Raw genomic sequence first — 72,089 nt, forward strand, 5'->3', positions numbered from 1 at the left:
TAATGTTGCTTGACACATCCTGATCCTTGTGAACAATTTAAGTTTTGTTGATGGTTGGGCAAAATTAATTTATAAAGAATATGTTATTAGAGCACATGTCAAAGAAGATGTTCTTATGGGAGTTCAATTAATTCTTGATAATTCGGATATGGATGATCTCTCATGTTATAGTGACCCGAACTTTTCCATGTTTATATATATTAATTGAGATTGATATTTACATAATTAAATGTTTCCAACATGTTAAGCAATCAAACTTGTTAAGACTTGATTAATTGAAATATGTTTCATATAGACAATTGACCACCCAAGTTGACCGGCGATTCACGAACGTTAAAACTTGTAAAAACGACATGACGATATATATATGGATATACATATGGTTAACATGAGATTATGATAAGTAAGTATCTCCATAAGTATATTAACAATGAGTTATATACATATAAACAAGACTACTAACTTAAGGATTTCGAAACGAGACATATATGTAACGATTATCGTTGTAACGACATTTAAATGTATATATATCATATTAAGATATATTAATATATCATAACATCATGATAATATAATAATTTAACATCTCATTAGATATAATAAACAATGGGTTAACAACATTAATTGAGATCGTTAACTTAAAGGTTTCAAAACAACACTTACATGTAACGACTAACGATGACTTAACGACTCAGTTAAAATGTATATACATGTAGTGTATTTAGATGTATTAAAATACTTTTGGAGGACATCAAGACATATATCAAAACACTCATACTTAACGAAAATGGTTACAGTTACTTTCCCATTCTTTTCTTTCATCAAGAATTCTAGTCGTATTCTTACCCGTATTATACACAGCTTCAAAATGTACTTACTATGGGTATATACCAATAGGAACTAGCATGGGATTCCACTCTTGATTATGTCATGTATGAATAATCAATTTTAACTTCTACCATGAGCTAGTCAACTAACTAGAACTCCTTTTAACCTCACTCACCACTCACCAATTACCACTCATCATTCACTCCATTTCACTTCCAATTCTCTTTCTAATTCTCTCTCAACACACACACACACTATTATGAACGTATTTTTCTAGTAATTAATCATCATCTTCATCAAAAATCACTTCAAGAATCAAGCTATAATCATCATAAGAAGAACACTTCAAGAACACTTCAAAAATCCCTTCAAGTTTACTAATTTACTTCCAAGCTGTCTAATCCATTCCAAGTAATCATCTAAGATCAAGAAACCTTTGTTATATACAGTAGGTTATCTTTCTTATTCAAGGTAATATTCATATTCAAACTTTGGTTCAATTTCTATAACTATAAACTATCTTAATTCGAGTAAAAATCTTACTTGAACTTGTTTTTGTGTCATGATCCTACTTCAAGAACTTTCAGGCCATCCAAGTTCCTTTGAAGCTAGATCATTTCTTGTCACTTCCAGTAGGTTTACCTACTAAACTTGAGGTAGTAATGATGTTCATAACATCATTCGATTCATATATATAAAACTATCTTATTCGAAGGTTTAAACTCGTAATCACTAGAACATAGTTTAGTTAATTCTAAACTTGTTCGCAAACAAAAGTTAATCCTTCTAACTTGACTTTTAAAATTAACTAAACACATGTTCTATATCTATATGATATGCTAACTTAATGATTTAAAACCTGGAAATACGAAAAACACCGTAAAACCAGATTTACGCCGTCGTAGTAACACTGCGGGCTGTTTTGGGTTAGTTAATTAAAAACTATGATAAACTTTGATTTAAGAGTTGTTATTCTTAGAAAATGATTTTTATTATGAACATGAAACTATATCCAAAAATTATGGTTAAACTCAAAGTGGAAGTATGTTTTCTAAAATGGTCATCTAGACGTCGTTCTTTCGACTGAAATGACTACCTTTACAAAAATGACTTGTAAATTATTTTTCTGACTATAAACCTATACTTTTTCTGTTTAGATTCATAAAATAGAGTTCAATATGAAACCATAGCAATTTGATTCACTCAAAACGGATTTAAAATGAAGAAGTTATGGGTAAAAAAAGATTGGATAATTTTTCTCATTTTAGCTACGTGAAAATTGGTAACAAATCTATTCCAACCATAACTTAATCAACTTGTATTGTATATTATGTAATCTTGAGATACCATAGACACGTATACAATGTTTCGACCTATCATGTCGACACATCTATATATATTTCGGAACAACCATAGACACTCTATATGTGAATGTTGGAGTTAGCTATACAGGGTTGAGGTTGATTCCAAAATATATATAGTTTGAGTTGTGATCAATACTGAGATACGTATACACTGGGTCGTGGATTGATTCAAGATAATATTTATCGATTTATTTCTGTACATCTAACTGTGGACAACTAGTTGTAGGTTACTAACGAGGACAGCTGACTTAATAAACTTAAAACATCAAAATATATTAAAAGTGTTGTAAATATATTTTGAACATACTTTAATATATATGTATATATTGTTATAGGTTCGTGAATCAACAGTGGCCAAGTCTTACTTCTCGACGAAGTAAAAATCTGTGAAAGTGAGTTATAGTCCCACTTTTAAAATCTAATATTTTTGGGATGAGAATACATGCAGGTTTTATAAATAATTTACAAAATAGACACAAGTACGTGAAACTACATTCTATGGTTGAATTATCGAAATCGAATATGCCCCTTTTTATTAAGTCTGGTAATCTAAGAATTAGGGAACAGACACCCTAATTGACGCGAATCCTAAAGATAGATCTATTGGGCCTAACAAACCCCATCCAAAGTACCAGATGCTTTAGTACTTCAAAATTTATATCATATCCGAAGGGTGTCCCGGAATGATGGGGATATTCTTATATATGCATCTTGTTAATGTCGGTTACCAGGTGTTCACCATATGAATGATTTTTATCTCTATGTATGGGATGTATATTGAAATATGAAATCTTGTGGTCTATTGTTACAATTTGATATATATAGGTTAAACCTATAACTCACCAACATTTTGTTGACGTTTAAAGCATGTTTATTCTCAGGTGAATATTAAGAGCTTCCGCTGTTGCATACTAAAATAAGGACAAGATTTGGAGTCCATGTTTGTATGATATTGTGTAAAAACTACATTCAAGAAACTGATTTCGATGTAACATATTTGTATTGTAAACCATTATGTAATGGTCGTGTGTAAACAGGATATTTTAGATTATCATTATTTGATAATCTACGTAAAGCCTTTTAAACCTTTATTTATGAAATAAAGGTTATGGTTTGTTTTAAAAATGAATGCAGTCTTTGAAAAACGTCTCATATAGAGGTCAAAACCTCGCAACGAAATCAATTAATATGGAACGTTTTTAATCAATAAGAACGGGACATTTCAGTTGGTATCAGAGCGTTGGTCTTAGAGAACCAGAATTTTGCATTAGTGTGTCTTATCGAGTTTTTTAGGATGCATTAGTGAGTCTGGACTTCGACCGTGTTTACTTGAAAAATGATTGCTTAACAAATTTTGTTGGAAACTATATATTTTTAACATGTGAATATTATGTGATATATTAATCTCTTTACGCGTTTGATATTATGTGATAGATGTCTACCTCTAGAACAAGTCCCATTGACTCACCTAATAATAATGAAGAGTCAAATGTAAATTGGAATGATTCATGGACTGATTCACAAGTTCCCGAAGAGGAACCGGAAGAAGAGTCGGAACCAGAAGAAGAATCGGAACCGGAAGAAGAATCAGAACCGGATGAAGAAATAGAACCGGTGGGGAAAATAATAAAATGGTTAAGTAAAAGAAAATCCTCAACCAACCGACCAAGGTTAATTATGGTCAATGGTGTTTCCGCTAAGGAAGCAAAATATTGGGAGGATTACCAATTCTCTGATGAATCGGATTCTGACAAGAATTCCGATGATGTTATAGAAATTACCCCAACTGAATTTAAAAAGGCAAAAGAAAATAATAAGGGAAAGGGCATAAAAATAGAAAAATCTAATTCCAACCCCGATGAACTTTATATGTATCGTCAACCCCCGAAGTCCTTAAGTTGTAACAATGACCCGAGAACCTCTAAACCACCAGGTTTTTCTAAACCAATGTGGAAAACGACGGCTCGTATTAGGGGAACATCATATATCCCTAGAAACTTGGCAAAACGAACCAAAACCGAAGAAGAAGAAACAAGCGAGTCGGAATAAGATAGTTGTATTCGTGTGGTGTAATATATGTAATATAGTGTGCTTATGCTTTATGATATATGTAAAAATTGCTTGTATTAATAAGTATTTTTTTTTATGAATCTAACTCTTGTCTATTTTACAGTATAAAAACACAAAATGGATAGACAACCCAATATTTTAAGAGACCTACCCGGAGACATGATTGATGAAATCTTGTCTAGAGTCGGTCAGAATTCTTCGGCACAACTATTTAAGGCGAGATCAGTTTGTAAGACATTCGAAGAACGTTCAAAGAATGCCTTGGTTTATAAAAGGCTTTCGTTCGAAAGATGGGGGATATCACATTGGGAAATCCACAAGTTACGATGTGTTTACTTTGACGCATATATTGCGGGGAACCCAAATGCTATTTTACGCAATGGGTTAAGAAATTATTTTGACTCAATATATCTGAATATTGGACTTCGTGATTTAGAAAAAGCGGCTAACATGCAACATAAAGAAGCATGTTATGCTTACGGATTAGTAATGTTCGCTTCTCACCAAAGTGAGAACAAGAACATCGGCCTACAACTATTAAACAAAACGTTCCCACAAGTGACGGAGTCGGTAATTGGGGTAAGAAATGAGGTTTTTAGATTGTTACGGGACTGTTGGACATTACGTAACCCTCGTCCCTTTGACGACGTTACAACACGCTGTCTTATCAACGGCCATAACGGTTATGTTCCACAAGACCAAGGATGGGAAGTAGTCCTAGTAAAACCAGAATGCATGACTTGTTTCTGGACGTATGAATTACGTGTCTTTATTGCCTTTGCTGAACGACTTGTGTACTAGCTAGAATTATCTTCACAACTATCGTGTATCAAAGTTATTGTGTGCTATATTTCATGCTTTATGTAAAATAAGCGGTATTGTAAGTTTGTAAAATATTGTATAAAAGTTTGAACGCGAAATATTATTATAATCAGTTTTTCATATAGAATTGTAGTAGTTGAATTGTATATTAGCTACTAAGTATGAACTTAACAGGTAGGTACTACCCGAATTTAAACTTATAAAACGCTAATATGAAGAAAAAGCTTTTATAAATGAGTTCATATTATGCTACGAAATACTATTAACTACTCTTAATATTCTGTATGATTAACTTGTTCCATTTGGCTATTTTGAAGGAAATGGCACCGACTACTCGACACACCGTGAATATGAATGAAGAGGAATTCCGTACCTTTCTAGCTTCAAACATAGCCGCAGTACAGGCAGCGCTACATACCAACAATAACCTTGGATCTAGCAGTACGGGAAATCGTGTAGGATGCACCTACAAAGAATTCACTGCCTGCAAACCTTTGGAATTTGATGGAACCGAAGGACCGATCGGACTGAAACGGTGGACCGAGAAGGTCGAATCGGTGTTTGCCATAAGTAAGTGTACTGAAGAGGACAAAGTAAAGTACGCTACGCATACCTTCACAGGTTCTGCGTTAACATGGTGGAATACCTATCTTGAGCAAGTGGGACAAGACGATGCGTACGCACTACCGTGGTCAGCATTTAAGCACTTGATGAACGAGAAGTACCGTCCCAGAACCGAGGTCAATAAGCTCAAGACAGAACTTAGAGGGTTACGAACCCAAGGATTTGATATTACCACGTACGAAAGACGATTCACAGAATTGTGCCTATTGTGTCCGGGAGCATTCGAAGATGAGGAAGAGAAGATCGACGCGTTTGTGAAAGGATTACCGGAAAGAATCCAAGAAGATATAAGTTCACACGAGCCCGCCTCCATACAACAGGCATGTAGAATGGCTCACAAACTAGTGAACCAGATTGAAGAAAGAATTAAAGAACAGACTGCTGAAGAGGCCAATGTGAAGCAAGTCAAAAGAAAGTGGGAGGAAAACGGTGATAAGAATCACCAATACAACAACAACAGCAATTACAACAATAATCGCAACAATTATCCCAACAATCGCAACATCAATCGCAACTACAACAAACGGCCCAACAACAACAACAACAACAACAACAACAACAACAACAACAACAACAACAACAACAACAACAACAACAACAACAACAACAACAACAATAACAGCAACTACAACAATCATCCCAACAACAATAATAACCGCAACAACAACAACAATCAGAAGCAGCTATGCCAAAGGTGTGAAAAGTATCACTCGGGGTTCTGCACCAAATTTTGCAACAAGTGTAAAAGAAATGGTCATAGCGTGGCGAAGTGTGAGGTCTACGGACCAGGGGTTAATAGAACGAAAGGAACAAATGGTGTCGGAACGAGTAATGGCGGAGCAAGTAGTGTCGGAGCAAGTTATGCCAATGTAGTTTGTTATAAATGTGGAAAACCGGGCCACATTATTAGAAATTGCCCGAACCAGGAGAACACGAATGGACAAGGCCGCGGAAGAGTTTTCAATATTAATGCGGCAGAGGCACAGGAAGACCCGGAGCTTGTTACGGGTAGGTTTATTATTGACAATAAATCTGCTTACGTTTTATTTGATTCGGGTGCGGATAGAAGCTATATGAGTAGAGATTTTTGTGCTAAATTAAGTTGTCCATTGACGCCTTTGGATAGTAAATTTTTACTCGAATTAGCAAATGGTAAATTAATTTCAGCAGATAATATATGTCAGAATCGAGAAATTAAACTGGTTAGCGAAACATTTAAGATTGACTTGATACCAGTAGAGTTAGGGAGTTTTGATGTGATAATCGGTATGGACTGGTTGAAAGAAGTGAAAGCAGAGATCGTTTGTTACAAAAATGCAATTCGCATTATACGAGAAAAAGGAAAACCCTTAATGGTGTACGGAGAAAAGGGCAACACGAAGCTACATCTTATTAGTAATTTGAAGGCACAAAAACTAATAAGAAAAGGTTGCTATGCTGTTCTAGCACACGTCGAGAAAGTACAAACTGAAGAAAAGAGCATCAATGATGTTCCCGTCGTAAAAGAATTTCCCAATGTATTTCCGAAAGAATTACCGGGATTACCCCCACATCGATCCGTTGAATTTCAAATAGATCTTGTACCAGGAGCTGCACCAATAGCTCGTGCTCCTTACAGACTCGCACCCAGCAAGATGAAAGAACTGCAAAGCCAATTACAAGAACTTTTAGAGCATGGTTTCATTCGACCAAGTACATCACCGTGGGGAGCTCCTGTTTTGTTTGTCAAGAAGAAAGATGGTACATTCAGGTTGTGTATCGACTACCGAGAGTTGAACAAACTTACCATCAAGAACCGCTACCCACTACCGAGAATCGACGACTTATTTGATCAACTACAAGGCTCATCTGTTTATTCAAAGATTGACTTACGTTCCGGGTATCATCAAATGCGGGTGAAAGAAGATGATATTCCAAAGACTGCTTTCAGAACACGTTACGGTCATTACGAGTTTATGGTCATGCCATTTGGTTTAACTAATGCACCAGCTGTGTTCATGGACCTTATGAACCGAGTGTGTGGACCATACCTTGACAAGTTTGTCATTGTTTTCATTGATGACATACTTATTTACTCAAAGAATGACCAAGAACACGGTGAACATTTGAGAAAGGTGTTAGAAGTATTGAGGAAGGAAGAATTGTACGCTAAATTTTCAAAGTGTGCATTTTGGTTGGAAGAAGTTCAATTCCTCGGTCACATAGTGAACAAAAAAGGTATTAAGGTGGATCCGGCAAAGATAGAAACTGTTGAAAAGTGGGAAACCCCGAAAACTCCGAAACACATACGCCAGTTTTTAGGACTAGCTGGTTACTACAGAAGGTTCATCCAAGACTTTTCCAGAATAGCAAAACCCTTGACTGCATTAACGCATAAAGGGAAGAAATTTGAATGGAAGGATGAACAAGAGAAAGCGTTTCAGTTATTGAAGAAAAAGCTAACTACGGCACCTATATTGTCATTGCCTGAAGGGAATGATGATTTTGTGATTTATTGTGACGCATCAAAGCAAGGTCTCGGTTGTGTATTAATGCAACGAACGAAGGTGATTGCTTATGCGTCTAGACAATTGAAGATTCACGAGCAAAATCATACGACGCATGATTTGGAATTAGGCGCGGTTGTTTTTGCATTAAAGACTTGGAGGCACTACTTATATGGGGTCAAAAGTTTTATATATACCGACCACAAAAGTCTTCAACACATATTTAATCAGAAACAACTGAATATGAGGCAGCGTAGGTGGATTGAATTGTTGAATGATTACGACTTTGAGATTCGTTACCACCCGGGGAAGGAAAATGTGGTAGCCGATGCCTTGAGCAGGAAGGACAGAGAACCCATTCGAGTAAAATCTATGAATATAATGATTCAAAATAACCTTACTACTCAAATAAAGGAGGCGCAACAAGGAGTTTTAAAAGAAGAAAATTTAAAGGATGAAATACCCAAAGGATCGGAGCAGCATCTTAATATTCGGGAAGACGGAACCCGGTATAGGGCTGAAAGGATTTGGGTACCAAAATTTGGAGATATGAGAGAAATGGTACTTAGAGAAGCTCATAAAACCAGATACTCAATACATCCTGGAATGGGGAAAATGTACAAGGATCTCAAGAAACATTTTTGGTGGCCGGGTTTGAAAGCCGATGTTGCTAAATACGTAGGAGAATGTTTGACGTGTTCTAAGGTCAAAGCTGAGCATCAGAAACCATCAGGTCTACTTCAACAACCCGAAATCCCAGAATGGAAATGGGAAAACATTACCATGGATTTCATCACTAAATTGCTAAGGACTGCAAGTGGTTTTGATACTATTTGGGTAATAGTTGATCGTCTCACCAAATCAGCACACTTCCTGCCAATAAGAGAAGATGACAAGATGGAGAAGTTAGCATGACTGTATTTGAAGGAAGTCGTCTCCAGACATGGAATACCAATCTATATTATCTCTGATAGGGATGGCAGATTTATTTCAAGATTCTGGCAGACATTACAGCAAGCATTAGGAACTCGTCTAGACATGAGTACTGCCTATCATCCACAAACTGATGGGCAGAGCGAAAGGACGATACAAACGCTTGAAGACATGCTACGAGCATGTGTTATTGATTTCGGAAACAGTTGGGATCGACATCTACCGTTAGCAGAATTTTTCTACAACAACAGCTACCATTCAAGCATTGAGATGGCGCCGTTTGAAGCACTTTATGGTAGAAAGTGCAGGTCTCCGATTTGTTGGAGTGAAGTGGGGGATAGACAGATTACGGGTCCGGAGATTATACAAGAAACTACCGAGAAGATCATCCAAATTCAACAACGGTTGAAAACCGCCCAAAGTCGACAAAAGAGCTACGCTGACATTAAAAGAAAAGATATAGAATTTGAAATTGGAGAGATGGTCATGCTTAAAGTTGCACCTTGGAAAGGCGTTGTTCGATTTGGTAAACGAGGGAAATTAAATCCAATGTATATTGGACCATTCAAGATTATTGATCGTGTCGGACCAGTAGCTTACCGACTTGAGTTACCTCAACAACTCGCGGCTGTACATAACACTTTCCACGTCTCGAATTTGAAGAAATGTTTTGCTAAAGAAGATCTCACTATTCCGTTAGATGAAATCCAAATCAACGAAAAACTCCAATTCATCGAAGAACCCGTCGAAATAATGGATCGTGAGGTTAAAAGACTTAAGCAAAACAAGATACCAATTGTTAAGGTTCGATGGAATGCTCGTAGAGGACCCGAGTTCACCTGGGAGCATGAAGATCAGATGAAGAAGAAATACCCACATCTATTTCCAGAAGATTCGTCAACACCTTCAACAGCTTAAAATTTCGGGACGAAATTTATTTAACGGTTAGGTACTGTAGTGACCCGAACTTTTCCATGTTTATATATATTAATTGAGATTGATATTTACATGATTAAATGTTTCCAACATGTTAAGCAATCAAACTTGTTAAGACTTGATTAATTGAAATATGTTTCATATAGACAATTGACCACCCAAGTTGACCGGCGATTCACGAACGTTAAAACTTGTAAAAACGACATGACGATATATATATGGATATACATATGGTTAACATGATATTATGATAAGTAAGTATCTCCATAAGTATATTAACAATGAGTTATATACATATAAACAAGACTACTAACTTAAGGATTTCGAAACGAGACATATATGTAACGATTATCGTTGTAACGACATTTAAATGTATATATATCATATTAAGATATATTAATATATCATAACATCATGATAATATAATAATTTAACATCTCATTAGATATAATAAACAATGGGTTAACAACATTAATTGAGATCGTTAACTTAAAGGTTTCAAAACAACACTTACATGTAACGACTAACGATGACTTAACGACTCAGTTAAAATGTATATACACGTAGTGTATTTAGATGTATTAAAATACTTTTGGAGGACATCAAGACATATATCAAAACACTCATACTTAACGAAAATGGTTACAGTTACTTTCCCATTCTTTTCTTTCATCAAGAATTCTAGTCGTATTATTACCCGTATTATACACAGCTTCAAAACGTACTTACTATGGGTATATACCAATAGGAACTAGCATGGGATTCCACTCTTGATTATGTCATGTATGACTAATCAAATTTAACTTCTACCATGAGCTAGTCAACTAACTAGAACTCCTTTTAACCCCACTCACCACTCAACAATTACCACTCATCATTCACTCCATTTCACTTCCAATTCTCTTTCTAATTCTCTCTCAACACACACACACACACACTATTATGAACGTATTTTTCTAGTAATTAATCATCATCTTCATCAAAAATCACTTCAAGAATCAAGCTATAATCATCATAAGAAGAACACTTCAAGAACACTTCAAAAATCCCTTCAAGTTTACTAATTTACTTCCAAGCTTTCTAATCCATTCCAAGTAATCATCTAAGATCAAGAAACCTTTGTTATATACAGTAGGTTATCTTTCTTATTCAAGGTAATATTCATATTCAAACTTTGGTTCAATTTCTATAACTATAAACTATCTTAATTCGAGTAAAAATCTTACTTGAACTTGTTTTTGTGTCATGATTCTACTTCAAGAACTTTCAAGCCATCCAAGATCCTTTGAAGCTAGATCATTTCTTGTCACTTCCAGTAGGTTTACCTACTAAACTTGAGGTAGTAATGATGTTCATAACATCATTCGATTCATATATATAAAACTATCTTATTCGAAGGTTTAAACTCGTAATCACTAGAACATAGTTTAGTTAATTCTAAACTTGTTCGCAAACAAAAGTTAATCCTTCTAACTTGACTTTTAAAATTAACTAAACACATGTTCTATATCTATATGATATGCTAACTTAATGATTTAAAACCTGGAAACACGAAAAACACCGTAAAACCGGATTTACGCCGTCGTAGTAACACCGCGGGCTGTTTTGGGTTAGTTGATTAAAAACTATGATAAACTTTAATTTAAAAGTTGTTATTCTGAGAAAATTATTTTTATTATGAACATGAAACTATATCCAAAAATTATGGTTAAACTCAAAGTGGAAGTATGTTTTCTAAAATGGTCATCTAGACGTCGTTCTTTCGACTGAAATGACTACCTTTACAAAAACGACTTGTAACTTATTTTTCCGACTATAAACCTATACTTTTTCTGTTTAGATTCATAAAATAGAGTTCAATATGAAACCATAGCAATTTGATTCACTCAAAACGGATTTAAAATGAAGAAGTTATGGGTAAAACAAGATTGGATAATTTTTCTCATTTTAGCTACGTGAAAATTGGTAACAAATCTATTCCAACCATAACTTAATCAACTTGTATTGTATATTATGTAATCTTGAGATACCATAGACACGTATACAATGTTTCGACCTATCATGTCGACACATCTATATATATTTCGGAACAACCATAGACACTCTATATGTGAATGTTGGAGTTAGCTATACAGGGTTGAGGTTGATTCCAAAATATATATAGTTTGAGTTGTGATCAATACTGAGATATGTATACACTGGGTCGTGGATTGATTCAAGATAATATTTATCGATTTATTTCTGTACATCTAACTGTGGACAACTAGTTGTAGGTTACTAACGAGGACAGCTGACTTAATAAACTTAAAACATCAAAATATATTAAAAGTGTTGTAAATATATTTTGAACATACTTTAATATATATGTATATATTGTTATAGGTTCGTGAATCAACAGTGGCCAAATCTTACTTCTCGACGAAGTAAAAATCTGTGAAAGTGAGTTATAGTCCCACTTTTAAAATCTAATATTTTTGGGATGAGAATACATGCAGGTTTTATAAATGATTTACAAAATAGACACAAGTACGTGAAACTACATTCTATGATTGAATTATCGAAATCGAATATGCCCCTTTTTATTAAGTCTGGTAATCTAAGAATTAGGGAACAGACACCCTAATTGACGCGAATCCTAAAGATAGATCTATTGGGCCTAACAAACCCCATCCAAAGTACCGGATGCTTTAGTACTTCGAAATTTATATCATATCCGAAGGGTGTCCCAGAATGATGGGGATATTCATATATATGCATCTTGTTAATGTCGGTTACCAGGTGTTCACCATATGAATGATTTTTATCTCTATGTATGGGATGTATATTGAAATATGAAATCTTGTGGTCTATTGTTACGATTTGATATATATAGGTTAAACCTATAACTCACCAACATTTTGTTGACGTTTAAAGCATGTTTATTCTCAGGTGAATATTAAGAGCTTCCGCTGTTGCATACTAAAATAAGGACAAGATTTGGAGTCCATGTTTGTATGATATTGTGTAAAAACTGCATTCAAGAAACTGATTTCGATGTAACATATTTGTATTGTAAACCATTATGTAATGGTCGTGTGTAAACAGGATATTTTAGATTATCATTATTTGATAATCTACGTAAAGCCTTTTAAACCTTTATTTATGAAATAAAGGTTATGGTTTGTTTTAAAAATGAATGCAGTCGTTGAAAAACGTCTCATATAGCGGTCAAAACCTCGCAACGAAATCAATTAATATGGAACGTTTTTAATCAATAAGAACGGGACATTTCACATGTCCCGTCAATGAAGATGAAGGGGTTGAAGATGATTTCATTAATGATACGTTCGATAACGATAATGGGTCTGAAGATGATGTAAGTAACTTCGCATACGAATCTGATGAGAACGTTATTTTTAGAGATCATGATATTTTGTATGAAGGTGGGTACCAACAATAATCTGGAAATGAGTCCCATATTCAATCAGAGCAATCTAGTCGTGAAGATGAAGCTGAAAGTCCAGTTGTTAAAAATTTCGGTGACAAAAATCCCAAATCTCCGGTCATCGATGAAAAGGAACAGTCAAGCGCAATAGAAAACGAAAAGGCACCTATTTTTAACTCGGAAGCTAAAGGTGTGCATGTTGAGAATAAAGAGAAAGCGTGCAAGATTAATGATGACAACGTGCAAGATAGCTATGGCAGTGGACCCTCCCAAAAGTACTCTAATCACGATGCAAGTCCTATTGGCTCTAGGGTAAAAGAATCGGTTAATCCTTTTGGGCCGCTAGAAAATTTGGGCCTTAGTCCAGACTCATGCAATAGCATAAGCAGGCCCTTTCCAAACAAATTTAAAAAGTTGGGCCTGGAATCAAAGAGGACATATATTACAGCTTGGGCCCATGATAATTCTGCTATGGATCATAACGTAAATGTTACAACTCAAGATCCACAAGATAGGGGTGAAAGTGATAAAATAAAAAAGAAAAATAAGGAACCGCTTAAGGAAACACCTCGTGCGGTCAGAGCAAGTTGACAAACACCTCGTGCAACAAATCAGAACAGAAGCAAGAAAAATGGTACTGGTCCCCCAACTGATCATCAACAAAGAAGGGATTGTTGTTGGAACGGTATTAGACGCTGGAAGACTTCCTCTTTAATGATGAATGTGAAAAGATCGGCCAGAAAAATGAGATCTACAGACCAACCTCTCCGTTCCCAATGCACTTCTTGCTTGGGAAAAGGTAACTCTGTATCTTCCTTTGCTAGTGATTTAAATAGTCAAATTGGGGATAAATGTTCCTTTAGTTCTATAGACTCTTTTGGAATTAAAGAATACGGGACTAAACTAGGGCTAGTATGGATGGAGAAACCTCCCTCCATCTAACTATCTCCCCCTTTTCCTTTTTCGAATTGCTTTTGTTATCCATGAAGACTATCTCATTAAACATAAGAAGTTTCAAGATCGGGAGTAAGGATAATGTTTTTGGTTGGGCTAAAAGATTATTTGTGAAAGAGCAACCAAGTTTCATTGCTTTACAAGAAACTAAGTTGCATCTTGTCGATATCAATTGGATCTTTTCTCTATGGGGTGGGTCAAATTGTAACTTCATTCAGAAGGAGATGTTAGGCAAATCAGGGGGACAACTTCTTATTTGGGATACTAACTTATTGGATGCAAAAGATGTAATCCACTCTGATTTCTTTATCGAAGTAAAAGGGACTTGGAAAAATTCGGGTTTAAATATCTTTGTCATTAACGTGTATGGTCCTCATGATGACATCAATAAACGTAGGTTTTGGGCTAGTCTACAAAAGTTAATTGACGATAATTGTGATGATGCGTTGCTTATTTGTGGTGATTTTAATGAAGTTAGGAACTCAAATGAAAGGCTAAATTGTGACTTTATTGAATATAGAGCTCGTGCTTTCAATGATTTTATCTCTTGTAACGTTTTGATTGATGTTCCTTTAGGCGGAAGAAACTTCACTCGTATAAGTGAAGATGGCTTGAAATTTAGTAAAATCAATAGATTTCTCGTTAACGACAAATTTCATAATGCATGGGTCGATCTCACGGCCATTGCATTAGAAAGACAATTCTCCGATCATTGCCCGATTGTGTTAAAAGATGAGTATAGAAATTTTGGGCCTAAACCGTTCAAAGTATTCGATGTTTGGTTTCATGATGAAAATATTGAAAGCATAATTAAGGAAACTTGGAAGAAAGATGTTGATAATATAAACCGAAAAGATTGTATCTTCAGAAATCGGTTAAAAAATGTTAAAAATGTGTTGAGAGAGCATTATGGAAAGAATAGTAACAAATTAGATGATGAAATTGAATGCTTGAAGGCGCAGGTTCAGCAGCTTGAATTAAAAGCGGATAGTAGGTCAATAAACAATGAAGAGTTGATTTTATGGCGTGAAAAAAGAAAGCAATGGTTAGAAAAAGATCGTACAAAAACCGAAATTCTAAAGCAAAAAGCAAGGGTTCGATGGATTCTTGAGGGTGATGAAAACACCACATTTTTTCACTCAATGATTCGTAGAAACAACACCAAAAATAATATACGAGGCTTAAAAATTAACGGTGTTTGGAACGATTCCCCTAAGGATATCAAAGATGAAACATTTGCTCATTTTAAGCGGATGTTTGAAGAACCTGATGTTGAGAGACCTTCCATTGAAAATCTTTCTTACCCAACTATATCAACTGTAACGACCCATCCTAATCCATCCGGACGAAGTCCATATCGATTATAAATGATTCACAACAGTTGGTTACATCGCGAGGTACTTGACCTCTATATGATACATCTTACAAACATTGCATTCGATTTTAAAAGACAATCTTTCTTTACAACGAAAGTTGATGACATGCATACCATTTCATAATATATTCAACTATAATTGACTTAATAGTAATCTTGATGAACTCTACGACTCGAATGCAACGTCTTTTGAAATATGTCATGAATGACTCCAAGTAATGTCCTTAAAATGAGCAAATGCACAGTGGAAGATTTATTGCATACCTGAGAATAAACATGCTTTCAAGTGTCAACCAAAAGGTTGGTGAGTTCATTAGTTTAACATAAATAATCATTTCATAATTTTAATAGACCACAAGATTTCATATTTCCATTTCTCATAACATACGTCCCATGCATAGAGACAAAAATATCATTCATATGAATTGAACACCTGGTAACCGACATTCACAATATGCATATAAGAATATCCCCATCATTCCGGGATCCTCCTTCAGACATGATATAAATTTCGAAGTACTAAAGCATCCGGTACTTTGGATGGGGCTTGTTGGGCCCGATAGATCTATCTTTAGGATTCGCGTCAATTAGGGTGTCTGTTCCATAATTCTTAGATTACCAGACTAAAAAGGGGCATATTCGGTTTAATAATCCAGCCATAGAATGTAGTTTTAAGTACTTGTGTCTATTTCGTCAAACATTTATAAAGCAGCGCATGTATTCTCAGTCCCAAAAATATATGTTGCAAAAGCATTTAAAAAGGGAGCAAATGAAACTCACCTAATGTATTTTGTAGTAAAAATACATAGAACGACATTGAACAAGTATAGGGTTGGCCTCGGATTCACGAACCTATATCATTTGTGTATATATATTAATACACATAATCGTAATCGAATAAATATATATAACTTTCTTAGTTATATCGTTTTTATGTTAATAATTTATATGTTCTATGTATTTACTATATATATTTTAACTAAATAAGATATTAAATTTGTTATGTTGTATATATTAATTTTATATATATATATATATATATATATATATATATATATATATATATATATATATATATATATATATATATATATATATATATATATATATATATATATATATATATGTAAATCATTTGTTTGTTATGACGGTATTTTAATAATACTAAGATAATATTTGAAGTAATATAATGACAATACTAATATTAAATATAATGATAACATTAGTAGTTTTAATAAGATTGATAATTTAATAATAATGGTAATAAAATTAATAATTTTGATATCATTTCATAATACTTAATAATAATAATTACTATAGCAATTTCATTACTTGTGATAATATTAATAACAATACTTATGTTAATCATAATCAAAATCTTCACGTTAAATTTCTAAACCAATAATTAAAGCTTGTATAACATCGATTTGTAATCCTAATCATAATAGTAATAGTAATACTTATATTGATAATAATCATCCTAATAATAATATTCAACGATAAAACTAGTGCTAGAAAGGTTTAATGATATTAATATTAATGATAATAACAATAATACTAAATAATATTACTTTTATTAACATTGTTAAAGGTAATTATAATAATAATAATACTTAAGTGACAATCTTTACAATAATAAATACTTTAATAATACTTATAATCGTGATAATAATAATAAGTGTTATAATACTAATAATAACAATAATATCAATGACAATAATAATAATCATAATAATAACGTTAATAATAATAATAATAATAATAATAATAATAATAATAATAATAATAATAATAATAATAATAATAATAATAATAATAATATAAATGATAATCAAAATAATAATAAATAATAATTGAAAACTACCTCTTGTAAAATGAGTTCCAAAAAGAAAGCAAGCCATTGCAAGGCTCGAACCCTTGACCACTTGCAAACCCGCTAACACCCTAAACCATGGCTCTGTCGCCTATTATCTATTTTAAACCCTTCTCCATTTCCTTATATCCCGTATTATTATTAGGTTTCTATTCTTCTTCCTCATCCTTATTTTCAATCGACAGAATCCAAATAACATTCATAACAGTAAATAAAAAAAACATTTCTATTCTGTAATTAAAACAGAAATATCAGTTTGTGACAAATTAACACAAAAATAAAGAAACAGCAACATGTTGCAGTCGCGAAGAAAAAGAGAAAAAAAAATTAAATAAGCAACTCAAACGTGATTTTTGAATGCAAGATCATTTTGGACCAAACTTATAACACGAAGTAGGTTTTAATTCACTCCTAGAACCTTTATCACCCATCAATTTATCTTGCATACTAAAAACGAATTCCAATTTCTCTCAAGAACAATTTAGTTAACTTTTGTAATTAAGGTTTGACCTCCAAATTGGAATTGGATAGAAAGAATTTGACATTGAGCTTTTGCAGATAGATTGATTGAACAATTCCTAACAAAATTGCATTTAAGGATTTTGAAATTTCATTTGATTTCGAATTATGAATGAAAAGGTGAAGGTACAGAGAAGTCGACGGGTTTTATGGAATTTTTGGTTTTAATAAATCGAATTTGCAGAATATAGATATATAGTTCAAGTTGTTGATGGATATTGTAACAATAGTCGATCTAATTTGTTCTGTACTGGAAGTGATATCGACATTCAAATTAATCAGAAAGTAGATTAATTAAATAAAATAAATAAAAGTGTAATAGATTTTTAACTTCATCTGCTAGAAATTGAATTTTATGTGATGTAAAGGATTAAGACTCGTAACAACCTTGGGACAGAAACAAAAGAGTAACACAATCCGATCATGACACATCAGAAAGCGATTCTGTATGGTTTTGTTTACATTTATTAATATAATTAATGAATATAATTAAATATATTACTAATAATAATATTATTAGTATTATTGGAAATAAAAATACTGATAATTTATAATAACAGGAAATAATAATAAAAATAATATTACTAATACTAAAAATAATAGGAATAATAATAATGATTATAATATCACTTATTTATAATAATTAATGATAATTTTGATAAATTTGATAATAATCAATAACAATAACAAAATGATAATAATAATAATATTATTGATAATCCTAATAATAATACTGATATTATTAATAATGGTAATAGAAATATTAATAGTTTTATAATGATAAATACTTATAATACTGATATTAATATTAATTAATAATAATGCTAATTATAATGATACTAATATTATTGAATATAATAATAGTATTAGTAATAACAATACTATAACCATTATATATATATTAAACTCATATTTATAGATTTTATATATATTTAAAGTAATATTAATACTACTAGTATTGACTTTAATATTAAAAGTAATAACAATATTATTCTAACAATTATAATTATATTTTTATTACATATATTATTACTTATGTAATATTTATTAGTAATATAATATATCATACAATAATTTTTATTGATTATTTAATATTTTCTAAGATATATATATATATATATATATATATATCACAATATATTAGAAGTCATATATATTTATATATAGATTAATTTTTAATAAATAATTAATGATTCTGTTTTATATTTCTTTTCATTTTTAACTCAAATGATTAAATTAAATTTTTATTAATTCAAAAATATTATATATTCACTTTTATTTAGTATATATATATATATATATATATATATATATATATATATATATATATATATATATATATTTACATTTTTATATACACGCAACTGTTCGTGAATCGTCGGTCATAGTCAATGGTTAATTGAACACGTGAATATAGTTTTCAAAGTTTTTGAGATTTCAACATTATAGATTTTGCTTATCGTGTCGGAATCATATAAAGATTAAAGTTTAAATTTGATCGTAAATTTCCGGGTCATCACAGTACCTACCCGTTAAAAGAAATTTCGTCCCGAAATTTGATCGAGGTCGTATAGATAACTAAAAAAATTGTTTTCATGACGAATATGAGTTGGTAACTAGAGTTTTTGTGAAGACCTCGACCTTATCCTCCCGGACGTAGTCTTCAACAGTTGGTCCCATTGCGATGATCGTCTCCGAATAATATCTTTAAAGTGAGCAAATGCACAGCGGAAGACTTAATTCGTACCTGAGAATAACATGCTTTAAAAAGTCAACATAAAGTTGGTGAGATATATAGGTTTGATGCTAGCAGCGTTATAACTATGGAGCACAAGATTTAATATGTAAACATTTTAATAAAAATATTCTAAGTGGTTGAGCACTTGGTAACCATACTTAACATTTAACCACGTCGCATATTCCCTTTATTATGAAATCTTACTACACCGTACCAAGTGTAGTCACGAAACGAAGTACTGTGCAACCGTTGAATACTGGTCGTCCAGTCCGGTTGGGGTTGTCAGGCCCGATAGATCTATCAACAGGATTCGCGTTTACAATACTGCTGTAAATAATAGTTACCAAGCTACAGGGAAGTATGCCAGTGGTACAACTCAACGTAGAATATATTTTTCAGTTACTTGTGTCCATATCGTAAAACATAAAATACATGTATTCTCATCCCGAAATATTTAGAGTTTAAAAGTGGGACTATATACTCACCTAATGTATTTTGTAGTAAAAATACATATAACACCGTTGGTAACTTATAAGGTTGGCCTTCGATTCACGAACCTATTTAATTATATATTTATGTATTGATTAATATCTATTTAACAAATAAAGTCGATTTACAGTGTACCTCATTCCTAATGCTCGAGACTAATATGCAAAAGTTAATAAAAATTCGTTTGACTCAAAAAGGACTTCCAAAAACCTTTACAAAATTATAACCGTTTACATATATTTAAATATAACAAATTTTATAGTTTAAAATATTTTACAAAATTTATTAAAGCAAATATAATGCATTTATTGATAAATAAGACTTTATGTATACCAAAATATTAAGTTAATAATTCATAATAATATTTTCAAAAATTAATTCATAATTAAATATCGTTGTTATATATTTTCAAATATTTTATAAAATTCTTTAAGGTAACTATAAAATTTTATGACTAAAACCTTTTTATAAAAATATACCAAATGTTAAGTTAATATTTTAGAATAACAATATTTTCATAAATATAATATTTCTAATAAAAATAATAATTTTAGTGTTAATGAACATAAATTGATAGTTTCATTAATAATAATAATCAAAATGATAGTTTAATAGTTTTTGATAAAAATATTAGTTATCTTTAAATATTCCTAATAACAATTATGATAATATTTTGATAATAATAATTATAATAATAATAATGATTTTAACGACGTCGTAATAAAAATATTCATTTTTAATAATTTGTACAAAAGTTCCATTGGTTATGACTTCAAATCCGTCCGTCGAATCCATTCGACATCTAAATGAAAAGTTTATAGTTTTTCGCCACCTTTCCAAAAACATATTATTCATATACCTTATCTTAACCGCAGAGGTAACTAATTCAGATTCTATCCTATTATATATTTTGACAAAAATAAATAAATAAATATGCTTGATCCTAAATTCTCGAGCACTAGTCAGGAATACACTAAAAGTAAATAAAAGTCAAGTTTAGTGTGCTCACGTATCAATATTGAGATTCAATATTGCAGGAAAGGTATATAAACGCCGCAAAGATAATAAACACTAGTTTGTCTCGCGAGCAAAACCCCCGATCCATACCCATAACTTCCATAGCTATGACCCATAATCTCCTTAATTTTATCCCACTCATGAAACTAGTTTTGGAACACTTAGGCAGAACCCCGTCATATCATTTTGCGCTTATTTATTATTAATGATGCTACTAATTGAGAGATTAACATCACTAATCTTAAATCTTAACCTTATTAATAATCATAATAATAAGATTAATTAATTTCTAATATTAAAAATAATAATAATAATTAAAATGTAAGTATTTACGGAGTAATATAATCCTTGTCTTACAAAGTAATGAAAAAGAAAATTATGAATATGTTATGAGTATGTATACGTGTGTGTTTGTGTTAGTAAAGTGGTTAAGCCCAAAGACAGATATCTTGCTCACTTTATAGCCAGTTGGTGAAAAGCCTTCCAGCTGTCTTCCACCATTTCAAACGAATCCGATGTTTAGATATTTATTTTAATATATTTAATATTTATAATTAATTAAATATTATATTATATTTACGTTAGTAGTAAAAATGTAATTTTTTACAAAAATTACTTTTACGTTGTCACTCCACCAATGTTCCGGTTCCGGTTTTTCCAAAATAAGTTTTGTACGCGAACAAAACTAACAGTTTACGTTTTGGGACTCATACCTTTATCAAAATAATGGGTTTTTAATTATAAAAACAATCCCATTAAAAATATAACTTAACCTTTTGAATATTGTGGTCATTTACTCGTATAATTCAAAGTTTAATTATTTGTCAAAATATATTTTTAAATTGAAAACGTTTAATATTGTTTTGTAAAATACATATATATATTTAATGAACACGTTTTATTAAACAAAAACACAGACTATTTGCCAAAAGGTTTCTAGAATATCCCGACTATCAAAATAACGTTAAAACATTTAATCTAATTAAAATGACTCGTATATAATTTGACAGATACAATTTCAGATACTTATATAATTAAATTATCTTTTACTTTCGCCGATAAACATAATAATCTTATATCGAAACCTAGTGTTATATATCTAATACTTTATTAACGTTATCAAATAATAAGTATATATCGTATACGCACATAAACGTTCGTGAATCGTCAGGCTTGGTCAAAAGGGTAACTAATCTTCCAGATATAGATTTCAGACTTTCTAGACTCAACATTAGGGTTTTTGCTTATCGTGTCGGAAACATATAGAGTTTAGGGTTTAAATTTGGTCGGAAATTTCCGGGTCGTTACAGTACCCACCCGTTAAAGAAATTTCGTCCCCGAAATTTGGTAGAGGTTGTCATAAATAACAACATGAATGTTTTCATGACGAATATGAGGTGATAACGGAGTTTTATCATTATTGAGAGATATAGATAAAATATTTCGATCATGTGAAGCGTACGAGCGAAGCTATCACAAAAGAGAATGAAATGAGTAATATGGTATCGTTTTAATTGATGACGTGGTTATGAGTGATTTCCGAAATTTAAGAAAATCTTTTGTAATAAGATTTGATTCTTCGGTGATTTAAGAAACAGGATCTCCTTTAAGTTAATGCGGCAAATCTGTTGTGATTTCTTTGTCGGATATTTCACTTATAAAACTACTCTTTCTCCTATTTGCTGCGATTTATACTCTAGTTTCTATTTTGAAGCTTCATTCTTTCATTTCCTCTTTCCGTTCTCAAGCCAAGCGGGTAATGGTTCGAAATTTGTAGGTATAAGATTTGGGATGAACATGGCTAATGTTCTCAGAAAGGAATGGTAATGGTACGATTTTAATTTGTCAAATTACCAGAATATTTCAGAAAAATTAGAGTTATCAGGGTGATACGTTCTAATATGTTTGGAGATTGGATAAAATGTAAGAGCCGTGTAATATGACACATGATGATGGTATTGTGAATCATCACATTCCATTAGAAACTTAACATGACTTACTATAATATAATGAAGTTGATCAAGTTTCATTATATTATACTAATTCATGCATCAGTTCCCAACACTGCTTAAGAACATTCCTATTTCAAACTCGAAAATTTCAGAATTTAGAAACTAACACAGTTTCTTTTATATTGTAACGCAGATATTACGGAATGATGTCAGATAAGGATAGTTGTGAAAATGTCTACAACAATATGAAGAATATGTATAACTGAAGATATGAAGATATCTTATAATATCTAAGATAAGATATTGATGAAGAATATCATCTGAAAAGGTTTAGAATAAGGAGTAGGGTTCTTACTAACGATTTTAGTAGGCACTGAATCGTTTGAATTCGTCGGGTTTAGTTTTCATGATTTGCCCACTGTCTCCTTCATACTTTGCTCAATCCGTTTTTCAGCTTCAACACTCCTATTTTTTTCTGGCTTTTCCAACATATTGTACTTCATCGTAAACTTTTGACTATTAAGGTCGTTTATGGTTTTTGCTGCTTTATCAGTATTTCAAGAACTACTTCATAGTCCAGGATGTTTTTCAGAAACTTCACATTTGAAATATGTAATTCTTAGGGATAAACGTTTTCGGTATAACTGGAAAAGTGTTACGAGATTTTCAAATTACTAGTTGCGGATTCCGCCGAAAAGATAACGATCTGCTGATGGTGTTTGTGAGATATAAAAGGTTCTCCGGTAACTACGGCGAGAGATCAAGGTATAAATGTCGAGATTATAATGAAAGTAGTCTCACTGAGAAGTCGAAGTGGAGCTGTGACAAAATTAGATACTTTAAAAGGAATCATGAGGTTGTTTTTGAATGATAAGGAATCTGTCGCGGATACGTTTTAACTATATCTTCGGTTTCAAAAGTTTTTCAGGTGCATAACTGTATGCATAAATCTTTCTCCCATAGACGAGGTGCGGCTGGTTAAACTTCTCGATCGAGGTGTTTTCAAGAATCATGAAAAGATTTGAATGCGAATTGTAATTGTCAAGATACGAATGCGGTTTAAGATAAAATCAAATGGCAAACTTGAAGATTTATTTAGTTTCATATGTTATAATCAATATTTTAATTCATTTTAATTGTCCAAAGTTAGCAGTCCAATAGTCCGATTGTCCAATTGTCCAATATATTCATATATAATTTAATATATAATATTCGAATTAAATAATACGTATCGTGACCCGTGTACCGGTCTCAGTGTCGATCACAACTCAAAGTATATATATATTTTGGAATCAACTCCGACCCTGTATAGCCAACTCCCACCTTCACATATAGAGTGTCTACGGTTGTTCCGAAATATATATATATAGATGGGTCAATATGATAAGTCGAAACCTTGCATACGTGTCCCGTTATTTAAAATGCGTAAAATAAATAAATATATATCATGACCCATTATACAACGTGTTGTCTCAGAATTTATCCGACGTATTGTTGTACATGTGTCCCGACGGTATGTACAGTGCAGAAATTAAAATTGCGAGAATGTAAATTGCGATAAATTAAATGTTAATCAGTTAGCTGGGAACAGTTAGCCGGAACAGTTAGCGTAGAATCCTAACCAAATTTCAGTTAGTTAAACCGTTTGTTTCTAACAAATTTTATTTTGTCCAATGTTTTCTTCGTTATGCCACTTGTTGGATTCTGATAGATCAAAATCCAAATATGAAATTTGAATAAAAATGGTTATTTTGGGGTGAGCGAATACGAATATCGGTGGTTATAAGTAGGATAATAGATGACCTTTGAATCAGATTCGAAGGATGTACAGTGTAACTTATTAATGTGAAATCCAAATATTCCTCGGGTACTACCCACCCGTTAAAATATTTTCATCATTAACAGTTTGTACAAGAGAATTTTTAATTACAATCTTTATGAAAATATACTTGCATATATATTTTCTTCAGATGTAATTATGGATTTAATGAATCAATAAGATATTAAACTCATTTGATTTACCGTTAATACTAGATTACATGATCTCTAAAACATTAGAGATTACATAATCACCATGTCGAACGAATATATATGAGGTAGAACGTTACGTAAAGCGAAGGTAATCAATGTATAACGATATATAGAACGAAGATTATACTTGAAGTACAGATGATGATATTGAGGCGTGTGACGTTGATATCCGAGGTTCAGATTGTGATGTTGAGGTTCACGACGTGGTTGAGTTTGAGGGTAATAAGGGTACTGTCGGCGTTGATGATGCTGGTATGAATTATGCTGCTGGTGCTGCTGCTGGTGTTCGTAACCTTCGCACCAGGTTCTCCAAAGTCGTCACACGAGCGCGTAGTTTGTTAACTTCTTCTAGTACTACGAAATGATTGACGGTTGAGACGAGCGGTTAAGTAAGATTCGAAATATAGGATAATATATAATCGTGACGGGATACTCTAGAAATGAGAGGGTAAATGGTTTCTCGAACAGGTTCGCCGGTAAGTGCTTTCAGGTTCATCGCCAAGAGGGCAATTTGGTGAATGAGAAGGATCTTCGATGTGAAATGATTTTCGAATATAGAATGATATTCTAACTTTATAGAATATCTATATATAATACTAAAGATTTCGTAGTCTACAGAGGAACCTACGGCATATGACAAGCAAGTCTACAGATGCGCTAAGATATGAATTTTTTTTTTTTTTTTTTTTTTGTCTATACACTATCGATGCACAAAATGCAGTAAGACGTGTCTAGACTAAAGAATGATAAGCAGGCAATTTCCCTAAGGATGATAAGCATATGGTTTCCGACTAGAAATGATAAGCAAAACTTTTTGACAAGTAGACACGGTCAAAGTCCAGACTCACTAATGTATCCTAACAACTACCAGTTAGACACACTAATGCAAGGTCTGGTTCGCTAAGACCAACGCTCTGATACCACCTGTGAAGACCTCGACCTTATCCTCCCGGACGTAGTCTTCAACAGTTGGTCCCATTACGATGATCGTCTCCGAATAATATCTTTAAAGTGAGCAAATGCACAGCGGAAGACTTAATTCGTACCTGAGAATAACATGCTTTAAAAAGTCAACATAAAGTTGGTGAGATATATAGGTTTGATGCTAGCAGCGTTATAACTATGGAGCACAAGATTTAATATGTAAACATTTTAATAAAAATATTCTAAGTGGTTGAGCACTTGGTAACCATACTTAACATTTAATCACGTCGCATATTCCCTTTATTATGAAATCTTACTACACCGTACCAAGTGTAGTCACGAAACGAAGTACTGTGCAACCGTTGAATACTGGTCGTCCAGTCCGGTTGGGGTTGTCAGGCCCGATAGATCTATCAACAGGATTCGCGTTTACAATACTGCTGTAAATAATAGTTACCAAGCTACAGGGAAGTATGCCAGTGGTACAACTCAACGTAGAATATATTTTTCAGTTACTTGTGTCCATATCGTAAAACATAAAATACATGTATTCTCATCCCGAAATATTTAGAGTTTAAAAGTGGGACTATATACTCACCTAATGTATTTTGTAGTAAAAATACATATAACACCGTTGGTAACTTATAAGGTTGGCCTTCGATTCACGAACCTATTTAATTATATATTTATGTATTGATTAATATCTATTTAACAAATAAAGTCGATTTACAGTGTACCTCATTCCTAATGCTCGAGACTAATATGCAAAAGTTAATAAAAATTCGTTTGACTCAAAAAGGACTTCCAAAAACCTTTACAAAATTATAACCGTTTACATATATTTAAATATAACAAATTTTATAGTTTAAAATATTTTACAAAATTTATTAAAGCAAATATAATGCATTTATTGATAAATAAGACTTTATGTATACCAAAATATTAAGTTAATAATTCATAATAATATTTTCAAAAATTAATTCATAATTAAATATCGTTGTTATATATTTTCAAATATTTTATAAAATTCTTTAAGGTAACTATAAAATTTTATGACTAAAACCTTTTTATAAAAATATACCAAATGTTAAGTTAATATTTTAGAATAACAATATTTTCATAAATATAATATTTCTAATAAAAATAATAATTTTAGTGTTAATGAACATAAATTGATAGTTTCATTAATAATAATAATCAAAATGATAGTTTAATAGTTTTTGATAAAAATATTAGTTATCTTTAAATATTCCTAATAACAATTATGATAATATTTTGATAATAATAATTATAATAATAATAATGATTTTAACGACGTCGTAATAAAAATATTCATTTTTAATAATTTGTACAAAAGTTCCATTGGTTATGACTTCAAATCCGTCCGTCGAATCCATTCGACATCTAAATGAAAAGTTTATAGTTTTTCGCCACCTTTCCAAAAACATATTATTCATATACCTTATCTTAACCGCAGAGGTAACTAATTCAGATTCTATCCTATTATATATTTTGACAAAAATAAATAAATAAATATGCTTGATCCTAAATTCTCGAGCACTAGTCAGGAATACACTAAAAGTAAATAAAAGTCAAGTTTAGTGTGCTCACGTATCAATATTGAGATTCAATATTGCAGGAAAGGTATATAAACGCCGCAAAGATAATAAACACTAGTTTGTCTCGCGAGCAAAACCCCCGATCCATACCCATAACTTCCATAGCTATGACCCATAATCTCCTTAATTTTATCCCACTCATGAAACTAGTTTTGGAACACTTAGGCAGAACCCCGTCATATCATTTTGCGCTTATTTATTATTAATGATGCTACTAATTGAGAGATTAACATCACTAATCTTAAATCTTAACCTTATTAATAATCATAATAATAAGATTAATTAATTTCTAATATTAAAAATAATAATAATAATTAAAATGTAAGTATTTACGGAGTAATATAATCCTTGTCTTACAAAGTAATGAAAAAGAAAATTATGAATATGTTATGAGTATGTATACGTGTGTGTTTGTGTTAGTAAAGTGGTTAAGCCCAAAGACAGATATCTTGCTCACTTTATAGGCAGTTGGTGAAAAGCCTTCCAGCTGTCTTCCACCATTTCAAACGAATCCGATGTTTAGATATTTATTTTAATATATTTAATATTTATAATTAATTAAATATTATATTATATTTACGTTAGTAGTAAAAATGTAATTTTTTACAAAAATTACTTTTACGTTGTCACTCCACCAATGTTCCGGTTCCGGTTTTTCCAAAATAAGTTTTGTACGCGAACAAAACTAACAGTTTACGTTTTGGGACTCATACCTTTATCAAAATAATGGGTTTTTAATTATAAAAACAATCCCATTAAAAATATAACTTAACCTTTTGAATATTGTGGTCATTTACTCGTATAATTCAAAGTTTAATTATTTGTCAAAATATATTTTTAAATTGAAAACGTTTAATATTGTTTTGTAAAATACATATATATATTTAATGAACACGTTTTATTAAACAAAAACACAGACTATTTGCCAAAAGGTTTCTAGAATATCCCGACTATCAAAATAACGTTAAAACATTTAATCTAATTAAAATGACTCGTATATAATTTGACAGATACAATTTCAGATACTTATATAATTAAATTATCTTTTACTTTCGCCGATAAACATAATAATCTTATATCGAAACCTAGTGTTATATATCTAATACTTTATTAACGTTATCAAATAATAAGTATATATCGTATACGCACATAAACGTTCGTGAATCGTCAGGCTTGGTCAAAAGGGTAACTAATCTTCCAGATATAGATTTCAGACTTTCTAGACTCAACATTAGGGTTTTTGCTTATCGTGTCGGAAACATATAGAGTTTAGGGTTTAAATTTGGTCGGAAATTTCCGGGTCGTTACAGTTTTATCATCATTGAGTAATATAGATAAAATAATTTGATTACGCGAGGAGTATAAGTGAAGCTATCGCAAGAGAGTGAAATGAGTAAATGTGGATTCGTTTTAACCGATGACGTAGTTATGATTGGTTTTCGAAATTTAAGGGATTTAAAGAAAATCTTCATAATAAGATTTGGTTCTTTGGTGATTAAGGAAATCAGGATCTCCTTTGATTAAATGCAATAATCTGTTTCGATTTCTCTGTCGGATTTTTCACTATAAATCCACCTCCTTCTTTTCCTTATTTTTCATATCTCACATCTTCTATTCTTTCTCCTCAATTCATACCTTAAAACATTCGTCATTATGCTTCATCCCGTTTTGATCCTTGATATACTTCTAACTTTCATATCTGTCATTCTTCTCTTTCATCTACCACCGGAGGATTTTATTTACTTCTACTATTATCTTGGGGTTATAGTGTTATTAATTTTCCCGTGTCTTTACGTTGCAATACGTATTGATATACACGGTTTGTAAATTATGTGTTGTTCTAGAGGTTTATATCTTTCCTTATATTTCGATGTCCCTGCTTCTGTCTTCTATAATCATTGTCATCCACAGTTAATGTCCCCTCATATTTGCTGCGGTTTATACCCCCATTTACACTCCGAAACTTCATTCTTTCGTTTCATCTTCTTACCATTAAGCATCGCATGTAATGGTCCAGAATTCATAGGTATGAAGTTTTAGATGAACATAGTTAATGTTCTAAGAATAAAATCGTAATGGCATGATCTTGATTTGGTAAATTACCAGAATATCCGGAAGATAGAACTATCAAGGAGACATATTCTTAATATGTTTGGAGATTGGATAGAATGTAAGAGTCGTGTAAATGGCACATGATGACGGTATGTTCTGTGAATCATCACGTTCCATTAGAAACTCAGCAATAATTACTGTAATATAATCACGTTGATCAAGTGTCATTATATTATACTAACTCATGCATCAGTTCCCAACATTACTTCAATAACTTTCATATTTTAAGCTCGAAAGTTTACAGAATATAGAAACTAACAGTTTCTATATGATGTAACACTGATAGTACGAAGAGATTAATGATTTCAGATAAGAATAGTTATAAAAATATCTCCAGAAATATGGAGGATATTTATAATGAAAGATACTATAATATCTCGGAATATCTAAGATCAGAGGATGATAGAAACTATTGTCTGCAAGGGTTTAGAGTAATGAGCAAGATATTCACTAAAGACCTTAGCAGACATTGAATCATTTAGATTCTTTGAAGTCAAACTTATTCTTTGTGATTTGTCCATGGCTTTCTTCATAGTTTCGCATAATCTGCTTTTCGGTACTAAATTTTCATTGAATGTTTCCATTATAATGATACACAGGAAGCACGAAGAGGTATATAATTTCGGACGAGAATATTTATGAAAATATCCTCAGAAATATCGAAGATATTGATGATGATATTTTGGAATTTCTAAGTTCGATGGTTGATGGAGAAAGATTTTTTTTTTCCGTAAGATTTTAACATGACTTCGGAGCAAGATAGTCTCTAAAGATTTCAACGGATCCAGAATTATCTGGATTCTTTGAATATAGGGTATGGTCCTTGTATTTGTCCTTGGTCTCCTTCATGGTTAACTCTATCCGTTTTCCAGTTCCAACGTTTCTGAGCTTTTTCAACATATTATTCTTTATCATCAAACTTCTGACGACTAAGGTCGTTTACGGTTGCCTACAGTTTCTGCTGCTTCATTCAGCTTTTTCAACATTCAGAGTATCGATTCGTAAACTGGGTGCCTTTTCAAAATTTCAGAATTGAAGATCGTAATTATAGGAGATAATTGTTATATGTATACATATAACTATTGATGTAGAAATGCTACGAGATTTAAAATACTGATTGCTGATTCCCAATAATTGGTATGGCAATTATTGTTACAGGGTATAGATGAATACAAGATGGGGTTTCAATGAATATAAAGATTTTTCGAAAAGTCTAAATTCATTGAAGTTGCTGGTAATTTTACTGCTGATGTGGTGAAATATAAACGGTTCTCCGATAACGATGATGACAGGCAAACTTATATATCGAGGTTATAATAAGGCTAATTCGAATGGAAGTTGAAGTTGATTTGTTGAAGCTGTGATAAAATTGGCTAATTTGAAAAAGAGTTACAATGTTATTTTTGGTAATAACAATGCCAAAGGAGCTAACACAGACACGTGTTAAACTTTTACTTAGGGTTCGGGAGTTTTCAGGTGCATAACTATATTCGTCAATCTTTTCTTCCATAGATGAAGTGCGGTTGGTTCATCCTTTCAATTGAGGTGTTTTTAAGAATCATGAAAGGTTTGAACGCAGATTAGAATTGTCAAGATACAAATGAGGTTTAAGATGAAATCAAGTGGCAAACTTGAAGAATTATTTAGTTTCATATGTTATAATTAATATTTTAATTCATTTTAATTGTCCAATGTTGATAGTCCACAGTTAGCAGTGTACAAATAATAATTCATATATAAGTTACTTTATAATATTCGAATTAATTAATACGTATCGTGACCCGTGTACATGTCTCAGACTCGATCACAACTCAAACTTATATATATTATTATAGAATCAACCTCAACCCTGTATGGAGAACTCGATCATTACTGCATATAGAGTGTCTATGGTTATTCCAAATAATATATATAGATGGGTCGATATGATATGTCAAAACATTGTATACATGTCCCGATATTTAAAGTGCGTAAAATAAATAACAGAAATTAAATGATAATAAATAAAGTGCGTAAAGTAAATAACAGAAAATTAAATGACGATAAATAAAATTGTGAGAATGTAAATTGCGATAATTAAATTGTGATAAATAAAATGTAATCAGTTAGCTAGGAACAATTAGTTAGGAACAGTTAGCGTGGATTCTTAACAAAATTTCTCATAGTTAATCTGTTTGTTTCTAACAAATTTTATTTTGTCAAATGTTTTCTTCATTATGCCACTTGTTAGATTCTGATAAAGCAAAATCTCAATATGAAATTGGATGAATATGGTTATTCTGTGGTGAACGGATTTGTATATCGATGGATGTAAGTAGGATAGTAAAAGACTGTTGAATCAGATTCGAAGAACGTACAATGTAACTTATTAATGTGAAATCTAAATATTCCTCGGGTATTACCTACCCGTTAAAATATTTTCACCATTAACAGTTTGTACAATAAAACTTTTAATTACCATCTTTATGAAAACATATATACATATATATTTTCTTCAGACGTAATCATGGATTTAATGAGTCAATGTGATATTAAACTCATCAGATTTACGGCTAGAACTAGAGTACATAATCTCTAAAACATTAGAGATTATATAATCGCCATGAAGGACGAAGATAGTTTATGTAGAACGATTCGTAGAACGATGATTATGCTAGAGGTATAGACTACGAGGTTGAGACATGTGATGATGTTGTTGTGGTTGGTACTGGTTATGCTGCTGGTGCTGCTGATGGTGGTACTGTTGCTGTCGGTGCTACAAGTGTTGTTGGTGCTGAGGTTGGTGATGATGTTGGTGTAGTAAGTATAGCTTGTAGATCACGCACCATTTTTGTCAGGTTTTCTATCCTACCCTCTATCATTTCTATCCATCCACTCATCTGATTCGATAGATCTTGATTATCAATTCGAAGTTCCCTAACTTCTTCTAATATTCCCCTTCTATTGGTATTCGAAAGTAGAGGTTGAATATTTTCTGAGATTGCAGTAACGCGACATTCGAGGTGAAAAACTTTAGCAAGAAGGGTGAATACAGTGTTGCGCATAGGTTCACCTGTGAGTACATCGTTTTCTCCAATGTTAGGAGGTAAGTTTGGTTCGCGATAGGGCTTGCCTTCTTCATTTCTCCATCGAGTGAGTAAGTCTCGGACCCACCCCCATCTCCTCCAGAAAGAAAAATAACTAAATGGTTGAGGCACTTCTGGTTCATTGACTTCGGAGTCTGCTTCAATATACATCTCAAAATCGCTTCCGAAACTAATGGAATCCAAGCTAGGTGTAGGATCCATCTCTCACGATCAGTTAAAGGGTTTTGATATGAAATGATTTTCGAATATCGAATGATATTCTAATTATATATAGAATATCTATACATACTTCCAAAGATCCTATGAATTACGGAGAAAATTAAGGAAACGTGTCAGATAAAGTTTACAGTGACAGATACGATAAGATATGGATTTTGACTATACACTATTCATGCAATCATTGCAGTAAGATGTGTCTAGACAAAGAATGATAAGCAGGTAATTTCCTAAGGATAATAAGTAGATGATTGTCGACACAAATGATAAGCAAAACTTTTGACATGCAGACACGGTCGAAGTCCAGACTTACTAATGCATCCTAACGACTTATCAGTTAGACACACTAATGCAGACCTGGTTCGCTAAGACCACCGCTCTGATACCAACTGTAATGACCCGTCCTAATCCATCCGGACGAAGTCCATATCGATTATAAACGATTCACAACAGTTGGTTACATCGCGAGGTACTTGACCTCTATATGATACATCTTACAAACATTGCATTCGATTTTAAAAGACAATCTTTCTTTACAATGAAAGTTGACAACATGCATACCATTTCATAATATACCCAACTATAATTGACTTAATAGTAATCTTGATGAACTCGACGACTCGAATGCAACGTCTTTTGAAATATGCCATGAATGACTCCAAGTAATGTCCTTAAAATGAGCAAATGCACAGCGGAAGATTTATTGCATACCTGAGAATAAACATGCTTTCAAGTGTCAACCAAAAGGTTGGTGAGTTCATTAGTTTAACATAAATAATCATTTCATAATTTTAATAGACCACAAGATTTCATATTTCCATTTCTCATAACATACGACCCATGCATAGAGACAAAAATATCATTCATATGGATTGAACACCTGGTAACCGACATTCACAATATGCATATAAGAATATCCCCATCATTCCGGGATCCTCCTTCGGACATGATATAAATTTCGAAGTACTAAAGCATCCGGTACTTTGGATGGGGCTTGTTGGGCCCGATAGATCTATCTTTAGGATTCGCGTCAATTAGGTTGTCTGTTCCCTAATTCTTAGATTACCAGACTAAAAAGGGGCATATTCGGTTTAATAATCCAGCCATAGAATGTAGTTTTAAGTACTTGTGTCTATTTTGTCAAACATTTATAAAGCAGCGCATGTATTCTCAGTCCCAAAAATATATGTTGCAAAAGTATTTAAAAAGGGAGCAAATGAAACTCACCTAATGTATTTTGTAGTAAAAATACATAGAACGACATTGAACAAATATAGGGTTGGCCTCGGATTCACGAACCTATATCATTTGTGTATATATATTAATACACATAATCGTAATCGAATAAATATATATAACTTTCTTAGTTATATCGTTTTTATGTTAATAATTTATATGTTCTATGTATTTATTATATATATTTTAACTAAATAAGATATTAAGTTTGTTATGTTGTATATATTAATTATATTTCTATATTTATATATATATATATGTAAATCATTTGTTTGTTAAGATGGTATTTTAATTATACTAAGATAATATTTGAAGTAATATAATGACAATACTAATATTAAATATAATGATAACATTAGTAGTTTTAATAAGATTGATAATTTAATAATAATGGTAATAAAATTAATAATTTTGATATCATTTCATAATACTTAATAATAATAATTACTATAGCAATTTCATTACTTGTGATAATATTAATAACAATACTTATGTTAATCATAATCAAAATCTTCACGTTAAATTTCTAAACCAATAATTAAAGCTTGTATAACATCGATTTGTAATCCTAATCATAATAGTAATAGTAATACTTATATTGATAATAATCATCCTAATAATAATAATATTCAATGATAAAACTAGTGCTAGAAAGGTTTAATGATATTAATATTAATGATAATAACAATAATACTAAATAATATTACTTTTATTAACATTGTTAAAGGTAATTATAATAATAATAATACTTAAGTGACAATCTTTACAATAATAAATACTTTAATAATACTTATAATCATGATAATAATAATAAGTGTTATAATACTAATAATAACAATAATATCAATGATAATAATAATAATCATAATAATAACGTTAATAATAATAATAATAATAATAATAATAATAATATAAATGATAATCAAAATAATAATAAATAATAATTGAAAACTACTTCTTGTAAAATGAGTTCCAAAAAGAAAGCAAGCCATTGCAAGGCTCGAACCCTTGACCACTTGCAAACCCGCTAACACCCTAAACCATGGCTCTGTTGCCTATTATCTGTTTTAAACCCTTCTCCATTTCCTTATATCTCGTATTATTATTAGGTTTCTATTCTTCTTCCTCATCCTTATTTTCAATCGACAGAATCCAAATAACATTCATAACAGTAAATAAAAAAATGTTTCTATTCTGTAATTAAAACAGAAATATCAGTTTGTGACAAATTAACACAAAAAAAATAAAGAAACAGCAACCTGTTGCAGTCGCGAAGAAAAAGAGAAAAAAAATTAAATAAGCAACTCAAACATGATTTTTGAATGCAAGATCGTTTTGGACCAAACTTATAACACGAAGTAGGTTTTAATTCACTCCTAGAACCTTTATCACCCATCAATTTATCTTGAATACTAAAAACGAATTCCAATTTCTCTCAAGAACAATTTAGTTGACTTTTGTAATTAAGGTTTGACCTCGAAATTGGAATTGGATAGAAAGAATTTGACATTGAGCTTTTGCAGATAGATTGATTGAACAGTTCCTAACAAAATTGCATTTAAGGATTTTGAAATTTCATTTGATTTCGAATTATGAATGAAAAGGTGAAGGTACAGAGAAGTCGACGGGTTTTATGGAATTTTTGGTTTTAATAAATCGAATTTGCAGAATATAGATATATAGTTCAAGTTGTTGATGGATATTGTAACAATAGTCGATCTAATTTGTTCTGTACTGGAAGTGATATCGACATTCAAATTAATCAGAAAGTAGATTAATTAAATAAAATAAATAAAAGCGTACTAGATTTTTAACTTCATCTGCTAGAAATCGAATTTTATGTGCTGTAAAGGATTAAGACTCGTAACAACCTTGGGACAGAAACAAAAGAGTAACACAGTCCGATCATGACACATCAGAAAGCAATTCTGTATGGTTTTGTTTACATTTATTAATATAATTAATGAATATAATTAAATATATTACTAATAATAATATTATTAGTATTATTGGAAATAAAAATACTGATAATTTATAATAATAGAAAATAATAATAAAAATAAAATTACTAATACTAAAAATAATAGGAATAATAATAATGATTATAATATCACTTATTTATAATAATTAATGATAATTTCGATAAATTTGATAATAATCAATAACAATAACAAAATGATAATAATAATAATAATATTGATAATCCTAATAATAATAATACTGATATTATTAATAATGGTAATAGAAATATTAATAGTTTTATAATGATAAATACTTATAATACTGATATTAATATTAATTAATAATAATGCTAATTATAATGATACTAATATTATTGAATATAATAATAGTATTAGTAATAACAATACTATAACCATTATATATATATTAAACTCATATTTATTGATTTTATATATATTTAAAGTAATATTAATACTACTAGTATTGACTTTAATATTAAAAGTAATAACAATATTATTCTAACAATTATAATTATATTTGTATTACATATATTATTACTTATGTAATATTTATTAGTAATATAATATATCATACAATAATTTTTATTGATTATTTAATATTTTCTAAGATATATATATATATATATATATATATATATATATATATATATATATATATATATATATATATATATATATATATATATATATATATATATATATATCACAATATATTAGAAGTCATATATATTTATATATAGATTAATTTTTAATAAATAATTAATGATTCTGTTTTATATTTCGTTTCATTTTTAACTTAAATGATTAAATTACATTTTTATTAATTCAAAAATATTATATATTCACTTTTATTTAGTATATATATATATATATTTACATTTTTATATACACGCAACTGTTCGTGAATCGTCGGTCATAGTCAATGGTTAATTGAACACGTGAATATAGTTTTCAAAGTTTTTGAGATTTCAACATTATAGCTTTTGCTTATCGTGTCGGAATCATATAAAGATTAAAGTTTAAATTTGATCGAAAATTTCCGGGTCATCACATCAACTGATGAAGCAAATGCTCTTGAGTTACCAATTGAAGAAAAAGAAATTCATGAGGCTATTTTAGATTGTGGAAGTACAAAGGCGCCGGGTCCCGATGGATTTAATCTACGTTTTTTCAAAAGATTTTGGGAGATTATTAAAGACGATCTTATAATTGCAATTAAGTGGTTTTGGGACAAGGCGGAATTCTCCAAGGGATGCAACTCTTCTTTTGTCACATTTGTCCTTAAGAAAGTTGATGCTTCTACTCTTAGTGACTTCCGACCCATTAGTCTTATCGGAAGTTATTACAAAATCGTGTCAAAAATTCTTTCCAATCGCCTAAGGAAAGTTCTTCCTTCGAGTATCGGGCCGGAGCAAAGTGCATTTTTGAAAGAAAGATTCATTCTTGATGGAGCTTTATGTAACATCCCGCCTTTTTCCGTTTACTTTTCCGTTTACTTATTTAAAGTCCGTTATATATATAACGTCTCCCGGTAATGCGCGTTTTAAATTATCCCGTTTAGGTAATTCACGCACCCGAATGAAACTTGAGGGACTAGGCTTGCCAATTGACCAAACCTTTGACTAGGTCAACTAGTCAACACCCTTCCTCATCCATTCATTAATTTCTTTTCTTTTCCCATTTTCTCTAATACTTTCACCAAATCTCTCAAACACCATTACAAAGATTCATCATCTAAATCAAATCTAGCAAGCTTCAATCCTAACAAATTACATATTTGGAATCCTTGCAACTTCCTCTTCGATTCCATACCAATTACATCTTATTTGGGTAACTTTCTAAAATCCCTAGATTTTGTGTTCTTGATTTTTTAACTTATAAAGTTGTTAATTAGTGTCTATGGCTCAAGTCTAATATGAATATATGATTTATATGTTCGATCTTATTATTTTTAGTAACTAGCATGAACTTGAAAGTTTGGTGTGTTTGATTGATGATTTGGTTGCCTAAATGTTGTTGTTATGATAAAGTGCAAGTATTAAATGTGTTACTAGTATCACTAGGTTCAAATTGATGTGTAGGTTGCTTAGGAAAACTTCATAAACTTGATTATTGATTTTGGGTAATTTTGGTTAGGGTTTGATAGAACTAAATGTGAATTTTGATGCATTGAATACCATGAATTGTTGTTGGTAAGTGTTTAGTTGGATTGTATGCTTGATTACCTTCAAAACAGCGTATTATACATGTGCATTAAATTCTCGAATCATAATAATGCATTTATGAACTTGGAGTAATAAATGATGAGCATTAATGGTGATTTTGATATGAGTTTGTTTGGTTTTGATTGAATAAATGCATTTAGTTATTCTCCTTATCAAATTACCTTTCCAACGATATATGGTATGTATTTTGAATGTTTTCGATTCATAAATTATGCTAATTCGAGTTTTGGTTCGAGACTTAGCTTTTTTTACTGCAATCAGCATGTTTTCCAGGCATGCGCGCAGCGCACAATTCTGCGCACCGCGCAAATATGCAGACCCAGATCCTTGACCCCTTTTGACATGTCCTGACCTGATTTTACACTTGGTTGCGCGCCGCGCAAACCTGCGCGCGACGCGCAACAGCCCAGCTATTTTTTTTATTTGTTTTATTGTTCGCAAAATGTTTCCCGCTTAACCGTAACTCCGATTAACATGAAACTTGGCTATTGTGCTCATATATGATTTCTCATCATGGGAAAATTGTCGGATACCCGACCCGACCCCGTTGACTTTGACTTTGACCTAGTTTGACTTTTAGTCAAACTTAACCAAACGCTTATACGATTGTTCTAACATGCTTGACTACTTGTAACGTGCATGAAACTTGACTAATTGATTCACATGCTATATAATCGAGTCGTAACGAGCCATAGGACTAATTGAACATCTTTGACCTATTGCGTTTACCGTTATTGATACGACCTATTTGTTTAGGTCAAGACTAGCATTGTTCTTTGCACAAGTTACTTGTTGAAGTACTTATTACTCGTGTACACAAGGTGAGATCATAGTCCCATCTTTCAAACAACTTTTATACTTTAAACTATGGGATGAGAAACATATACGTATCATACTTTTACACTTTGAACACAAGTACGAAAACGAACATTCCACGTACGGGTTTGAACAAAAATCCTCAATTCAATTATCATTATTTACACTTGCAGGGTGTAAACGAGAACTTATATTATGTGATCACATGGGCTTGACGAGCCTCATTCGGACGGTTCGCTACCGTTAGCGGATGAAATATATTTTTGAGTATAGTGTATGTTCTAACACTACGTAACAGGGTACAAAACAGTTAAGTTTGATAATTGGGTGCCCGCGAAACAAATAACAACTTGGGAATGCAAATGATTTTGATAATCATCTTATATTAAATCTTGTGGTTCAAATGCAACGTTTACTAAAACACCTATGATTTCACCAACGTTTTTCGTTGACAGTTTTCTATATGTTTTCTCAGGTCCTTGAATGCTTAAGGATACATGCTTCCGCTTACTTTTTGATACTTGCTTGGATGTCGAGTATACGTGCATAGTTGGAGCGTCTTTTGACTACTTTTATAAATTATGTCGCATAGGTTTCATTTATACGTTAAACATTGATATGTAACTAGTCATTGAACTACTTTGGTAAACTTGAAACATCCTTTTACTTATGAAATGAATGCGACATATTTTGGTCAAACGTCTTGTTAAAGACTTACGACCACGTAACGGGACCTAAGTAGACGGCGCCGTCAAACATGATTTGGTCGGGTCACTACAGATGGTATCAGAGCATTGGTTGTAGGGATTTAGAGTTCATTGGTATCAATCCCGAGTCATAGGGTACATTAGTGAGTCTAGACTACAACCGGCATATAGACTTGAAGTAGGAATTACTTGACTACTTGTGCATTATACTCGAACTCCTCTATCATATCTAATTCTTATTCAATCTTAATCTCACGTTACTTGATTTAATTGACGCGCCACCTTGACTATATGAAATAGTGTCAAATGCACATATGAATTAGGGTAATATAATTTCCGGGATTATATTACGGTGACTCATATGAACATTCTGACATTATGACATAAAGAATTTAAGGCGAGTCGAGGAAAATTTCTCTCTATCCTTATTCCATATCATGGTTAGTATTATTAAGAATACTAATCAACGATATTCTTGTGTTTTGAAGGAATAATGGCTCCTCGCCATGGACCACGCTGTGAGACACCCGAACAAGCTCTACAACGAATGGTAGCCACCGCCGTAGAGTCAGCCATGGCCGGTCACTCCACCAACAACAATAACAACAATAATAACAACAACAACAACAATCAAGGGGCCGGTAACTCAAGCGAAGGGTGCTCCTACAAAGCCTTCATGGGGTGCAAACCTCACACTTTTGATGGAACCGGGGGACCGGTTGTACTCAATCGATGGTTTAAACAAACGGAAGCCGTTTTTAGCATAAGCGGTTGTCGGGACCAAGATAAAGTCAAATATTCCACCAACACCTTTGCCGGCATCGCCCTCACATGGTGGAACACGTATGTACAATCGGTGGGTACCGATGAAGCTCACGTCCTCTCTTAGGCCGACTTAAGGGAAAGGATGATCGTCGAATTTTTCCCTCGTGAAGAAACCCGAAAGCTCGAACAAGAGCTAAGAACTTTAAAGGCGGTCGGAAACAATCTCAAGGCCTACAATCAACGATTCGCCGAACTATCCTTGATGTGTCCCAACCTCGTGAACCCCGAATCTCAAAGGGTTGAACTCTATATGGATGGTCTTCCAAAGAGCATCAAACAAGGAGTGATGTCATACAAACCCGCTAACCTACAACAAGCCTTAAACATGGCCCGCCAATTGATCGAAACGGTTGACGAAATCGTAGTTCCGGCACCTAAGGCCGAGGATAAGTCGGGTGGTAATAAAAGAAAGTGGGAACCCTCTCAATCAAACAACTACAACAACAACTTCACCAAAAAGCCTTTCACCTCAGACGCCAAGAAAAGTTATGGCGAAAATAAACCCTTTTGCAACAAATGCCACAAACATCACTATGGTGAATGTAGCAATCTATTTTGCCACCGGTGCCAAAAGGGTGGTCATGTGGCCAACGATTGTAGAAGTGCCACCCCCGTCGCTCAAAAGGTGCCCAATGCACCAAAATTGGGTACTTGTTATGAATGTGGCCAAATGGGTCATTTTAGAAATGCATGTCCGAAGAAGAAAGCCAACCCCAACACACGCGGCCGAGCTTTCAACATCAACACTGAGGAAGCCCGAGATGACAATGAATTAGTCACGGGTACGTTTCTCCTCAACAACACTTATGTTACTTGTTTATTCGATTCGGGTGCCGATAAGAGTTTTGTATCCAAGACTTTGACTCATTCTTTTAGCACTCCACCACTTCCACTAGATACCACTTATACCATTGAAGTGGCCAACGGGAAACAATTGAGTGCCGACACATATTACCGGGGGTGTACGTTAAACATTTTGGGTAATGAGTTTGAAATTGACTTGATACCCATGGAACTAGGAAGCTTCGATGTAATAATCGGTATGAATTGGCTAGCCAAAACAAAATCTCACATCCTTTGTGATCTTAACGCAATCCGGATTCCTATCGAGAACGGCGAACCTTTGATCTTCTATGGCGATAAGAGTTGCACCGGACTCAACCTCGTTTCATGCATTAAAGTTAAAAAACTACTCCGTAAGGGTTGTTTTGCGATCCTTGCTCACGTTAAGAAAGTCGAGTCCGATGAGAAGCACATCAATGATGTGCCTATTGTTAGTGACTATTCTGATGTATTTCCCGACGAATTGTCGGGTCTTCCACCTCATCGACCGGTTGAATTCCAAATCGATCTTACTCCGGGAGCCGCACCCGTAGCACGTGCACCATATAGACTTGCTCCATCCGAAATGCAAGAATTGCAAAGTCAAATCCAAGAACTACTTGACCGTGGTTTTATCCAACCTAGCCATTCACCATGGGGCGCTCCGATTTTGTTTGTTAAAAAGAAAGACGGATCCCTACGAATGTGCATTGATTATCGTAAACTAAACAAATTGACGGTTAAGAACCGATATCCTCTTCCTCAGATCGATGACCTCTTTGATCAACTACAAGGGTCTTGTGTATATTCGAAAATCGATCTCCGTTCGGGTTATCATCAACTAAGGGTTAAGGAGGAAGATGTCTCCAAAACCGCTTTCCGGACTCGTTATGGTAGTTATGAGTTTCTTGTAATGCCATTTGGTCTCACTAACGCACCGGCAGTGTTCATGGACCTCATGAACCGCGTGTGCAAACCGTACCTCAATAAATTCGTTATCGTGTTCATCGATGATATTTTGGTCTATTCAAAAAGCGAAGAAAAACACGAGGAACACCTTCGACTTGTGCTTGAACTTTTAAGACAATAACGACTCTATGCCAAATTCTCCAAGTGTGAATTTTGGTTGAAGGAAGTTCAATTTCTTGGTCATGTTGTAAGTGATCAAGGTATTAAAGTCGATCCATCAAAAATCGAAGCCATTAGTAAATGGGAGACTCCTACTACTCCTACTCACATTCGTCAATTCTTGGGTCTCGCCGGATACTATCGTAGATTCATCAAAGATTTCTCTTTGGTTGCTCTTCCTCTAACCGCATTAACTCACAAGGGAAGAAAATTCACTTGGGCAACCGAACAAGAATCCGCATTTCAAATCTTGAAAACGAAACTAACCACCGCTCCTATCTTGTCACTTCCCGAAGGCAACGATGATTTTGTTGTGTATTGCGTCGCCTCGAAACATGGTTTTGGGTGTGTATTGATGCAACGAACAAAAGTCATTTCTTATGCTTCTCGACAACTCAAAATTCATGAACGAAACTACACGACACATGATCTCGAACTTGGAGCCGTTGTCTTTGCACTTAAAATGTGGAGACACTATCTTTATGGAACCAAGAGTACGATCTTCACCGATCACAAAAGTCTCCAACACATCTTCGACCAAAAGCAACTAAACATGAGACAACGAAGGTGGATTGAAACCTTAAACGATTACGATTGCGAGCTTCGTTACCATTCCGGGAAGGCAAACGTAGTAGCCGATGCCTTAAGTCGAAAAGAAAGAGCGGTGCCTCTACGTGTCCGAGCCTTAAACATCACCATCCATACCAACCTTAATAGCTAAATTCGGGTAGCCCAAGATGAGGCTCTCAAGGATGAAAACGTTTCACACGAGCTCTTGAACATTCTCGTCTCTCGATTCGAAATTAGGGAGACCGGACTCTGATATTTCGCTGGAAGGATTTGGGTGCCTAGATATGGGGACCTACGAAGCCTTATTTTAGATGAAGCCCATAAGTCACGATACTCGATTCACCCCAGTGCCAATAAGATGTACCACGACCTTAAAGAACAATATTGGTGGCCGAACATCAAAAGGGACGTAGCTACTTATGTTGCCAAGTGTTTGACATGTTCCAAAGTCAAAGCCGAACACCAAAGTCCGTCAGGGTTACTTCAACAACCCGAAATCTCGCAATGGAAGTGGGAAAGAATAACAATGGATTTTATCACCAAGCTACCAAAGACGACGGGCGGTTATGATACTATTTGGGTTATTGTCGACCGTCTCACCAAATCCGCACACTTTCTCGCTATGAAAGAAACCGAAAAAATGGAGAAACTTGCACAACTTTACATAAAGGAGATCGTAGCCCGACACGGTGTACCCTTATCGATTATCTCCGACCGAGATGGCCGATTTGTTTCTAGATTTTGGCGTACTTTACAAGAAGCGTTGGGAACACGTTTAGACATGAGCACCGCAAACCGACGGACAAAGCGAATGCACAATTCAAACCTTGGAAGACATGCTACGAGCTTGCATTGTCGACTTTGGAAAAGCTTGGCATAAGCACTTGCCTCTCGCCGAATTCTCCTACAACAATAGTTATCACGCGAGTATTAACACCGCACCATGCTTTATATGGCCAAAAATGTCGTTCTCCTCTTTGTTGGGCCGAAGTAGGCGACACACAAATCACCGGACCCGAACTCATTCATGAAACAACCGAGAAGATCGTTCAAATCCGAGATAGGCTTAGGACTGCCCGAAGTCGTTAAAAGAGCTATACCGACAAACGACGCAACGACCTTAAATTTCAAGTCGGTGACCACGTAATGTTAAAAGTTGCACCTTGGAAAGGTGTAATCCGTTTTGAGAAACGCGGGAAGCTAAATCTGCGGTATATTGGTCCTTTCGAAATCTTGGAGCGTATTGGGACCGTTGCCTATCGTTTAGATCTACCACCTCAATTGAGCTCCGTTCATCCTACCTTCCATATATCTAACTTGAAAAAGTGTCTTGCCGAACCCGATATCGTCATCCCTCTCGAGGAACTTACTATTGATGACAAACTTCATTTTGTGGAGGAACCGGTTGAAATTGTGGACACCTCCGTCAAGACATTGAAACAAAGCCGAATTTCGATTGTTAAAGTCCGTTGGAACACCAAAAGAGGACCCGAGTTTACTTGGGAAAGGCAAGATCAAATGCAAAGAAAATACCCTCATCTATTCCCGGTTCCGGAAACGCAAGATTCCGAGGAAGAAACAACGACTCCTACGCCTACTTAAATTTCGGGACGAAATTTCTTTTAAGGAGTAGGTAATGTAACATCCCGCCTTTTTCCGTTTACTTTTCCGTTTACTTATTTAAAGTCCGTTATATATATAACGTCTCCCGTTAATGCGCGTTTTAAATTATCTCGTTTAGGTAATTCACGCACCCGAATGAAACTTGAGGGACTAGGCTTGCCAATTGACCAAACCTTTGACTAGGTCAACTAGTCAACACCCTTCCTCATCCATTCATTAATTTCTTTTCTTTTTTCCATTTTCTCTAATACTTTCACCAAATCTCTCAAACACCATTACAAAGATTCATCATCTAAATCAAATCTAGCAAGCATCAATCCAAACAAATTACATATTTGGAATCCTTGCAACTTCCTCTTCGATTCCATACCAATTACATCTTATTTGGGTAACTTTCTAAAATCCCTAGATTTTGTGTTCTTGATGTTTTTAACTTATAAAGTTGTTAATTAGTGTCTATGGCTCAAGTCTAACATGAATATATGATTTATATGTTCGATCTTGTTATTTTTAGTAACTAGCATGAACTTGAAAGTTTGGTGTATTTGATTGATGATTTGGTTGCCTAGATGTTGTTGTTATGATAAAGTGAAAGTATTAAATGTGTTACTAGTATCACTAGCTTCAAATTGATGTGTAGGTTGCTTAGGAAAACTTCATAAACTTGATTATTGATTTTGGGTAATTTTGGTTAGGGTTTGATAGAACTAAATGTGAACTTTGATGCATTGAATGCCCTGAATTGTTGTTGGTAAGTGTTTAGTTGGATTGTATGCTTGATTACCTTCAAAACAGCGTATTATACATGTGCATTAAATTCCCGAATCATAATAATGCATTTATGAACTTGGAGTAATAAATGATGAGCATTAATGGTGATTTTGATATGAGTTTGTTTGGTTTTGATTGATTAAATGCGTTTAGTTATTCTCCTTGTCAAATTACCTTTCCAACGATATATGGTATGCATTTTGAATGTTTTCGGTTCATAAATTATGCTAATTCGAGTTTTGGTTCGAGACTTAGCTTTTTTTACTGCAATCAGCATGTTTTCCAGGCATGCGCGCCGCGCACAATTCTGCGCGCCGTGCAAATATGCAGACCCAGATCCTTGACCCCTTTTGACATGTTCTGACCTGGTTTTACACTTGGTTGCGCGCCGCGCAACAGCCCAGCTATTTTTTTTATTTGTTTTATTGTTCGCAAAATGTTTCCCGCTTAACCGTAACTCCGATTAACATGAAACTTGGCTATTGTGCTCATATATGATTTCTCATCATGGGAAAATTGTCGGATACCCGACCCGACCCCGTTGACTTTGACTTTGACCGAGTTTGACTTTTAGTCAAACTTAACCAAACGCTTATACGATTGTTCTAACATGCTTGACTACTTGTAACGTGCATGAAACTTGACTAATTGATTCACATGATATATAATCGAGTCGTAACGAGCCATAGGACTAATTAAACATCTTTGACCTATCGCGTTTACCGTTATTGATACGACCTATTTGTTTAGGTCAAGACTAGCATTGTTCTTTGCACACGTTACTTGTTGAAGTACTTATTACTCGTGTACATAAGGTGAGATCATAATCCCATCTTTCAAACAACTTTTATGCTTTAAACTATGGGATGAGAAACATATACGTATCATACTTTTACACTTTGAACACAAGTACGAAAACGAACATTCCACGTACGGGTTTGAACAAAAATCCTCAATTCAATTATCATTAGTTACACTTGCAGGGTGTAAACGAGAACTTATATTATGTTATCGCATGGGCTTGACTAGCCTCATTCGGACGGTTCGCTACCATTAGCGGATGAAATATATTTTCGAGTATAGTGTATGTTCTAACACTACGTAACAGGGTACAAAACAGTTAAGTTTGATAATTGGGTGCCCGCGAAACAAATAACAACTTGGGAATGCAAATGATTTTGATAATCATTTTATATTAAATCTTGTGGTTCAAATGCAACGTTTACTAAAACACCTATGATTTCACCAACGTTTTTCGTTGACAGTTTTCTATATGTTTTCTCAGGTCCTTGAATGCTTAAGGATACATGCTTCCGCTTACTTTTTGATACTTGCTTGGATGTCGAGTATACGTGCATAGTTGGAGAGTCTTTTGACTACTTTTATAAATTGTGTCGCATAGGTTTCATTTGTACGTTAAACATTGATATGTAACTAGTCATTGAACTACTTTTGTAAACTTGAAACATCCCTTTACTTATGAAATGAATGCGACATATTTTGGTCAAACGTCTTGTTAAAGACTTACGACCACGTAACGGGACCTAAGTAGACGGCGCCGTCAAACATGATTTGGTCGGGTCGCTACACTTTAATTGTAAACGAAAGTATCGAATATCTCAAATCTATCAAACGAAAAGGTATGATCTTCAAGGTTGATTTCGAGAAAGCGTTCGATTGTTTAAATTGGAAATTCTTGTTGGATGTCATGAAGTGCATGGGTTTTGGGGGAAAATGGAGGAAGTGGATATTTGCATGTTTAAGCTCCGCATCGATTTCGGTTTTAATTAATGGCTCGCCTACAAATGAATTCAATATTAGTCGAGGCGTGAGACAAGGCGATCCTCTTTCACCTTTTCTATTCATTATCGCCGCCGAAGGTCTTAATATTCTAACAAAAGCGGCAACGAATTCGGGTTTATTTAGAGGAGTAGAAATTGGTGCCGACAAGATTTTGGTCTCTCACCTACAATATGCCGATGACACTATTTTCATTGGTGATTGGTCACGTTCAAATGCATATAGTATTCGTAATCTTCTTAAGTGCTTTGAACTAGCTTCGGGTTTGAAACTCAACTTCCAAAAAAGTTGTCTTTACGGGATTGGTGTTGATCACAATGAAGCTAGTCTTTTCGCAAACGGTATAGGGTGTCAAGTTGGCAAATTTCCTTTCACATATCTTGGTTTGCCAATTGGTTCGAAAATGAAGAAAGTAGGTGATTGGAACCCGGTTATAGAAAAGTTTAAAGCTAGACTCTCAAAGTGGAGAATGCGAACGATGTCGTTTGACGGTCGAATGATTCTTATCAAGTCGATTCTTAATAGCCTCCCGTAATACTTCTTCTCGCTTTACCGTGCTCCTCCTCGAGTGTTAAAAATCCTTGAGTGCATTAGACGTTCCTTTTTTTGGGGTGGGTGGAATGGGGGGTCGAAAATTTCATGGGTTAAGTGGGATTGTGTGATAAATTCTTATGAAAACGGGGGGGTTAAATTTTGGGTCTTTAAAAAGTAAAAATCTTGCTCTTTTGGGAAAGTGGTGGTGGAGGTTCTATACCGAAACTAACTCACTTTGGGTCAAAATTATTCGAAGCTTATATGGTTCTAACGGCGGCTTGGAGTTGGGGGATGATTCTAATCGTCCTTCATCTTCGGGTTGTTGGAATAACATTATTTTTGCAGGTTCAAAAATCGACGAATGTAACATCAACTTTAGTAGCTCCTTTTCCAAATGTATTGGAGACGGATCGACAACAAGTTTTTGGGAAGACCTTTGGATTGGCAATTTAAAACTATGCAACAGATTTCCGCGTCTTTTTCATCTCGAGTGTTCGAAACATGTTACTATTAACAACCGCATTATTGTAGGTGAATCTGGGATTAGCTTCAATTGGGATTGGTCTCGCGCTCCCTCCGGCAGAACTTCAGACGAGTTAAATAATCTGATCGAGCTGTTAATGGCCTTCGAATTCAGTAGCAGCAAACATGAGAAATGCTCGTGGTCTTTATCCTCTTCTGGTTCATTTACTGTTAAAGAGTGTTCGGCTATCATTGACGACGCAATTCTACCTTTAAATTCGTGTTATACAGAGACGTTAAAGAATAATTTGATTCTAAAAAAATTGGAGATCTTCGTTTGGCGTGCAATTAAAAAAAGACTTCCGGTTAGATTGGAGCTTGATAAAAGAGGGATCGACTTAAATTCAGTTAGATGTCCACTTTGCGACGATGACCTTGAATCGGTCGATCACTCTATTATCTTTTGCAATCATTCTATGGAAGTATGGGTTCGTATTTTCAAATGGTGGAATCTGGGACATCCTTCAAACCTTAGTACGGGAGAAATTCTTCGTGGTGATCTCACGGTTCAATCTTCAACTTTCGGAAATAAGATTTGGCAAGCTATCGTTTGGACTTGTGCGTATTTTATTTGGAAAAACAGGAACAACATGGTCTTTCATAACAAATGTTGGACCGCTCCGGTGGCTATAAATGAAATGCAAACTAAATCATTTGAGTGGATTTCGCGCCGCGCAAAAGGGAAGAAGTTCGAGTGGCTCTCTTGGTTGAGTAATCCTAGTATTTATCTCAATATGTAGTTTTTTTATTGTTTTCTTTGTTCTTCTCGTGTTTTTTGAGATTTGCTTTCTTTGCAAATCGTCTTTGTAGTCTCGCGGATGCTTCGTGTTTGTGGCTCTTGGGCTATTTAGCTCATTCCACGTTCTTGTGTTCAGTGTTTTAATATATTCCTTGCTTTTCGGAAAAAAAAAAAACTTTTAATGAATTCAATCAAATTTATCCGGACTCAAAATTAATATTTATCAAATCTATTTTAAATGTAAAAATTCATGTGGAATATATTTGGCATTTGTTTGTCAGGTTCGCACTTAGATAGCGTAGTTTTGTTTTTGCCGTTGGTGTAGGTTCTCTTCTATGCTTTTTGAGGTGTGAAACAGTCTTGGGTTGGTATATATATATATATTTTGATTTTGATTTTTGATGGGTTCTTTCACTTTTGATGAGAGTCTCGTCATTTTATATTAATCATTTTTTGCCAAAAAAAAAAAGTATATATTATGTATTATATTATATATTATATTTTTATTATATGATAGATATATAATATAATAATGCTCAATGATGACTGTCCCACGTTAGTATGGTATGTTACAGATATTTAATTTACCACCTTTTTGATATTTTATCGTAGAAAGTTTTAAGTACAAAACTACAAATAGAATAGAAATATTACTAGTAATAATAAGATAAAAGTTTTACAACCAAATAAAATATGTTCAAATTTAGATACACTAACAGATTCGGTCAACATTTCTATCTGACAAATAACGACTTTCCTCATTTTAGCTAGTCGCCTTATTAGAACTACGAGTATATATTAAAACTCCTCAATTTCAATTATCGTGTGCACTTCTTTATTACTCCGTATTTTATTGTATATTGTATAATAATAAAATAAAATTGATTGACTATGCTAAACTAGCTTTCATTCAATTCATTGATAATTTGATAATTGATAATAATAATAAAATAATCATTGATAATTTGATAATTGATAATAATAATAAAATAATTAGAGCACGCGGTGTCCTCCTATAAGTCCACCGTCCAAAACTGACGCCACCCGACGAGGATACTGCCCCAACTTCGTGACCATTGTCCCCCTCCCATCGTTGCTACCCTAACCATGTTTCTCTTTTTTTTTTTTAATTATTCTATCTTTTTATTGATCAATCTCATATTCGATGTGAAATGAACACTTAATAACACTTCACTTTAATCAATGAAGACAAAAAAATAGATACGGACACTTTGTGCTCGAATAATGAACAAAAAACATAACACATACACAAAAATGCAAAATATATGAATAAAAATTAAAAATTTACATAACAAAAATAAAAAAAATAAAAACTTCAACATTTTTATTAAATCACTCTATGCAACAATAACAGATGTAGGAAGTTTAGATTGCCTGAATGATTTAACCGAACTCGAAAAATACCATCCTTTTGATCTCCCAAATTCGTTTCCGTTAACAGCAACTGATCTCGACCTCGTCATCATCGCCGTTAAATCACCGTTAACTCTCGTCAAATCATCACACATACTCACTTCACCTTCCGTGACTATTTCATCCTTCACATCACATCTCTTACTCTTATTAACCTTAAAAACCGACCAAAAGTTAATCTTACTCCTACTAACTTTACCCGTTCCCGCCTTTTCAATTTCAGTTACGTTTCCAACATACTTAGATTTCGATCTAAGTAACGGAATAGCAACGGATCGTGATTTACGTAATACTGGATCACCTTCCACGCTGTTTGATGATCGATTCGATTCATTGTGGTTAGAAAAATCGCGACGGTGGCTTCCACCTCGTGAGAATGAGAATAGAGAAAACGGAGAATTTGAAGATGACGTAATCTCAATTGGCGCGGGACATTCGGGACATGGAAGAGAATTGGCGCAGTTAGGGCAAAGTGTCACGAGACGATCACGAAGACATTTAGGGCAAATTCCACTTTTTCGTCTTCGTGATGGATGTTTAGGACACTTCCATAGTTGTTCTTCATCTATGTATAAAGGCATATTTGATTCGGCTGCTAGGGTTTGTAGTGTTGAGTTTGCGTTTGTGACGGTTTAATTTAGTGTGAGTTTTTTGGCTCTAAAAATGTGCTGGATGTGAATATGATGGAGATAGTTATATATATTGGAGAGAGTTAACTGTGATTGGGGAATTTGGTAAAGATTAGTTAACTAAACCATGGTTAAGGATGGTTGGGGTACCAAATTTTTAGCAACGGTTGTTGGACCAAAGTAGCGTATTAAGTGGATTTTTATAACAAGTAAAAAAGTAAACCGTTCACATCCTTAATACTGATTGTAGGTCATAAAATATGCTTTCAAAGTCTTAAAAAATCTCATTAGACTTACGACATGACCTTTCATTACATTATTTTACATTTTATTATATATATTTTATATTTTATTTATTAAGTCAATTTAAATAGGATATATCATGTATTTTTTATTTTTTTTTTGTCAAACACACCCTATGACATTTTCATGTTATCTTTGTATAAGTTAATTTTAGCTGTCTTATTTAATTAATGAAAATTGAAGTTTTTTGTTTTAGTAAATTCTTAAGAGTTGAAGTGTATAAAATCAAAAAATAAGTTTGTAACTCGACTAGCTTTGCGAGTTGAAGATAATCAGCTGAAAAAGATGTAAATTATAGTCTCACATTGAAATTAGGAATAAAACAAATGTATGATTATAAGCTTATGAGAATCTACCTTTATCACAAATTGGTATTAAAGTTGATTGTACGTAATTCCGATGAGGAAGTACATCCGAGTGCAGAGAGTCATGTTGAGGAAGCCCGGTTTGTTGATTCGGCTTTTACGCACGTTTATAGTGAACGGTTTAGATGACTTATTGCCTTTAGGGCTCACATATTACTACTGACGAAAATATGTCTATCATCACAAATTATAAGGGTACGCTACTTTGGTGGTTCACATAGTACGCAACAACCTCGATAGGTGACGAAAATAATAACTCAGATAATTGTCCTTTCTCCACATGTCTATCATATTTGTCCTCTTTGGTGGTTCCAGCTTCATCACAAATTATAAGGCTACACTACTTTCTTTTGACCTAAACGATAAGCTCTACTAGAGGACGTACTACTTTCTTTTGACCTAAACGATAAGCTCTACTAGAGGACATATATGATAGACAATTCAGAAAATTTAGTTTAGAAGGTTGTAAACATATTTGGCTGGTTAGATCCAGTAGAGATAAACATAACTTGGATTTACCCAATTACAATACGTTACTCTCTTGGTGGATATGACGGTAATAAGTGCGTCACAATTGCAAAATCTAATGATACTCGAATGGATTCTTATCGGTGTCCGTTATTATACAACGACAACCATCAATTCATTACACAATGATATTGCATAATTCAACTACGTTTTTCATAGCAATATCCGTTATATTTTAGTCCTTTGGATACGGTTTGGAGACTATTTAGGGGTATTTGCGAAGATTCGAGTTCGAGAGTTACAAAGTTGATAAAGCTGATTATTTGAGCATTTTGAAGTACATTTTCGTTATTCTATCATAAGGTACCAGTCTCAATTGTTCGGGAAACATTTTCTTATGTTTATAGCCAGGATCGAGCTCAGTATCCGAATAATAGTGAAGTCGCGGCGCGACTGGTTGCTCTCACGACGCGATGGAAGGTGTAAAAGAGAATGCGAGAGTATTGAGCAAATGAGAAATGTTTCAACACAAAAGGTCGCGACACGATAGAATAGCCTCGCGACGCGAGTATATGCTTTGAAAAAATGTCGAGAGATTTCAAAAGTTGGAGATTTTGTCTAAAAGTAATGCCACGGAGCGATAGAATGGTCTCACGACGCGAGTGACAGTGAAACAAAATTGTCAAGGGTTTGTTTAAGATTGGGTGCAGACTTACACTAAGTGTCGCGACATGACAAAGCTGTCTCGTGTAACAACCCAAACCAAACCACGAACAAACCCGTTTAAAATGTCACAAAAAAAAAAATTTCTCTGTTCAGCTAATGGCGCGGCGCGCCATATGGCCGCGCGGCGCGCCATATGGTCCTGTCCCATTTTTCCATTTTTGCGGAAAAGATCGGCCACTTCCCGACATAATTAGACAAAACGCTTTTAACCACATATTCAAACATGTAAAACTAACATGATTCAAACATAAAATAAGTTTTACAAAGCGGGGCCCACATCGGTCGTTTTACGAGTTTCATACAAAAGTTTGAGTTTCGACCACATTAAGTTTAAATACCAAACGACACTACGAGCATGGTGTTTGGGGTTAAACTACCCAAGCCTCGGTCAAACTCCAAAAGCTAACACTTCCAAAAGGCATCCCCTATCAACAAGCGGGAACTCTACTCCAAAATAATGCCCTTACCCTTGTCCACAACCAAACCTATAAAAAGGTAAACAACGAGAGGGTAAGCAAAGCTTAGTGAATGCAATAATTATACATATACATATATAATATATCTACTTGCAAACACTTACACAATACCGTACACAAGCTATCAATTGGACAACCATGCAAAACATTATGCATATACCAATAACCGCAATTCACATTGAGCTAGCAATAACAAAAGCATATAGTTCATAATTAAGTATGCTAATGCACAATTCATACAACCATGGTTAACCAATCGTAATAGGAATGGTACTCTAATTTCCCATTGGTGTTCATAACAACCGTTAGTGCACAACACATATATCACTAACCCTTGGACAACACATATCGGTTTATAAAATCGTTAGTGTACAACACATATAACACTAAATCGGACAACACATATCCATTCATAAATCATTAGTGTACAACACATATAACACTAAATTGGACAACGTATATCCGTTCTTAAAACCGTTAGCGTACACAGCATATATCACTAACTTGGACAACACATATCCATTTCTACAAGTAAACACATCATATACGTACATGTATACTTATTCCACTCACCTTACGCCTTCGGTGAATCAATAAACCAAGCTTGAATCTTCAAGGTAACGCACCTATTATAATGTACATATAATCAATCAACCATTCTGTAGTGACCCGAACTTTTCCATGTTTATATATATTAATTGAGATTGATATTTACATGATTAAATGTTTCTAACATGTTAAGCAATCAAACTTGTTAAGACTTGATTAATTGAAATATGTTTCATATAGACAATTGACCACCCAAGTTGACCGGTGATTCACGAACGTTAAAACTTGTAAAAACTATATGATGACATATATATGGATATATATATATATATATAGTTAACATGATACTATGATAAGTAAACATATCATTAAGTATATTAACAATGAACTACATATGTAAAAACAAGACTACTAACTTAATGATTTTTAAACGAGACATATATGTAACGATTATCGTTGTAAAGACATTTAATGTATATATATCATATTAAGAGATATTCATACATGATAATATCATGATAATATAATAATTTAAAATCTCATTTGATATTATAAACATTGGGTTAACAACATTTAACAAGATCGTTAACCTAAAGGTTTCAAAACAACACTTACATGTAACGACTAACGATGACTTAACGACTCAGTTAAAATGTATATACATGTAGTGTTTTAATATGTATTTATACACTTTTGAAAGACTTCAATACACTTATCAAAATACTTCTACTTAACAAAAATGCTTACAATTACATCCTCGTTCAGTTTCATCAACAATTCTACTCGTATGCACCCGTATTCGTACTCGTACAATACACAGCTTTTAGATGTATGTACTATTGGTATATACACTCCAATGATCAGCTCTTAGCAGCCCATGTGAGTCACCTAACACATGTGGGAACCATCATTTGGCAACTAGCATGAAATATCTCATAAAATTACAAAAATATGAGTAATCATTCATGACTTATTTACATGAAAACAAAACTACATATCATTTATATCTAATCCATACACCAACGACCAAAAACACCTACAAACACTTTTATTCTTCAATTTTCTTCATCTAATTGATCTCTCTCAAGTTCTATCTTCAAGTTCTAAGTGTTCTTCATAAATTCTACAAGTTCTAGTTACATAAAATCAAGAATACTTTCAAGTTTGCTAGCTCACTTCCAATCTTGTAAGGTGATCATCCAACCTCAAGAAATCTTTGTTTCATACATTAGGTTATCATTCTAATACAAGGTAATAATAATATTCAAACTTTGGTTCAATTTCTATAACTATAACAATCTTATTTCAAGTGATGATCTTACTTGAACTTGTTTTCGTGTCATGATTCTGCTTCAAGAACTTCGAGCCATCCAAGGATCCGTTGAAGCTAGATCCATTTTTCTCTTTTCCAGTAGGTTTATCCAAGGAACTTAAGGTAGTAATGATGTTCATAACATCATTCGATTCATACATATAAAGCTATCTTATTCGAAGGTTTAAACTTGTAATCACTAGAACATAGTTTAGTTAATTCTAAACTTGTTCGCAAACAAAAGTTAATCCTTCTAACTTGACTTTTAAAATCAACTAAACACATGTTCTATATCTATATGATATGCTAACTTAATGATTTAAAACCTGGAAACACGAAAAACACCGTAAAACCGGATTTACGCCGTCGTATTAACACCGCGGGCTGTTTTGGGCTACTTAATTAAAAACTATGATAAACTTTGATTTAAAAGTTGTTATTCTGAGAAAATGATTTTTATTATGAACATGAAACTATATCCAAAAATTATGGTTAAACTCAAAGTGGAAGTATGTTTTCTAAAATGGTCATCTAGACGTCGTTCTTTCGACTGAAATGACTACCTTTACAAAAAGACTTGTAACTTATTTTTCTGACTATAAATCTATACTTTTTATTTTTAGATTCATAAAATATAGTTTAATATGAAACCATAGCAATTTGATTCACTCAAAACGGATTTAAAATGAAGAAGTTATGGGTAAAACAAGATTGGATAATTTTTCTCATTTTAGCTACGTGAAAATTGGTAACAAATCTATTCCAACCATAACTTAATCAACTTGTATTGTATATTATGTAATCTTGAGATACCATAGACACGTATACAATGTTTCGACCTATCATGTCGACACATCTATATATATTTCGGAACAACCATAGACACTCTATATGTGAATATTGGAGTTAGCTATACAGGGTTGAGGTTGATTCCAAAATATGTATAGTTTGAGTTGTGATCAATACTGAGATACGTATACACTGGGTCGTGGATTGATTCAAGATAATATTTATCGATTTATTTCTGTATATCTAACTGTGGACAACTAGTTGTAGGTTACTAACGAGGACAGCTGACTTAATAAACTTAAAACATCAAAATATATTAAAAGTGTTGTAAATATATTTTGAACATACTTTGATATATATGTATAGATTGTTATAGGTTCGTGAATCAACCAGTGGCCAAGTCTTACTTCCCGACGAAGTAAAAATCTGTGAAAGTGAGTTATAGTCCCACTTTTAAAATCTAATATTTTTGGGATGAGAATACATGCAGGTTTTATAAATGATTTACAAAATTGACACAAGTACGTGAAACTACATTCTATGGTTGAATTATCGAAATCGAATATGCCCCTTTTTATTAAGTCTGGTAATCTAAGAATTAGGGAACAGACACCCTAATTGACGCGAATCCTAAAGATAGGTCTATTGGGCCTAACAAACCCCATCCAAAGTACCGGATGCTTTAGTACTTCAAAATTTATATCATATCCGAAGGGTGTCCCGGAATGATGGGGATATTCTTATATATGCATCTTGTTAATGTCGGTTACCAGGTGTTCACCATATGAATGATTTTTATCTCTATGTATGGGATGTGTATTGAAATATGAAATCTTGTGGTCTATTATTATAATTTGATATATATAGGTTAAACCTATAACTCACCAACATTTTTGTTGACGTTTTAAGCATGTTTATTCTCAGGTGATTATTAAGAGCTTCCGCTGTCGCATACTTAAATAAGGACGAGATTTGGAGTCTATGCTTGTATGATATTGTGTAAAAACTGCATTCAAGAAACTTATTTTGTTGTAACATATTTGTATTGTAAACCATTATGTAATGGTCGTGTGTAAACAGGATATTTTAGATTATCATTATTTGATAATCTACGTAAAGCTTTTTAAAACCTTTATCTATGAAATAAAGGTTATGGTTTGTTTTAAAAATGAATGCAGTCTTTGAAAAACGTCTCATATAGAGGTCAAAACCTCGCAACGAAATCAATTAATATGGAACGTTTTTAATCAATAAGAACGGGACATTTCAGTTGGTATCCGAGCGTTGGTCTTAGAGAACCAGAATTTTGCATTAGTGTGTCGTATCGAGTTTTTTAGGATGCATTAGTGAGTCTGGACTTTGACCGTGTTTACTTGAAAAATGATTGCTTAACAAATTTTGTTGGAAACTATATATTTTTAACATGTGAATATTATGTGATATATTAATCTCTTAACGCGTTTGATATTATGTGATAGATGTCTACCTCTAGAACAAGTCCCATTGACTCACCTAATAATAATGAAGAGTCAAATGTAAATTGGAATGATTCGTGGACTGATTCACAAGTTCCCGAAGAGGAACCGGAAGAAGAGTCGGAACCGGAAGAAGAATCGGAACCGGATGAAGAAGTAGAACCGGTTGGAGAAATAATAAAACGGTTAAGTAAAAGAAAATCATCAACCAACCGACCAAGGTTAATTATGGTCAATGTTGTTCCGCCAAGGAAGCAAAATATCGGGAGGATTACCAATTCTCCGATGAATCGGATTCCGACGAGAATTCCGATGATGTTATAGAAATTACCCCAACTGAATTTAAAGAGGCAAAAGAAAATAATAAGGGAAAGGGCATAAAAATAGAGAAATCTAATTCCAACCCCGATGAACTTTATATGTATCGTCAACCCCCGAAGTCCTTAAGTTGTAACAATGACCCGGGAACCTCTAAACCACCAGGTTTTTCTAAACCGTTGTGGAAAACGACAGCTAGTATTAGGGGAACATCATATATCCCTAGAAACTTGGCAAAACGAACCAAAACCGAAGAAGAAGAAACGAGCGAGTCGGAATAAGATAGTTGTATTCGTGTGGTGTAATATATGTAATATAGTGTGCTTATGCTTTATGATATATGTAAAAATTGCTTGTATTAATAAGTATTTTTTTTATGAATCTAACTCTTGTCTATTTTACAGTATAAAAACACAAAATGGATAGACAACCCAATATTTTAAGAGACCTACCCGGAGACATGATTGATGAAATCTTGTCTAGAGTCGGTCAGAATTGTTCGGCACAACTATTTAAGGCGAGATCAGTTTGTAAGACATTCGAAGAACGTTCCAAGAATGCCTTGGTTTATAAAAGGCTTTCGTTCGAAAGATGGGGGATATCACATTGGGAAATCCATAAGTTACGATGTGTTTACTTTGACGCATATATTGCGGGGAACCCAAATGCTATTTTACGCAATGGTTAAGAAATTATTTTGACTCAATATATCCGAATATTGGACTTCGTGATTTAGAAAAAGCGGCTAACATGCAACATAAAGAAGCATGTTATGCTTACGGATTAGTAATGTTCGCTTCTCACCAAAGTGAGAACAAGAACATCGGGCTACAACTATTAAACAAAACGTTTCCACAAGTGACGGAGTCGGTAATTGGGGTAAGAAATGAGGTTTTTAGATTGTTACGGGACTGTTGGACATTACGTAACCCTCGTCCCTTTAACGACGTTACAACACGCTGTCTTATCAACGGCCATAACGGTTATGTTCCACAAGACCAAGGATGGGAAGTAGTCCTAGTAAAACCAGAATGCATGACTTGTTTCTGGACGTATGAATTACGTGTCTTTATTGCCTTTGCTGAACGACTTGTGTACTAGCTAGAATTATCTTCACAACTATCTTGTATCAAAGTTATTGTGTGCTATATTTCATGCTTTATGTAAAATAAGCGGTATTGTAAGTTTGTAAAATATTGTATAAAAGTTTGAACGCGAAATATTATTATAATCAGTTTTTCATATAGAATTGTAGTAGTTGAATTGTATATTAGCTACTAAGTATGAACTTAACGGGTAGGTACTACCCGAATTTAAATTTATAAAAAGCTAATATGAAGAAAAAACTTTTATAAATGAGTTCATATTATGCTATGAAATACTATTAACTACTCTTAATATTCTGTATGATTAACTTGTTCCATTTGACTATTTTGAAGGAAATGGCACCGACTACTCGACACACCGTGAATATGAATGAAGAGGAATTCCGTACTTTTCTAGCTTCAAACATAGCCGCAGTACAGGCTGCGCTACATACCAACAATAACCTTGGATCTAGCAGTACAGGAAATCGTGTAGGATGCACCTACAAAGAATTCACTGCCTGCAAACCTTTGGAATTTGATGGAACCGAAGGACCGATCGGATTGAAATGGTGGACCGAGAAGGTCGAATCGGTGTTTTCCATAAGTAAGTGTACTGAAGAGGACAAAGTGAAGTACGCTACGCATACCTTCACAGGTTCTGCGTTAACATGGTGGAATACCTATCTAGAGCAAGTGGGACAAGACGATGCGTACGCACTACCGTGGTCAGCATTCAAGCACTTGATGAACGAGAAGTACCATCCCAGAACCGAGGTCAATAAGCTCAAGACAGAACTTAGAGGGTTACGAACCCAAGGATTTGATATTACCACGTACGAAAGACGATTCACAGAATTGTACCTATTGTGTCCGGGAGCATTCGAAGATGAGGAAGAGAAGATCGACGCGTTTGTGAAAGGATTACCGGAAAGAATCCAAGAAGATATAAGTTCACACGAGCCCGCCTCCATACAACAGGCATGTAGAATGGCTCACAAACTAGTGAACCAGATTGAAGAAAGAATTAAAGAACAGACTGCTGAAGAGGCCAATGTGAAGCAAGTCAAAAGAAAGTGGGAGGAAAACGGTGATAAGAATCACCAATACAACAACAACAGCAATTACAACAATAATCGCAACAATTATCCCAACAATCGCAACATCAATCGCAACTACAACAAACGGCCCAACAACAACAACAACAACAACAACTACAACAATCATCCTAACAACAATAATAACCGCAACAACAACAACAATCAGAAGCAGCTATGCCAAAGGTGTGAAAAGTATCACTCGGGGTTCTGCATCAAATTTTGCAACAAGTGTAAAAGAAATGGTCATAGCGCGGCGAAGTGTGAGGTCTACGGACCAGGGGTTAATAGAACGAAAGGAACAAATGGTATCGGAACGAGTAATGGCGGAGGAAGTAGTGTCGGAGCAAGTTATGCCAATGTAGTTTGTTATAAATGTGGAAAACCGGGCCACATTATTAGAAATTGCCCGAACCAGGAGAACACGAATGGACAAGGCCGCGGAAGAGTTTTCAATATTAATGCGGCAGAGGCACAGGAAGACCCGGAGCTTGTTACGGGTACGTTTCTTATTGACAATAAATCTGCTTACGTTTTATTTGATTCGGGTGCGGATAGAAGCTATATGAGTAGAGATTTTTGTGCTAAATTAAGTTGTCCATTGACGCCTTTGGATAGTAAATTTTTACTCGAATTAGCAAATGGTAAATTAATTTCAGCAGATAATATATGTCGGAATCGAGAAATTAAACTGGTTAGCGAAACATTTAAGATTGATTTAATACCTGTAGAGTTAGGGAGTTTTGATGTGATAATCGGTATGGACTGGTTGAAAGAAGTGAAAGCAGGGATCGTTTGTTATAAAAATGCAATTCGCATTATACGAGAAAAAGGAAAACCCTTAATGGTGTACGGAGAAAAGGGCAACACGAAGCTACATCTTATTAGTAATTTGAAGGCACAAAAACTAATAAGAAAAGGTTGCTATGCTGTTCTAGCACACGTCGAGAAAGTACAAACTGAAGAAAAGAGCATCAATGATGTTCCCATTGCAAAAGAATTTCCCGATGTATTTCTGAAAGAATTACCGGGATTACCCCCACATCGATCCGTTGAATTTCAAATAGATCTTGTACCAGGAGCTGCACCAATAGCTCGTGCTCCTTACAGACTCGCACCCAGCGAGATGAAAGAACTGCAAAGCCAATTACAAGAACTTTTAGAGCGTGGTTTCATTCGACCAAGCACATCACCGTGGGGAGCTCCTATTTTGTTTGTCAAGAAGAAAGATGGTACATTCAGGTTGTGTATCGACTACCGAGAGTTGAACAAACTTACCATCAAGAACCGCTACCCACTACCGAGAATCGACGACTTATTTGATCAACTACAAGGCTCGTCTGTTTATTCAAAGATTGACTTACGTTCCGGGTATCATCAAATGCGGGTGAAAGAAGATGATATTCCAAAGACTGCTTTCAGAACACGTTACGGTCATTACGAGTTTATGGTCATGCCGTTTGGTTTAACTAATGCACCAGCTGTGTTCATGGACCTTATGAACCGAGTGTGTGGACCATACCTTGACAAGTTTGTCATTGTTTTCATTGATGACATACTTATTTACTCAAAGAATGACCAAGAACACGGTGAACATTTGAGAAAGGTGTTAGAAGTATTGAGGAAGGAAGAATTGTACGCTAAGTTTTCAAAGTGTGCATTTTGGTTGGAAGAAGTTCAATTCCTCGGTCACATAGTGAACAAAGAAGGTATTAAGGTGGATCCGGCAAAGATAGAAACTGTTGAAAAGTGGGAAACCCCGAAAACTCCGAAACACATACGCCAGTTTTTAGGACTAGCTGGTTACTACAGAAGGTTCATCCAAGACTTTTCCAGAATAGCAAAACCCTTGACTGCATTAACGCATAAAGGGAATAAATTTGAATGGAATGATGAACAAGAGAAAGCGTTTCAGTTATTGAAGAAAAAGCTAACTACGGCACCTATATTGTCATTGCCTGAAGGGAATGATGATTTTGTGATTTATTGTGATGCATCAAAGCAAGGTCTCGGTTGTGTATTAATGCAACGAATGAAGGTGATTGCTTATGCGTCTAGACAATTGAAGATTCACGAACAAAATTATACGACGCATGATTTGGAATTAGGCGCGGTTGTTTTTGCATTAAAGACTTGGAGGCACTACTTATATGGGGTCAAAAGTATTATATATACCGACCACAAAAGTCTTCAACACATATTTAATCAGAAACAACTGAATATGAGGCAGCGTAGGTGGATTGAATTATTGAATGATTATGACTTTGAGATTCGTTACCACCCGGGGAAGGCAAATGTGGTAGCCGATGCCTTGAGCAGGAAGGACAGAGAACCCATTCGAGTAAAATCTATGAATATAATGATTCATAATAACCTTACTACTTAAATAAAGGAGGCGCAACAAGGAGTTTTAAAAGAGGGAAATTTAAAGGATGAAATACCCAAAGGATCGGAGAAGCATCTTAATATTCGGGAAGACGGAACCCGGTATAGGGCTGAAAGGATTTGGGTACCAAAATTTGGAGATATGAGAGAAATGGTACTTAGAGAAGCTCATAAAACCAGATACTCAATACATCCTGGAACGGGGAAGATGTACAAGGATCTCAAGAAACATTTTTGGTGGACGAGTATGAAAGCCGATGTTGCTAAATACGTAGGAGAATGTTTGACGTGTTCTAAGGTCAAAGCTGAGCATCAGAAACCATCAGGTCTACTTCAACAACCCGAAATCCCGGAGTGGAAATGGGAAAACATTACCATGGATTTCATCACTAAATTGCCAAGGACTGCAAGTGGTTTTGATACTATTTGGGTAATAGTTGATCGTCTCACCAAATCAGCACACTTCCTGCCAATAAGAGAAGATGACAAGATGGAGAAGTTAGCACGACTGTATTTGAAGGAAGTCGTCTCCAGACATGGAATACCAATCTCTATTATCTCTGATAGGGATGACAGATTTATTTCAAGATTCTGGCAGACATTACAGCAAGCATTAGGAACTCGTCTAGACATGAGTACTGCCTATCATCCACAAACTGATGGGCAGAGCGAAAGGATGATACAAATGCTTGAAGACATGCTACGAGCATGTGTTATTGATTTCGGAAACAGTTGGGATCGACATCTACCGTTAGCAGAATTTTCCTACAACAACAGCTACCATTCAAGCATTGAGATGGCGCCATTTGAAGCACTTTATGGTAGAAAGTGCAGGTCTCCGATTTGTTGGAGTGAAGTGGGGGATAGACAGATTACGGGTCCGGAGATTATACAAGAAACTACCGAGAAGATCATCCAAATTCAACAACGGTTGAAAACCGCCCAAAGTCGACAAAAGAGCTACGCTGACATTAAAAGAAAAGATATAGAATTTGAAATTGGAGAGATGGTCATGCTTAAAGTTGCACCTTGGAAAGGCGTTGTTCGATTTGGTAAACGAGGGAAATTAAATCCAAGGTATATTGGACCATTCAAGATTATTGATCATGTCGGACCAGTAGCTTACCGACTTGAGTTACCTCAACAACTCGCGGCTGTACATAACACTTTCCACGTCTCGAATTTGAAGAAATGTTTTGCTAAAGAAGATCTCACTATTCCGTTAGATGAAATCCAAATCAACGAAAAACTTCAATTCATCGAAGAACCCGTCGAAATAATGGATCGTGAGGTTAAAAGACTTAAGCAAAACAAGATACCAATTGTTAAGGTTCGATGGAATGCTCGTAGAGGACCTGAGTTCACCTGGGAGCGTGAAGATCGGATGAAGAAGAAATACCCACATCTATTTCCAGAAGATTCGTCAACACCTTCAACAGCTTAAAATTTCGGGACGAAATTTATTTAACGGGTAGGTACTGTAGTGACCCGAACTTTTCCATGTTTATATATATTAATTGAGATTGATATTCACATGATTAAATGTTTCCAACATGTTAAGCAATCAAACTTGTTAAGACTTGATTAATTGAAATATGTTTCATATAGACAATTGACCACCCAAGTTGACCGGTGATTCACGAACGTTAAAACTTGTAAAAACTATATGATGACATATATATGGATATATATATATAGTTAACATGATACTATGATAAGTAAACATATCATTAAGTATATTAACAATGAACTACATATGTAAAAACAAGACTACTAACTTAATGATTTTTAAACGAGACATATATGTAACGATTATCGTTGTAAAGACATTTAATGTATATATATCATATTAAGAGATATTCATACATGATAATATCATGATAATATAATAATTTAAAATCTCATTTGATATTATAAACATTGGGTTAACAACATTTAACAAGATCGTTAACCTAAAGGTTTCAAAACAACACTTACATGTAACGACTAACGATGACTTAACGACTCAGTTAAAATGTATATACATGTAGTGTTTTAATATGTATTTATACACTTTTGAAAGACTTCAATACACTTATCAAAATACTTCTACTTAACAAAAATGCTTACAATTACATCCTCGTTCAGTTTCATCAACAATTCTACTCGTATGCACCCGTATTCGTACTCGTACAATACACAGCTTTTAGATGTATGTACTATTGGTATATACACTCCAATGATCAGCTATTAGCAGCCCATGTGAGTCACCTAACAAATGTGGGAACCATCATTTGGCAACTAGCATGAAATATCTCATAAAATTACAAAAATATGAGTAATCATTCATGACTTATTTACATGAAAACAAAACTACATATCATTTATATCTAATTCATACACCAACGACCAAAAACACCTACAAACACTTTCATTCTTCAATTTCCTTCATCTAATTGATCTCTCTCAAGTTCTATCTTCAAGTTCTAAGTGTTCTTCATAAATTCTACAAGTTCTAGTTACATAAAATCAAGAATACTTTCAAGTTTGCTAGCTCACTTCCAATCTTGTAAGGTGATCATCCAACCTCAAGAAATCTTTGTTTCTTATAGTAGGTTATCATTCTAATACAAGGTAATAATAATATTCAAACTTTGGTTCAATTTCTATAACTATAACAATCTTATTTCAAGTGATGATCTTACTTGAACTTGTTTTCGTGTCATGATTCTGCTTCAAGAACTTCGAGCCATCCAAGGATCCGTTGAAGCTAGATACATTTTTCTCTTTTTCAGTAGGTTTATCCAAGGAACTTAAGGTAGTAATGATGTTCATAACATCATTCGATTCATACATATAAAGCTATCTTATTCGAAGGTTTAAACTTGTAATCACTAGAACATAGTTTAGTTAATTCTAAACTTGTTCGCAAACAAAAGTTAATCCTTCTAACTTGACTTTTAAAATCAACTAAACACATGTTCTATATCTATATGATATGCTAACTTAATGATTTAAAACCTGGAAACACAAAAAACACCGTAAAACCGGATTTACGCCGTCGTATTAACACCGCGGGCTGTTTTGGGCTACTTAATTAAAAACTATGATAAACTTTGATTTAAAAGTTGTTATTCTGAGAAAATGATTTTTATTATGAACATGAAACTATATCCAAAAATTATGGTTAAACTCAAAGTGGAAGTATGTTTTCTAAAATGGTCATCTAGACGTCGTTCTTTCGACTGAAATGACTACCTTTACAAAAAGACTTGTAACTTATTTTTCCGACTATAAATCTATACTTTTTCTGTTTAGATTCATAAAATAGAGTTCAATATGAAACCATATCAATTTGATTCACTCAAAACGGATTTAAAATGAAGAAGTTATGGGTAAAACAAGATTGGATAATTTTTCTCATTTTAGCTACGTGAAAATTGGTAACAAATCTATTCCAACCATAACTTAATCAACTTGTATTGTATATTATGTAATCTTGAGATACCATAGACACGTATACAATGTTTCGACCTATCATGTCGACACATCTATATATATTTCGGAACAACCATAGACACTCTATATGTGAATGTTGGAGTTAGCTATACAGGGTTGAGGTTGATTCCAAAATATGTATAGTTTGAGTTGTGATCAATACTGAGATACGTATACACTGGGTCGTGGATTGATTCAAGATAATATTTATCGATTTATTTCTGTATATCTAACTGTGGACAACTAGTTGTAGGTTACTAACGAGGACAGCTGACTTAATAAACTTAAAACATCAAAATATATTAAAAGTGTTGTGAATATATTTTGAACATACTTTGATATATATGTATATATTGTTATAGGTTCGTGAATCAACCAGTGGCCAAGTCTTACTTCCCGACGAAGTAAAAATCTGTGAAAGTGAGTTATAGTCCCACTTTTAAAATCTAATATTTTTGGGATGAGAATACATGCAGGTTTTATAAATGATTTACAAAATAGACACAAGTACGTGAAACTACATTCTATGGTTGAATTATCGAAATCGAATATGCCCCTTTTTATTAAGTCTGGTAATCTAAGAATTAGGGAACAGACACCCTAATTGACGCGAATCCTAAAGATAGATCTATTGGGCCTAACAAACCCCATCCAAAGTACCGGATGCTTTAGTACTTCGAAATTTATATCATATCCGAAGGGTGTCCCGGAATGATGGGGATATTCTTATATATGCATCTTGTTAATGTTGGTTACCAGGTGTTCACCATATGAATGATTTTTATCTCTATGTATGGGATGTGTATTGAAATATGAAATCTTGTGGTCTATTATTATAATTTGATATATATAGGTTAAACCTATAACTCACCAACATTTTTGTTGACGTTTTAAGCATGTTTATTCTCAGGTGATTATTAAGAGCTTCCGCTGTCGCATACTTAAATAAGGACGAGATTTGGAGTCTATGTTTGTATGATATTGTGTAAAAACTGCATTCAAGAAACTTATTTTGTTGTAACATATTTGTATTGTAAACCATTATGTAATGGTCGTGTGTAAACAGGATATTTTAGATTATCATTATTTGATAATCTACGTAAAGCTTTTTAAAACCTTTATCTATGAAATAAAGGTTATGGTTTGTTTTAAAAATGAATGCAGTCTTTGAAAAATGTCTCATATAGAGGTCAAAACCTCGCAACGAAATCAATTAATATGGAACGTTTTTAATCAATAAGAACGGGACATTTCACATTCAAGTAGGTCAAACTCACAACACTCACCATTACTAAGTCATTTTGACCCATTTGGGCACTTACCCTAAAATCGGGTCAACTCACACCAAAATCCCAAGATAGGTTTAAAACACACTTCAACACAAGGTTTATGCATTAGTCACAAACATTAACTAACTTAGATCCATTTTGACCCATTTGACCAATTTAAGGTCAACACCCCCATTTCGGGTCATTCACTAACCCACACAACGCCCACTTACATAAATATAGGCGTGCTAGCGATTTACTAACTAATTTAAGTTCATAAACATCAATCTAACACTTTGAAAACCCTAGTTAGTCATCTTTGAGTCTACATGACCCAATTTTACCCAAAACACCCAATTCACCCACAAATGGGTTTTAAGTTCATCATCTACCCCAAACCCTAACCCTTAATCAAATTAAACAAGAAAATTAAGATTAAAGCATACCACTACACTCAAAATGTAGCTAGGAAGTAGATGAACAACTTTATAACTTGAGCTTAAGCAAGATTCCTTCTTCTTCTTCTCCAAAATGAGTTTTCTCACACTAGGATCTTACTCTCTCTCTAGAATTGAATGGATGAGGTTGAAGTAGATGGAAATGGAGTTAATGAGACTCCAACAACTGATCCCAAGCCTTAAAGTCGGGTCCCATGTGAATTTACCAAAAAGCCCTTAAAATATCTAATTTAAAAGCAAGAGTTGGGCTGTCAGCCCGTAATAGCGCGGCGCGCCATAATACTGCGCGGCGCGCAGATAACCTGGGCAGCATTCTTTTCTATTTTTTAAAATATACAAAGAAACCCCACAATTCATTCAACCTAAATGCACATATGAACAAGGAAATATTCGGGTCTTACAACTCTCCCCCACTTGAATCGGAACGCGTCCTCGCGATCCAAGCCACATGACAAGAGGGAAGATAATCCAACACGAACTCTTCGGGCTCCCACATAAACTCAGAACCTTTACTACGATGCCATTGAACTTTAAAGGTCCTAACTGTGACAACCCGGAAATTTCCAACCAAATTTAAACTTTAATCTTTATATGTTTCCGACACGATAAGCAATATTTGTTAAGTTAAATTTCAAGAATTTTAAACTATGTTCATACATTCATTCAACCTCGACCAAGTTCCAACGATTCACGAACCATTAAACGAATATGATTATATATGTATATGTGTATATATATTATAACTTGAAACGTAAACAAAATATTAGATTAAATACTTTATATGATTGTATCTGTTTCAAAATATTTATCAATGGAATTAGAAGATAAGATCAAATGATTGAATTATCAGATATATTGAATTATGATTACAAGTCTCTGTTGAAAGGCACACGTTGATTTGAGAAATCTTTCCATTTTAAAAATATTCGGAAAATGGTAATGTGATTTATAAATAAGAACAAATTGTCAATCATTGAGAACTAGACAAAGGATAGTGGAAGATTGAATCTCATAAAGCCTCGATTGATCTATTTAGTTTCAAACGTACAAAAACGTTTTCAGTTTAAAAAGAACTTTATTATTAAAACGTATATAACTTTTATAAATATCTAGAACTACTTTTGACAACTCATTACTTAACTAGTATGATAAAGATAACGATATTTATATTTTATTTTATTAAATATATATAACGATTTAAATTAATATTATATATATTTATACGCGTATTATACGTACATAGTTTTATACTTTTACTATACTTAAAATTTACCTTTACTTTATTTTTACTTTATTTTAACTTTAATAATTCACTTTAATAATTCATACTTTAATAATTCACTTTAATAATTCATACTTTAATAATTCACTTTAATAATTCATACTTTAATAATTCACTTTAATAATTCATACTTTAATAATTCACTTTAATAATTCATACTTTAATAATTCACTTTAATAATTCAAAAATCTATTATAAATATAATTCAATAGGTTTCATTATTTCATAGAAACTTGAAAATATTTTTCTCTAAACTCTCTCAATCGATTTACATATATATATTTACTCCGTATTATTTCAAGATATTATTAGTATACATAAAATATTACGATGGAGTGCTGTCCGAGTGATTTCGAAATTGTTTTTCGAGTAGGATAGGATTAAGGAAATTATGGGTTATAGCTATGGAGGTGATTGAGTATGGTTCATGGGTATGCTCGTGAGGTCAATATAGTGTTTATCATTTTCGTTGCGTCTACGTACCTTTCCTGCAATATTGAATCTCAATACTGATACGTGAGTACTCATAATTTAACTTTTACATACTAATAGTGTATCCCTGACTAGTGCTCGAGTATTTAGGATTATGCATGCTTGTACTTTTGATATTGCCCTTAGACAGGTTAGGTTGAATCTTGAATTAGTTACACTTGCGGTTGAGATAAGGTATAAGATATGCATGTCCTTGGAAAGCTAGCGAAAAATTAAGAACTTTTCCTTTAGATATCGAATGGTTTCGATGAACGGATTAGAAGTTATAATCAATTTAATTTTCGATATTTTTATTAAAAATGATTATTATTATCGTCGTTTTTATCGTCGTTCTAGTTTTATCTTATTACTATCATTATTATTATCTTTAACAATAAAAAGGATTTATCATTAAAAATTGTTATTTTTTTTATTATTACTATCGTTATTATCGTTAAAGTTATAATTAGTATTATTATTATTATCCAATTATTATTATTATTATTATTATTATTATTATTATTATTATTATTAGTATTATTATTATTATTATCATTAATAATATATATATCATTATTTAAAAATGGTTATTGTTATTGTTATTATTATTATTACTATATTATCATTAAGATAATTATTAGTATTATCGTTAATAATGTTATAGTAACTATCATTATTAATATTAGTGTAATTAAAACAAATATTTGTAACACCTAATTATTTTGATTACTATTATTATCATTATTATGAACACGATATAAAAGACGATTAAAAGCTATTAAACGAAACGATTAGGAAATAATGAGTAAGAGTATCATGCTGAAATTAAAATATTATAAGATATTGATTTAGATAAAATTATTGTTCTTATTATTTTTATCATTACTATTATTATTAAAAGTATCGTTAGTATTAAAACTATCATTTTAACAAAAATTATCATTTTAATAGAAATGTCATTGTTATTATAAAATATCATTATTATTATTATTTTAAATAGAATTATTATTTTAAAGATAATATTAAAAATTATCGTAAATATTAAAGTTATCATAATTAGAATTATCGTTTTATCATAATGTCATCTTAGTAATTATAAATATTGATATTTTTATAATAATAATTATTATTACAAAATAATACAACTTTTACTTACTATCATTATAGATATTATTTTATCAAATAAATATGTGATACAAACATATTTTACTACGTGTAATAATTTACTTTAATAATACCTATCATATTATCTTTATGATATTAAATGAACCCTATAAATTTTATTACTTAATATATATAAAAGTATATTTTATTATATAAATTTAATATAAAATTTTTATTTATTAATAAATAAATTATATTATTTAATCTAATAAATCTTATAAAAATATTTAAAAATATAAAACGACGATATTTAAACTATATATTAATCATGTATAGATTTTTCGAAATTATTTTGAGTCAAATTTACTTTTGTTGACTTTTACATATTAGTCTCGAGCATTAGGATTGTGGTACACTATGACTTGACCTAATTTGTTAGACAAATATTGACCAACACATAAATATATATAATTAATTTAGGTTCGTGAATCTGAGGCCAACCTTACACTTGTTCAATGACGTTATATGTATTTTTACTACGAAATACAGTATGGTGAGTTTCATTTGCCTTTTTACCCTTTATATTTTTGGGACTGAGAATACATGCGCTTTTATAAATGTTTGACGAAATAGACACAAGTAATTGAAACTACATTCTATGGTTGAATTATCGAAATCAAATATGCCCATTTTTATTAAAGTCTGGTAATCTAAGAATTAGGGAACAGACACCCTAATTGACGCGAATCCTAAAGATAGATCTATTGGGCCTAACAAACCCCATCCAAAGTACCGGATGCTTTAGTACTTTGAAATTTATATCATGTCCTAAGGAGGATCCCGGAATGATAGGGGATATTCTTATATGTATCTAGTTAATGTCGGTTACCAGGTGTTCACCATATGAATGATTATTTTTTGTCTCT

General features: G+C 33.1%; 2 protein-coding genes across 2 annotated transcripts; one reads left to right on the forward strand and one right to left on the reverse strand.

Annotated features, from left to right (window-relative positions):
* The first annotated feature begins 14,470 nt into the window (after nt 1-14,470).
* Nucleotides 14,471-48,432, forward strand: LOC139854924 (uncharacterized). The gene is made up of 2 exons (XM_071844195.1): nt 14,471-15,760; nt 47,812-48,432. Exons 1-2 carry the CDS (start codon nt 14,471-14,473, stop codon nt 48,430-48,432), a joined length of 1,911 nt encoding a protein of 636 aa, XP_071700296.1.
* A 2,618-nt stretch (nt 48,433-51,050) lies between these two features.
* LOC139854925 (uncharacterized) lies at nt 51,051-51,707 on the reverse strand. Its single transcript, XM_071844197.1, has one exon. The coding sequence runs from the start codon at nt 51,705-51,707 to the stop codon at nt 51,051-51,053; it is 657 nt and encodes a 218-aa protein (XP_071700298.1).
* Nucleotides 51,708-72,089: the final 20,382 nt, after the last annotated feature.

Source organism: Rutidosis leptorrhynchoides, chromosome 6 (genome assembly GCF_046630445.1).
Source record: "Rutidosis leptorrhynchoides isolate AG116_Rl617_1_P2 chromosome 6, CSIRO_AGI_Rlap_v1, whole genome shotgun sequence".
Classification (NCBI taxonomy): domain Eukaryota; kingdom Viridiplantae; phylum Streptophyta; class Magnoliopsida; order Asterales; family Asteraceae; genus Rutidosis; species Rutidosis leptorrhynchoides.

Excerpts from the sequence above, each read along its gene's own strand:
- LOC139854925 (XM_071844197.1), bottom strand. The coding sequence starts at position 51,707 with ATGCCTTTATACATAGATGAAGAACAACTATGGAAGTGTCCTAAACAT.
- LOC139854924 (XM_071844195.1), top strand. The coding sequence starts at position 14,471 with ATGAAGACTATCTCATTAAACATAAGAAGTTTCAAGATCGGGAGTAAG. Across the intron at positions 15,761-47,811 it reads CTTACCCAACTATATCAACT|TGCATGGGTTTTGGGGGAAA; the intron begins GTAACGACCCAT and ends GATGTCATGAAG.